We start from the raw sequence: 72,089 nt of genomic DNA, 5'->3' as shown, positions 1-72,089 counted from the left end.
TTTTTGTATGCATAGAAAAGTTTGGGATCTTTAAATTAAATGTGTGAAAAGGGAGCGCAAAGACAAAAGAGTATATAAAATCATGGTCAAATGCATTTTAAAATGGTGTAAAACCTAAGTGAAAAGCAAAACTAGAGAAAATTATGTTGAGTCCCAGAAATCAGTGGGTACTAACAAAATAAGAAGAAATCCTGGATATGAGCAAAAATGAGAGAACATTTGTTTGTATATCGTTTCTTGCATGAGGTCCAATGTGTCAGAACTTTTCTTTCCATTTCATGCTTGTCCATTCATTAAAAAAAACAGGTTTAAGAAACTAAAATGTCCTGCTGTTGATAGAAATGATTTCAGTGTTGCTCTATGAATGTAGATGATATGGGCTGTAGTTGAGTGTGACCTGCAGGGTGATAAACTGCCAGTTGGAAGCCAACAGCGCTTTGCTAAACGTCACTCATTGTTCAGTTCATTTGCGTGGGTTGATTTAGGTCTTGCTCGCAGATCAATGCTGCAGGCAAGGCAGAAAGAGTGGAGAAAATACATCAACATTTTAAATGCATTCCCAAAGCCAAGCCTTCAATCTCACCCCTGCCCCGCGGGGACAGCCAACCACGTCTCATCTCCATATCAGTTGGTCGCTTTGCTCGGCTTTGCCTCGTTTACCTGCCTAAATTGCAGCAACCCGGGATGGCATCTCATACAACAGTGTGATGGAAAGGAAAGGTCAAGTGCTAGACACACTGCTGGTGCCAAATCATAAGACTTTTTTTTTCTACTATTGTTCACAGAGAGAGAAATAGATACGATATTACCTCTGGTGCCGTCATGAAACTTAAGCAGTGCGTTGGCCCGAATTTGTATTCATCTCCCGCCTGCCAAGCACACACATGAAACAGACACAACAGAGGAAATAATGGAATATTTTCGCTCGCTGCCTTTCAGATGGAATAATAGCAAACAGTGAGGGCTGAGGAAGGAGTTGCGGAGGGTAAATTCAATAGTGGGATTATAATATCTGAGAGAGAAACAGCAAACATGAACAGTGCCAGTTTTCAGAGGCCGCCTGTGTATAATTTCTTTAATGTGGCACTTAAAAGAACTCAACTTCAAGAGGCTTTAAATGGAAAACACCAACAGAAAATGAATGAAAGAACGAGGGGGGGTGCTTTGCCAAAAAAAAAAAAAATCTGAGCAAACTTAAGCCAGGCGAATGTTTCAGATAGAGATCAATCCATTCCCTAATGTTATTTCTCTCTCTGTCATTTGTTTTGACAGGCTGCTCTTTCCCCATAATGCCAGTATCAAGACACTAGAGGGGCTCCAGAAAAGTAAGAAGCGATATTGAGCTGTAGAATGCACCATCAAAATGGGACTGGACATGCTGGGGTAAATGTCAGTGGTCTCCATTTCTGTAGCATTTATGGAGTTCACTGTTCCTGATCGTGGAGGTTAAGGGTAAGATTAACTTTATTGAACCTTGAGGGGAAATTGTGTAGCAGTGTGACTTTTCAAAATCCCTTTTAACCTGATGATGTACCAGTTTCAAGGAAAACTGGAAGAAACACTTGTCCGCTAGTACACAGACGAAATGTGATTCCAAAGAAAGTTCATTTTCCATTTACTGTTGCTGTGATACAATTGCTCTCAACTGTGAGTCGCAAAGGCATTTTGAAGGCAAAAGCACCAGTGGGTGGAAAAGTGTGAAGTCCGTTATGTTTAAATGAATTTTGATTGAGATTAAAGAGACATATGCAGATGACATGATTAGTAAAAGTTGAAAAAAAATACTATTACCACTGCCTTAACCTTTTGAAAGTTGAACAAATTGGTTTAATTTAATTTTCAAAAACATGTGCAAAAGGCAATGAACCACTTAACAAGAAATGACCCAAAATTGGCAAGACATTGATCAGAAAAAAAAGTAAAGTACTTAAAAAGTCTCTTTTCATAATTTTCTCCCTCTTTCTCTTTTCAAAACTTATTTTCAGGTAATTTCTTGTCACCCTTTCGTATTATTTTGCAATTTGTGGGACATTTCTTGCAGAATTGCTCAGTGCCTTCATTCCGATGTTTCCAAAGATATCAAAGCAATTTGCACAAGTTTCAAGGGTTTTAATGCTAGTTAAACGTTTCAGAAAAGTTTCAAATAGTTAAGCAGGAAGCGATGTGCTTATATGCCATGAAACTGATCAGCTGGATAATGGCAAAACATCCAGTTCTTGTTCTCATTTTTTGTTTTCTATATTTCAAAATTTCTTAATGCTTTCATATAAAGTATTACTCTTTCAAAACAGCATCATCTACAATTACATATTGTTCACTCACTGTGTTAAGCCACTGGTGGTGAACAGAGCTACTAAAACAGCAACCACCGTTGAACTGCTGTATATCAATCAATCAATCAATCAATCAATCAATCCTTTATCCAGACTTAGTGTCCAGAAGAAAAATTAAAAGGAAAAACATTAAAGATACATAGCTATAAGTATTATGACAACAAGAGATATGGTTTACCGTAGGTGAATAGTTCTTTTAATGGATCACTCATGCATTTAATGCGAAATACGCATCAGTGCTGAAACACTGCCATCTTTCTTTTATTTTGCACTCGCATAGCAGTTTCTCAAGTTTCATAAAACATTCATAACGTTCAGTTAAGTAAAGTCAGAAAACCAATAGCTCAGGAGGTACTGTACAGTCACAGTTTCTTTTTTATTAGCCAGCAAAGTCACCCTGACCTCCTCTTGACCTCAGATCAGCAAAACAGACAGCAGCACAACTGAGAAATTAACTGTCGCAGTTCAAACGTCTGATTAAAAATTTAGGCTGATCAAATCAGCCGTATTTATTCGCAGCGCCAGAGGCCATGCATGATTGGCTGAAAACTAGCATCACGCTGTACTTGATTAGTGATGCCTGATGAGCTTCTTCCCACTCATATGGGGGGGTGGGTGTGGGGGGTGCTGTTGATTTGGGTTGATGAGACTTAATCATGCTAATGGGTTTGGTCGGGGAGGGAGGGGGCACAGAGTTGAAAGCCAAATAAAAAAGTGTCTCTCTGTAGTGGGAGTAGGTTTCCTGTCAATGCTTGAGAGAATCAGCTTCTTTTGCTATTTTTTCACACTTTTATTGTTAACACTGTCGATGTAATTCTAGGCATGAACAATTTCATTCTTCACTCCAGAATGCTGCAAATTGCCTCAGAAATATTCAACAGTTGTCTTTATAATGGCTTTCCCATTTTTCTTTGAGCTGCTAAAGTTGAGATTCACGGGAGGTTACACTGTCACCCTGACTGCACTGCACTGTTGCATACTTTTTTAAATTTAGATACAAAATGAGTACATAAGACACCCTTTTCTGAACTCATGGGAACTTTATTCTAGAGGGGAAGCCATTAAAAGCTTCGTGTTAAGTATTTAAAGTGAACAAGAGTAAAGAAAGTTCTTGTCCCAACATTTCATTCATTCATTGTTGCTTGAACACAAAACTCCAGCCCACTCTCATTCCGAAATCTTTAAATAGCGCTGCTTTGTCAGCGCTTTGACGCAACAGTGTATGCCCACTATACGTGACTATGCAACCAGAAATTCGTTCCCATTCATTGTGTATTGTATTGGGGCGGCTGTGGCTCAGAGGGAGAGCAGGTCATCATTTAATCAAAAGGTTGGTGATTTGATCTCCAGCTCCTCCAGTCAACATGTCAAAGTATTCTTGGGCAAGATACTCAACTGCAAATTGCTCCCGATGCTGTGTCATTGGAGTGTGAGTGTGTATGAATGGTTACTGAGTAGTAGGTGGCACCTTGCATGGTAGCCTCAGCCCCCATCGTGTGAATGGTGTACAAGTGGGACAGTGCAGTCAATTAATCATTTATTGGAAGTGACCAGTATGCTGTACAAAGCATATGGTGCTCACATCAAGAACGCCACTCAAACTGCAGCACCAGGAACATTCTGGTCAGCTTTGTGTAAATCCAGGAAATGCTAAAATCTGTCTCATGTAGAAAAGCTGGGCGGAGACAGGGAAGACGGAAATTGAGGCCAAGTGGTTGCATATAGTGGGCATAGAACGAAAAAGCACAATGCTAAAAGGCACCTTTTGTGTGCACATGGAATGCCGATGGATGACGTCAAGTGAGAACTCAGCCAGACAGGACCAGTCGCGGTGCTATTATACGCCAGTGGTCAGCCAGATAGCATGTTCACCTGATACACACAAGAGCAGTGTCACTTGAAAACGCAGCTGGACAGAACTTGTTGCATGTGCATGAAATGCGGCAGGCCAGTATCAAGTTGAAACACTGCTGATAATGATGTAATATAAGAAGCACGAGGGCCCCTGATGAGTATACAGGAGGGGCGGTGGATGAGTCCAACAAACTTCAGACTTTTATGCAGGAAACTCGTATTTGCTTCCTGTTTGAATGTTTGTTTTTTCCAAACCTTACCATGTGCCTCCTTGCTCTAATCCTGACCATCTATTCCCTTGTTGGCTTATCTTTACCATCCATGCTAGCATGTGTGTTGGTTGACGTCACATCATTGGTTGCCATTAGCTTGTGCTGCCTAAACATAACCACGTGCAGTGTATAATCCCACCATGTACATATGTTGACATCATGGTCGCAGCATTCCAGAAAGTAAATAGCAGCCCCAGGATGATACCTAAAACTGAACATATAGTTGTGGAAGTCCACTGCAGAGCTGCAATATGTGACGACTTGGGATGAGACGTGTTGGTAACCCACATAAAGTCGTCACAGAAATCAGTGCATGTGTTTTAGAATACATGTTGATGAAAGAGCCTGCAATACCATTGTAGCTTACTGTTATTTCAATTATCCCAGTCTGAGTATGTTCTTCAAAGCGTTTATTCTATCATGTTCTATCATGTCAAACCTCCTTGGCAAAGGAACCTCCTCGTGCCCCATAAGAACGTCCCACTTTGCTAATTAGACACAATTCTCTTGAAACAGAATATTTGGGTCTGTAATAATGAGGGGGGAGTGCTTCAAGTGTCATTCAAAGGTGTACCGTCTGAAGAATGAAAGAAAGTTTGATTGAAGGGGTGAAAATGTTCAGGAATCAGGCAGTTTCAGTGGTTGAATAATTTATTCAAGCCTACCATTGTTGCATGATGTAACCATTGAAATTCCAGGTGGAATAAGTGACAGAACTGTAAAGTACAATATATATTTTTTAGAAAGGAGCTCCACTGATTTTACCAACACCTTCTCATCAAAGGTCACCACATATCGCCGCCATGTCAGTGGACTTTCTGATCTACATATTATGCTCTATGAATCAGCTATTGGCATTCCAGTAGGCAGAAACCAATGCTGAGACATCACCAAAAGCACGTTTAGGTTTAGGCAGCAAAAGCATGTGGTTAGATTTAGAAAGGAATATCATGGTTTGGCTCTACAGTAATAGAGGAAGCAAACACTGGACTCCCTGGTGAAAGTCTGGGGTTCGTTGGACCCATCCACCAACCCGCCCATCAGCCCTATTGGGACCTGCTGTCTCCTTATATTACATTGTTACTGCAAACGTTTCACCCTGATGCTATTCATCCACGTGTCTTTACACTATGAAAGGTTACTTCGAGCCATATAACAAATAGACACCACCTGGTGGCCTATCATACTGCTTCAAAAGGTGGCTTTTACCCTTACATTACTGACAAAGTGGTGGTACTTGGCAATTTGAGAATGAGAATGGATGGATTTTAAACATAAAGATAAATTTCGCCATCTAGAGTGAAATGAAAGATGGTATCAACTTGCATCAAGCAAAGTGGAGGGCCCTATGTTTTAGAAGTTTGACACATACTTACTTAGCCCTTAAATTCAGAAAATGTTGACAATGATTTAGTATTCTGGCTCTTGTGAGACTCAGTGCAACAGTAAGTTGCTGGTATAAATCTAATTAAGGTCACTTTGTCAACAGGTTATGACAAAATGGAATGTCAATTTGCCAACCTCTTTTGTTGAACTGAGACTGGGGTTCTATGTATGATTGGGTAAAAGCAAAAAAAAAAAAAGACAAAAGTTTTTTAAAGTTAGTTAAAGTTTGAGATTTTGTCAGTTAAGTAAACACATTCTGCACAGTGCTTCAAGTCACAGCAGACTTCTGTTTTAAACCAGACCATGACCTTTCCTCAACCTTAACCAAGTGCTGTGCCTGAAAGTAAGTTTAAAAGTCTATTCATGCTGTCAAGCAGACTTGTAGATATTGTTTTGCAAGAGTGCATATTATGGTAGAAAAATAAAGACAAATAAATTGTGGTAGCATTTTACTAAAACACTTAGTATCAATTCAACCTTTTGCATCTTGGCAAGTAAATCAATGAATATTGTTGAAAAACTATTTTAAAAGTGTATTTTGCATAAAGCTGATGTCGCGTCTGGAGGGTGGTGCAATTGGAAATCTCTAAAAGTTTTCTAAGCAGAAAGGAGTTGTCCCCTGGGTAGCATTAACTCACTATAATATCATGGCCAAAATTTAGCCCGGGCAATCAAGTGTAACAAAAGTTCAGGGAATTAGCCAAAACAATATTTTTTTTCCTCTGGAGGCTGTAAATATCCACATGAACTCCAATAAAAATTCACTTAGTGTTTGAAATCTCTCGTCATGGACTAAAGTTTATATGTCCAGACAGACCAACTGTCTGATCCTTTGGCCGTTCTGCCTGCAAGCTCTTACATAATGCTACAAATAAGGATGGAATACAGAGTGAGCTGCTGAAGGTTGATAATAATTCAGAAGATCAAGGTGAAACTCCAGGTGCACTCTGTACTGTGCTATTCTGGCAGATGAATGCCAAGATCAATCCAAATGTGAATGTGAACTTTGAGGTGTTTCCTTCATGGTGAGATGATTAAAGAAACCCCGTGTTGACTTAGCTGACATGTCTGGAAAAGTGATAGCTAGGAAAATAACTTGACATATTGTGGCTGCTGGAGCCAGATCTATCACTTGGTAGGTTTTTGTTTTTTTCACTGCGCTGCTGTCACACCAGATAAAAAAAGGGTTGCGGTGGTGCATGTTGTTATGAAAGAAACACTTAACCACCTTGTTTATTCACTCCTATTGACTGAATCTGATAATTTAGTACATCAAAAGGACACAGACATTGTTGACACCTTTTTTGACACATCAAATCACATTTAATAAAGATAATTCATCAAGGAGAGAGCAACAAACATGCAAGAATCCTACTACCTCACTGTAAGTTATTGACCTCATTCTATTTTTCTCGAGGTTTCTGAAAGCAAAACAGTTTTCTCTGTCTTGTAAACTCATTTGTTGGTAAAGGGCTCTTTGCAAATATGTTTCAGCTTTGCAGTGGACCTCCACGTCTACATATTACACTCTAGGTGTCCGTCTGTGTCTGCTGTGTACATTCCAGAATCCAGCACAGGCAACACAAGCACATGGTTACCAAAACCAGAACGTCAATAAACAGGCACATCGTAAGGTATAAAAAAAGACATACATTCAGACGGGAAGCAAACACTGGACTCAAACATGAAAGTCTGGGATTTGCCATCCTCGCCCCTCCCAGCTGCTCTTTAGGTACCCTTGCACTTCTTTTATTACGTCGCTGCCAGCAATGATTCAGCCTGATTCCATTCTGTGGCATTTCATGCGCTTGCACCAGGTTCTGTATGGCCACATTTTCAAGTGATGCCACCCATTTACATATCAGGCTGAGGCGGCAGGTGTCATCTTAACATTTGGTCGTCCTACCATCTGGTGACGTAAAATACCAACAGTACCAGTTCTGTCCAGCTTTGTTCTCACCTGATGCTGTGATGCTGTCCGGGGGCATCATGCACACACAATGGGTGCCTCTTTTGGCACTGGGATCATACGCCAAGAGCACTGTCAAAGCGATAGCATTTGACGAGTTCGAAATGAGAATGGGCTATCGCATCATACCCTCTGTTTAAATGCAGTACTGTTCTGGACCTCAGAGAACTTCCATAAACCGCGTCAAAAGCTGCCCTACAAAGCATATCCAGGTTCTGTGTGCTAATATTTTGGTTGTTCTGTATTAATCTTTAAGGTGGAGCACAATAATATTTGGCTTTCTGTATATCATTTTTCGTGTGCTGTGTGTATCAATATTTGGCCTGCCATATACTCATATTGTTGTAATACATTGTTGTGTATTTGTTCAGAGAAGCCGGCCTCTTCTCTCTTCTCTGCTACATCTTTTCTCCCTCTGTTCAAATGCACTCTATATTAATTATGTTCTAGTCTCTCTCCAAGGGTATGTCATGTGGTGGTGCTGCTGGTCACCAAATTGCAGAAGTGTGTTGGTTATGCCTGCTTGTGCTCTCTATCCGAGTGCACTCCAGGAAATTGTCTGTAGCCCTGCTCGTAGAATAGCAGGCATAACACACTGGTGATTTAACCATTTTTAGCACTTAACCATTAGTCACTAAAATCAAAAAGGTTTTCTTACTCTGGAAAATGTTAACGTCCTCTGGCAGAATTGGCCTATGGAACATTTCCCTTGCAATGGGCCTGGCATTCATGTCCATTTTTATGGGCATGAATGAATGTTTTTCTTGTGTGCATAGATAGTGGATAACTTGCCATTTGAGTGGCAAAAAAAGAGGATAGAGCGTCCCTGGAGAACACAATGGTCAGTAAAATGATATGGTCATCAGTCTTTTAGCTAAAAGCCCTTTTTAAACAGAGATTATGCAACAGGGCCAATACTACATCACTTTTAAACAGAACCAAACAACAGCTGCATCATTCCTCTTCAGTGTGTGATTTTAGACAGCATGCCGGCATAGTGAAAGTGAGAAGTGTGAAGGGCATATAGTTTAACACAACAATAGTGCCCTCTAGTGTGACGTGTAACATACATGTCTGCAATGCTTTCTAAACAGTAAAAATGGCACAACATCACAATAACTATTTGTCCTCTGCTTGGAAGATAAGGAGCTCCTTGACTTCATTGTTTTCCCAATTATGCTGACATTTATGGATTCTGCCCTTTTTCTTAAACTGCTACTTTTTCTTAACTGCTGTTTATTTTTAATTTCCATTGTTGTGTCAAACACATATCATGTCGTCAGAACATCTCACCTACTGTTAGTAACTCAGGTGCTAGCTTAACCCTTTAAAAATGGACCTCCTGCAGACAGCCGAAGGAGGCTGCTTTTTTGCATGAATCTATTTAAAGACATCCACAATAAGAACGATTGTAGCTACAGCTTTCATTCCTTTTGCAGCAGAAAGCTAAGATGTCTGTCTGGCCGTCTGCCAGCATATAATAACAACCCTACCAGTTCCAATTGGTTTCAATTGGTGGCTTTTTGCATCACGCTCGTACACCAAAAGCACTGACAGAGTGACGGTATTTGACAAATTGAAGTGAGGAGTGAGAATGGGCTGAGTATTCCCACTTTGAACAGGAACTCTTTAAAAGGGTCTTTAGTTTTGTATATATTGAAACTCACCTGTAGGTGGCACCAGTAAAACCAAACACATCATAATTCAGCCTCTGGAGAGCACGAATATTCTTAGCAAGCATTCCTCCTTTTACATGACTAGCTCTACTGAAGTTCAACTGATTTTAATCAACAAACTTCTGCAGTGTACTCTCTCCATCTCCACTTGTCTGTCTACTTTAGAAACTCATCCTTATCTTGTTGTGTATTATCCCTCTAGTCTAAAAGACCTATAGGCTACATGCAATGTTTGCCAACTAAGGCGTCTCAGGATTCAGCTCACGGGGAGGTTATTATGAAAATACATTGTGAAATATAATTTCTATCGAGCCAGGGGGTCCATTAATTTGAGCTTAAAAGTGAATCCATTTCTAAAAGACGCCACTACAGCTCTTCCCTCTTTCAATTCACTCGCAGCCATTTGTAATTGCTTTGTGCCGTGAGTGGAATGGACGTGTGCTTATGATTGAATGCGCAGTAGGCATTGATCAGAGTGGGAGATATCTGAGGTTTTTGCGCTGTAGAAATAATTCTTCAGCAATGCCAACAGGGATAATTCCCCAAACTAAATGGTCAACAATTTAGATTACAGCTCTCAGCATTGACTCCCTGCTGTAAAACTGTCGAACAACTGGAGACAACAATCTGCTTGATTTTCCTGAGGGGAAAGATTCAGTAAAGTGCCAAGTATTTGCTGTCTAACCTCTGTTTAAGTCTATATTGATATTCTGTGTAGATATTTTGAGCTTGTTAAATTTTCTTCTTCATTATTGCAGTTTTAATCTACAATGAGGACCTTTTGGCTGCTGAAAATGTTCCTCATACACAGTGTAGTTTTCTCTAAAATCAATTGTGCTTCATGTTTTTTTTCATTGTTGTTTAAAAAGGTTGGCACAGAAGGAAAAGTGGAACACAATAATAACATTTTTTTTTAATTCTTCATCTATATAGCCCTTTTCAAGCTTGAGCACACAGTGCTTTCCAGATGAAAAGATTTACAAAATAAAATATCAGAAACCCATGTAGCCCCTCCAACTCTCCCCTTATGACATATACAAAATTAAGAATACTTAAGCACAAGTATTAAACAACACTGTGTACATGAACATATGGGGTGCAAGTAAAAAAAATCAATTCTGTAAAAAATAAGGCTCATATAAGCAGAAAGATTAAGAGTAAAATAAATAAGTAAACATATAAGAAGGAAAGATGCTAATAAAGTAGGAGATATCTTGTAAAACAGGTAAAAGTACAAAGTATATGAGAGTGCATGGAACTTGGGGAAACCTAAAAAAAAAGACCACTGTAGATGCAACTAGATGCTCCACCATGAAAGCAGTTTTAAATCAATCACAAGTCACTGTGACCATATCAAGGTTATGGTTTCTTAATATAGAACAAAGGATGACTAAACTACCTGCTGACTGATTTATAGTTTGCACTCAAAACCCACAAAGTAAAAGTGCATGCACTTTTGCTGACAGTGAAAGCACTGGTATTTAGATCAATGGCTTGATTTCCACTGATGATATCAGTGTCTTGTAAAAAAAAAATTTTTTCCTTAACATTTTGATCTTCCATTGATTGAGTTTAGCTGAAACTAGTAATTTAACCCTTTGAAGCCTAAGCAAATGGTCTTGATTTCTCTCAAAAACATGGAAAGAGGGCGATGAGCAACCTCACAAGAAATGGTGACAAAAAATTAGCAAGAAATTAGAAAAAAGTGAAAAAAAATCGCCTCAAAATAGCCATAAAAAGGAAAAAAGATAATCAGTCTTGTGGACTGTAGGTTTCCATCAACATTCAAATTGCATAAATTAAAACTGTTAGTATAAAATGTCTGATTTGTCTAAAAACATCTTTACACTGGCATGGGGTGGTATTTTATGTAATTCAAAAAGCCATATTTCGCATAATTGCAATGGCAACACTTTTATTTGCTTTTATAGGTCACATGGTGTACAACAAAGAGTTAATGATTTGCTACAAGAGCTGTTATTGCATCGTATAACTCTTCAAAAGTTGAGCAGACCGTTCCTCTGTGAATTTGTGGACTATCACCTTCCAGAAATCCCTCATATTTGGCCACTCCCACGTAAAAGGGGCTAGCCTTTCCATTATCGCTCCATAGGACGCTGTCGCCTTCGACTGGAAATAATGATGGCTAGTGTGGTGGCTGCAATAAATGAAAAAATCCTGTATTTGAATATCCATCGCCATGCTTCTTGGAATGTTATCATGAGAGAAGAAGTTGCATAACATCACTCAGTGGAAACGAAGTCATCAACAATTGTGTTTTATCGACATTTCAAAAATATCACTTAAGTTGTGCACAAATCTGTACTGGAAACACTGCTATAGATATGCTCTGAATTAATCATCCAGCTCCTTGACTTATCTGACAAATGAGCATTTGTTGTAGTACTAAACCACACTTTCTGTTAACATGGTAACCATGGCAGTTGTGAAACGACCATGGCTGAAGTGTTCAGGATTCTACACGTTGTGTGAAAATGATTATGTGCATTACATTGAGGTTGCTGTGACTCAGGAGGTAGAGCGGGTGGTCTATTAATTTCAGGGTTGTTGGTTTAATCCCCAGCTGCACATGTTGTGTTATGAAAGGCACTATGTAAACGCAGACTGTTTATGCAACTTGACAGTTAACATATATTATGTTGTGTAAAGACGGAAGAAGCAGTAAGTAAATTATATATTGTAACTGCTTTTCCTGTTCTATATACTGTAATTTAAGTATTCATTTAAGATAGGCAATAGGATATTTTTAATGTATAGTGCAGGTGAAGATTTCCTCAAAATATTCATAATGGGTTTTTTCCATGACTTTATATTTGAAAATCATGACTATTCATAACAATTATTGCTATTTTTTCCCTTTTCATGAGCAATAACTTAGTATTGGCATCGAAGAGAAAGACACTTGAAGCTCCATTCCTTCAGGAAATTTGCCATGTCTATTGATTTCATGATGATGATTGATTCAAATGATTTTCAACTCATTTGCTTGTATGGCACAAGTGGTTGTATAAATGTGATGTGCATTGTTTTGGCACCACGCAATGGATGCTATTAAAATAAATTAAGAATATTAATGTCAAACATTTGCACGCATGTGTTATTTATTTCTGCTTCCCCAAGTTTCCCTCATTATACATGGTACAATGTTGCTGGGATTTCCATAACCAGTGGGATGGATTATATTGGCACCATAGGACATTAATGATAAATCATACAAAATGTTTTTTTGCAGACTCATAAATAACAAATATACTTGTATTTCGCTCCTTTTTCCACCCTTTTTTCCAAACATGCACATATGGTTTGTCATATCATCTGTGACAGATTACTCCTCTGCGAGCTGACACGAAAGCATACTTACTGTGGGATCTTAAAAGATATAGGCCTGCCAAGTCAGCATCACAGATGTGGGAAAATGGCATCATCACATTTTTGAGTTCTCAAATCCTGTAAATTGTCTGCACACATGAAAAGGCGCTCAGGTGTCAGAGCTGGCAGGAATCCAGCGGCATTATATTCCTCTTTATATTCAATGATATGCAGATGGCTGACGATACAGAAAATGTGTTGATGCATTCCTCCACATCTGTGATGTCTGTGATGTATACAATGTGCATTCTGTGAGATTCGGCGTACCTCGTCGACAACAGCAGCAGCTGCTGCAGTTTTCTGTCGGCGTCTACAATGGGCCTGTTCAACTACAGTGCTGCTGCTCACTCCTCTTACAGCCTTATACATAATTATGTACTTTTGCCCATAAGTGGATGAAAAATAGATTCGAAGCTTAAAAAGTTACTTTGAGTAAAAGTTGAAACCCACCTCCTAAGATTATGTTTCTATTTTTTTGTCTTTGTTTTGGTGAAAACATGGTTGCTGTGGATTGAGAATATTTCATGAGCACACAGTCTTCATATACACATCTCCATTGCACAACCTTATATAAAGAATCCAGCACGGGCTACGTTTACTGGTGGTGTTTCTTTCAGCTCGAGAGTGCTACTTTCTTTTACTGAATGGAAATCATTGGAAGGGGGACGAAATGTTCATGGTGGTTTGTAGGCATACAAAATCAAAGACTTTGACCGCAGAGGCCAGGGTATCATATTATGTAGGCTCTGAGTTGTTGCCATGAAAATATGTCAATCAACATTTTACATACATATTTAGGAGTAGTGCTCTCTGACTATAAACCATAGACTGTACCATGGAAACTGCTCTGGAATGGCCAGAGGAATCTGAAGAGGAGCTCAAGGCATCAACCTGGCTACAAGATTCCCCAGATGTCAAACTGATCGAGCATTTGTAGGGCGTGCTGATATCCCAGAGGTACCTGATTCACAGTGGGGCTTCCTTGGATCGGACTTGGTTCTGACCTGTTGAGGCATGGACTTAGGATCTCTGGAGGGTGTCCTGTGGTGTCTGGCACCTGGGCAGTTGTGGTACAACCTTTAAGTCCAGTGAGTTGTGAGGTTGGGCACCACAACACGTTCTCACTCCATACTTTTTAGGTATGCTATTGCTTCAGCTTTTTATGCTCCAGGATGCCATTACTGTGATGTCAATAAATGCATGTGTGGCAGGATGAAGCAGCACAGCCTGTATGTTTACACAGCAGCGCAGACTGTCACAGTGGCTGGGATTAGGCACCACACTCAAGGATGGTTAGGCTTAGACAAAATAGGCACATGGTAAAGTGTAGAAAACACATCCACACATCCACGTAGGAAACAAACTCTGAACTCCTGCACAAAAGTCAGTTGTTTGTGGGACCCATCCACCTCCTCACCTGCCCGAGTGCACTCGTGCTCCATATATTATGTGGTTACCAGCTTTATTATCTGATGCTGTCCTTTAGCCATTGGCAGTTTTAATGGTGAGGCATGCTGAATTGTCCTGTACCCATTGGGAAGTGCTGTTGCCGTGAGGGGGTCTGCGACAGTGTTTAGGTGGGTGAAGCATGTCAGGTGGCATCCAAATGGATACCAGGACCCAAGGTATCCAAAAAGAACATTGCATTCTGACAAAAAGCCAATGTTGTTCACTTCACCAGCAAGTGGTTTTGATGTTTTGGCCAAATAGTGTATGGTTTTGACCATGTTCTGGATGCAGGATAAGCTTGAGCCATCAATAACATGTTAAACCACTTGCCCGTGCAGGGTGGGGAGGAATGGGGTAGAACATGGGTAGATTAAAGACCAGAGAGGCTGCTGCATTCAGAATGAGCTGCAGGGGTCATGTGGCACATGAAGCAGGAGAGATTTGCAGTATTCTAAGCATGAACAAGGCAATTCAATTGACATTGGCCTGGAAACATATGCAAACAACCCCCTTATCATTAAACATGCATTTCCTGTTGTAAATTTGCAGATACATGTCATTTTTAGGGGATACGGTTGCATAGTTATGCAATTAAAATATGAAAAAAGCTCAAGCTGCTATACAGCTGCATAGACAGCTGCTAGATTAAAATAAAAGCAAATATTTTAAAGGGATGACCAACAATTCAGTGAATACACAACATTATCAGGACAGTATATTTGAGCATCTCTAACAGATCTCCCTTTATCATCTCTGTGTCCAAAAACTTCTAGATTTGTCATTTTTGTCCATTGGGAATTTAACTGAATACACACATTTCAGTGTTTTCCAATATACTGCGATTTATAATATACACTATCTATAGTCTCCATTTACGGCCGTCTCACAGCTTTTAATCATTTTAGTCACTGAGGCCTCTACAAAAGCACAATCTCAGGGCATGATTGGAGAACTCTCAGCTGTAATTAAATGATAAGGTGTTTATGCAAATATATCTGATTTTTGTTGGCGGCAAGACAGCAGCTGTTTGAATGAGGAGGTTGAGATAGTACAGATCATTGATTAAATAGAGAGTCTGTTAGTGTCATCCCACTTGCTCTCTGTCTGTTAGACAGTCACTTTCTCACCTTATCAGTTTGGCAGATTAGCTGTGAAAGTAATACTGATGCTGTGAATGCCATCAGATATATTTTAATAGGAACTCTGGCAGCTCAGAATTTACAGCCAACCTCTACGCCCATGCATGCCACCACGAGAAGCTTACCCAGTGCTTTTGAATAGCTCTCATCAGTTATCAAATTATCTGCTCACCCCAGAAGCGTTAAAAACATCTGAATGTTTGTGCCGTTGAGGCAACCGAGAGAACAGTGCCATGAAATGAAATGGCTGAATGCTCATGTAATTATAAATGTAGGTCATCTGAATCACCACATGGTCCTCAGCAAACGCAATTTCTTCCAATTTTTAGAGTTTAACATAATTGCCTTAGCATTATAGTGTAAAGTGGCTGTAATAATGTCCCCGTGATCATGGCTGAGGCTTTTAATTGCTTTCACTAGAGCCAGGTGCCTCCCTCAGGGTTTCAAGGGGGCTCATTGTGTGAGCATTCACGAGTTTGAAACCAGCTATGATGAGGCGCATCTTGGACAAGTACTGTTTTAAGTTAGGTTAAAATGTAATTTCATCTATTTCTGAGAAGCCAGTGAAAGTGTGAGTAGTGGTGACAAACTTGTGTTAGAATTCCAAGGAAGATGAGTAAGAGAAAGCTGCACAACAGCTAGCTGGAGCCTAAAGTCCATGACATCAGTAAGTACCAGTTCCAATGCACCCATTGCCACTACTATTTAGCTCTTAGCTCCATTTTTTATGTGTACATCAAGGGGTAGGAGGTCTCAATTCTTGTTGGGATAGAGGGGTAGGGTGAATTGTTAGGGCTTTAACTATTATTTAACTTTAACTAGTCCCCCTTGTAAACCTGTTCAGGAACACTCTAAAACGAGGGGTAAGGGTAAAAATTAGAGATGGGATTGGGTCGCAACAATTTTTTTTAAAACTGATTTGCAGTTTGTGTCAGGTCATTCATGCTATGACAGAGGTAAAGACAACAAGTTGAATTTTTTGCCGTGATAATGGCCTGGTCAGTCAGCATGTCCACCACTGTGGACCAAACTGATCTAGAGAACGTTTTGATGAATGCCATGAAATCCTGTATTTTGTCACCAGAGGATGATGCATACTGACTTTGGTGATCTCTACCTTTTTCAGACTTTTGGGGTGTATAGAGGCATATTTAAGGTATATTCAAGGTCCCCAAAAGATTTATCATTGTAGCTTTATTGATCCTCTGATTTTAATCTTTCACCATCAACAGGGCAATTTTTTGACAGATCTCCAGAAAATGTATGGCAACATATAGAAGATGATGATTTCCAGACAATCGAGCAAAAAGACTTTGGTGACTGACTTTTTTTTTTCTTTGATAAGCTCAAAATCCATAACCAAATACCCACAAAACTAATGATACTTCCTGGACCCTCCATCTTCCAATGAAGAGCAAAATGTACTAATGTGCAGATCAGCATATGTACTTTCATGAGAGCTACACTGGCTTTGTGCATGTGGATTGAGATAAAAGCCCATCATTCGGCTATATTTTATTTGATGGTTAGAGGAATTATACCTCAGGAAATGTTTTACAAGTTTTAATGGATGAGTTTTGTACTTTTTTTCCTGTGAAACTCTATCACCATTGGAATCAATTGTAACTGCACTGGATTCAAGCTGACAACAGTTGCTACCCTCTGCAAAGAAGCAAGCCCACAACCTTTTACAGCCACCTTTAAACTCCACAGGAGTGAGCCTTTGATACTGAAAAGATTTTTGGTTGAAAATTGTTTCGAGTTGACGTAATAAAAACCAAAAATGATGGTGTTCTGATACGACACAGAGCAAAAGACAAAAAAAAGGAAAAAGTTGAGCCACAAAGTTGAGTCGCAAACAGATAAAAAGACAGACAGAGAGGAATAGGTGACTCCGGGTCATGCTGATATCGACAAAAATGCCAAAAATAAATCAGAAGAGTTTTCAGTGCTTTGTATTGTGTTACTCAGCCCATGTCAATCAACTACTGTTGGTTTTAGTTTTTATCTGAAAAGACCCATGTTAGTAGGTGTCCATTGACTCAGCAACACTGGTTAAAGCTGCAAAATCAATATTTTTGTATTAACAGTAGATCAAACAAGTTAACATATTGTGAAAGATGTTGCTCGTAGTGATAAACCGACATGATTGTTTGTTTTTTAGAAAGTCTGATTATAATAACCTTATAATGACTAAATGGTCCACAATGATTTCTTTTTCTTTTTTTCATAACAGTGCCTGATTTGGACTTTCATAACTTTTGACTAACATACTAAAGAGATGTGGTGAACAAACTTTCATACAAGTTATCTGGTTTGACTGCAAATCCCGCATTTGCATGGCAAGTATCAGAATACTTTAACCACTGGTCATAAGATGAAGTGTTGTTTGGAATATAGTCTACAGTAATGTAAATAGTAAGACTAATAAAATATCCTGATACAATGAATTAAAGACTGAGCATTAATCTAAATTTAACCAGGTTGCAATAACACATATTAGAACTCTTACTTTTTATTCAACAAAGGCGTGTAGCAGTTTCACAGCTAGGATATTATCTGATATTTCATTTTTTGATATTAGATGCTCTTACTGCATCTGATCTTTTTTGAACTATGGATTTTGAACTGTACTGTAGGTCTACTGGTTCCAAAGCGAGGTCCAGCACCTCATTCGAAACAGGCACAGTCTGAAAGGTGAATTCACAATGAACTCATGCGTACATTTCATCTCTGCAAAGCAGGAGTTTCTTGTGGCTCAAGAAAGCAAACACCTGCTTGTACGCAGCTCCAGATGACCTCGAGGTGTCCTACACAGGCATGGCTACAATGTTCACAAGAAAAGTGGAGGCTGCTGTGGCACTTAAAGAGGCAGAGGAAGTCAGGCTGGAGCAAAAGGAATGGCAGAGGGGAGAACTGGTTTGGGCAACAGAACAGCAGCTTAGTGTGGCTCGCCTGAGGGGAGGCAAAGAGGAAGAAGAAGACAAAGAGAGTGGTGGAGTCAGAGAGTGATTCCAGGGCCTGAGCTATGCATCAGCTTGTATTTAGATAAGTAAAGTTTGTGTCGGATTGAGGATTCAGTGGTTTTTACACTGTGTTTCCAGCTTTTATGTTGGTTCATTTAAATGAGGCAGAAAAGCAAGTTCTTGGTATTTTCAACACATTTTCATCCCAAGTTGTCAGTGGACCTTCGTTGTCTACATATTACACTCTATGCATCCTGCTGCATCTGGCACTGACGCTGGGACATCACCAAAAGCACACGGTTACGTTTAGGCAACAAAGGCATGGGTGTTTAGGTATAGAAAACAGCATCATGGTTTGGATCTTCATTCATACACAAGGGGAACACTGGGCTCTAGGGTGAAAGTCTGAGATTTGTTCGATCCATCCACCACACCTTCCACCTTTATGCTCCTTATATAATGTTATTACCAGCAACATTTCAACTTGATGCTGTCTGCATCTTAAATCCCTGAAATCCCTGACAAAGCAGCAGTAATTGATGACTTGGGTATGAGAATGGGCTGATATTTTGTTGGAAATTGGGGCTTAACCACACACTGAGAACAGAAGTTTCAACAGCCCAGTTCCCAGAGGAAAATGTTGGCCCTGTACATTTCTGGAAACCACAAATATGTTACATTTAGATGTTTTATATGTATCATATCTACACTTCTAAAGTGTAGTGCATAATATGACTTTGTCATGATGAAGTTGAGGTGATGGTGGATGGTTTGACACTCAGGCGAGACGCCTGCCAAGCTTCTGAACTCTGTTGGAGACCAATAAATAACAAAATCTGTTGTTTTTTCAATGATTCATCTCTGTGTTTCCAGCAGCTTTTTATGAACCACACATGCATATTTTAAAGTACTCATTCATAGTTTATGTTGTAGAATAAAACTCATATAGCGTCCAATCAATGCAATAATATAAACAGTTTCATTAACATTTTTATTTCTTTTTATCCGTCATTAAACTAAGTAAATAAAAAGCCACATGGTCTGCCTTTGACTGCAGATTAGTGGTGCTGTGTGCCGCTGTGCACCATCCAGACTACAATATGATTTCCTCAAGAAATGGATTTCCATTTGCCCGTCTGCTGTTGTCATGCTTCACTTTGATTGGCTCAGTTGTTCCAAAGCGATGAGAGCAACATGGTAACACCTCTGCAATACATGCCTGGAAATGAATAGTCTCACTTGGCGCACGTATCAAGATGAGCACACCACCATCGCAGCCTGCCTGTAGAACAGATTCCTATGATCAGGCATAGAGATTGCCACACTATCATGATTGGTGCCCCTCAGGCAATAGCCCCATGTTTTTATGGAGGTTACACTGGTCATATATGGCAAAAATTGAAGCCATTCACTCTGAGGATGCAATGAAAAGGGCTTTGCATCCTGTATGGGTGCAGAGACCTGGGTGCTATCATGACGTGGAGAAGAAATAGTACAAAAGTCTTTGAAAGACCCAAGGTTAAGCATCCAAACTCAAGTGAGTATGTTATGTAATGAATTAACACAAAGAGAACATATATACTATATGGAGTTACATGAGCATCCATCCAGAGTTTGTGTCCATTTAGTGAATGTAAATCCAATGTTCACACTATATTTGCTTTTTGTCAGCTCTAGGTACTGTACAGTGGATTTTTTTTTTTTTTAGCTTTTTTGAGAAAATGATATGCAGTGCAACCCATCCTCACTTTGAACTCATCAAATACTGACACTTGGTCAGTGGCCCTTGGTGTTAGTTACAGATGGACTGAGGCATCCTATACCATCTGTATACCACACACCACACAGCATAATTATCTAAAGCTCTGAGCAACTGCCTTAGTAAAATAAAAAAGCAGTCTAAGTAAGGTTGGTGGTATTGGTGATGGATGGGTCAAATAAACACAAGACTTTCACCCATTACACATCTGAGTTTTAACAACGTAGCATAGTATGTAATGTGACTTCCATCATGTGACGTAAACACACTCTCATCCCAATGTGTCATATATTGCCACTTGGTCAGTAGACTTTCACGTTGCAAGGTATCCTCCTGGGTCTGTTGTTAACATCCTTGGACAGCATGTCAATTTACGCCACATTGTGTCTTTTCAACATACACTTCTGTTAGCACAGGAAATGCACAGTTTCTTCTAATTAGATGCATAGTCTTTTTTAAAAATAAACTTACATTGTCAGTAAAACACCTACTTACATTTATTTCCTTGTGCAACAAAGGCACATGGTCAGGTTTAGCAAAAAATGTTCAACATTCAAACAAGAAAGATAATGCGGCCCCCAGGTAAAGTCTGGGTTTTAGAGTAATTGTAGAAAAGTTTGCGCCAGTGTCTGACACCAAGATCACTAACCAAACAGTGGTATTTGACGAGCCTGGAATGACAATGGGCTGTAAGTTATGGTAGGAAAAAACAAAACAAAAAACCTAACCATGTACTTTGGTTGGCCAAACCTGAAGCAGCAAACCAAAAAACAAAGCTGGGTTGGTAGTTTATTCTGGGGAAAAAAAAAAGCATTGAACAAATTGACATGCATCCCTGATTGCTGAAACATGACTTTATTAGGGGGACCTAGAGCTTCATACTTTATGTTAGTTGATGTTAAAAACTTACCTAAAAACCAGACCGTTCACATTCCAAGCTCGTCAAATATGTCTGTTCTGTCAGTACTTTTGGCATATGCATCCACCTGGAACACAGCTGGGTGGCATCAGCAGAGAACGCGACCAGACAGAACTGGTGGCATTACTATCATACGCCGGCAGATGCCGGATCAAGCTCTGAGAGCAAAAATGACAGTTTGGAGAGGGACTAGATTTCCCATTATTAGACTGCATGCTGCCTTTTCTGACAAACTCTTTCTTGGTCACTCTCTTCATGTCTCTGTTGGTTCTTACTGTAACTACAGACACACACATACATACACACAAATGCACATTTTATTAAACTTTTAAAAAAAGATCACATTTCACAATTCCATATGCTGCTGAGAATTAATACCTCCTGTCGGATTGGCAACTCAAGAGCAACCTGCATGAATATTCCAACAAGTCCTACACAAATCTCTGTTAGGTAGATAAAGAGAGGTGGAAGAGCCAGATAGGGAAATTGGGCGCCATTCCTTATTCAGCATGCTGCGTAGCATGTTAAGTGATAAAGAGGTGGTGAGCCTGGTGTATGTTACACCCTTCGCTGCCCTTGGTCTCCTCAACCTCCTCTTATTGATAATTCATACTAATAGCTGTAATTCAGGGAGACCAGCTTTAAAAACTGCCAGGAGGGTATGCATTATGAATTGTCTGGCTCTCCAATGCCTCGTTACATAGTACAGACTCACAGTTCAAAGTATTCTCTGTTAACAGCAGGATAGAGGTATTTTTAATAAGTCACTAAGATAATCCCAAGAATGTCAATACATGTTCCATTGCATAGGTCATTTCTGTGCAACTGTACAGAATTGGTTGCTGCATCACTTAAAATTAGGGTTCATCACTGTCTGCCACAGTGGCTTTTTTAATGTTTCCACGGGGGGATGATAAATCAGACATTTTTAGATTCTACACACAGCCAATCTGGGCCCCATTTCCCAATAAAAATCAACCTTCGAAGTTAAGAGCATGTTTGTACTCTTGTCTCCCAAAGCAGTACTTAGGAGCAAGTGCACACCGTTAAGAGCTTCACGGTGTCAACTGTAGTGGTGGGCAGTGTCATGGTATTATTGCATAGCAGGGTATTTAGGAATCCCAAAGGCTTGTTTTTCAATGCTGTCATTAATACAGGTGCGGCTCTTTCTGTTAAATTAATTGTATGTAGTGCACAGCATGCACCACCAGAGCTCAGTCCCCAGTCTTTACTGGTAAAACAGGCAGCTGAGCTGAAACACACAGTGAAATGTAGTGGTGGAGGGAGAAGTTACAGGACTGTAAACAGCCAGTGGCAGCAGAGAGAGACCGTGGGGATTAATGGCATGTTGGAATAGTGAACTTACTAACTAGATTACTATCAGCAGTGACCAAGTAGGTTTGGGTGAGTTGTATGCTGATTCTATTGAGCTTGAATGAAGCGTGTTTTACGATGAGTTTATAAGGTCATTAAGCCTTGCAGTCTTCTGTGACTGAGAGAAAGTTGAATTGAAGGATTTCTCAGTTGAATAAAGAAAATAGGTGTGAGATTATTACTTTTCTTAACATTTTGTGGATTTCTATTGTGTAGTTATTAGTCTGAAAAGCTGGAAGTAAGTAGTTATAGGCGATATTGTCTGTGATGCTTAAGATGATGTTTAATGCATATTTCAGTAACTAATGCAGATGGGTTAAATTGGAATGGGTCTGTCCAGGAATTATATCTTTTTGCAAGGTTTCCTTTTTTCTGTCATTCAGTTTCCCCAAAAGCTACAAAAAAGCAGATCAGTAGCCTCAGTCTAGGTGGTGGTAATGCATCTTAATGCTGGTTGCCACCTACCATAATCTATGTTCAGGCAGTAACAGAAAGTTTGTTGCTCCCAGGCGAGTTGTGGTGGTCCAGGATCAGGATTTGGCTGAATTTGAGTTATTGCACAAACCTCTTCTAATATAGCATATTTAACAGTTGGTAAACTGTGACAAAGAATGGCTGTTTTTTGAGCCACAAGAAGAAGAAAAAAAGCATTTATTAAAAAAAGGGGGAGCAATGATGACAGAAATTAAAATACAAATAAATTTGTAAATTAGTTTGTGTTTTTCTGATAATTTATCTTCTATCCTCATTTAAAAATTCAACCTAACTTAAAAAAAAAAAAAACGTGTGATTGGAACAAATATATTTACTTAAAACAACATAACAACAAAGACTGTTCAAGCCAGGCAGTTTTTGGTTCCTCCTGCAGGTTCCAGAGCTACTTAAGATGCTCTTAGCCCCCAATGAGAGGGTAGGTCTGGAAATGAATGAAATGATCATTCACACATAAAGATGCCTTCCACAAACAAGGCCCTGGTCTAAAAACTTTGTCTTGCTACAGAATCTGCACTGTGTGTGAATGCTCTCATGACAGCTGATGGCATTAGCATTACATTTAAGTGTTATACTTCACAAAATTACTTTTCCAAAATAAATTGAGCAACACAGATACATAAAACATATCTGTGATTCATAAAAGATGCACCAGCTTGTAGCTTTTGTGGGATGACTGTAGACTGCATAAAAAATTGACGTAGCTATTGTAATGATATCCATTGGCTTCTGGACTGCCATTTTGAAGCCACAAGTTCAGCATTTTGCCCATCACCATCTTGCTTATTTGAAGCCAGAAGTGACCATATTTGGATGATAAACTGCAGTTTTTGACACATGGCTTCATTTTTCAACCTCGAGTGTTGCTGCTTGGTAATGACTCATCACATTTGGAATTTATTATAACTTACTGAATTCAAGCTGCTGCTGTTTTTATCACTTTGGAAAATACAATCTTTTTACAACAGCCTTTCAAGTGTACAGGAGGTTATGGAAGCCAAAAGAGGCAAGGTGAAAAAAATATAAAGGCAGGAAATGTTGGCCAAAACCTAAGTTTATCTCCTACAATTGCAACAATGAAAAAAAAAAGCCCTCAAGTAGGAGGTAATGCCCCATACATAGGAGATAATATGTGGTGCCTTGTAGTTTTGTGGTAAGCTTGTGTTTTTTGTGTGTGCTTGGTGGTGTCTCTGTGTGTCCTCCTGTGTTGCAGGAGCTGGGTGTGGCTTCCAGGTGCTGGAGCTCTGTGCACATTTCCTCACCTGCGCCTCATGCCCAATCACCTCCCCCGCAGCATAAAAGCTCATGCTCCACTCTTCACGGGTGCCAGATTTTTCCCACCTCACCAGTGGTAGATAGGCCGTCTCTTCTGAGAAATTACTTCTAGTACTTCGTGAAACTTTGGATTTAGATTTTTGTGCTCATTGTGCCTCTCTTGTGTTTTCGCAAGTGCCTACCTTCACTGAACTCCAGCACCTCTCCACCCAGTCCCTCGCCTCCGCACTCAGCACTTGCCTCTCTCTCCACTTCGGACAACCCCCGTATTCTGCTCCACCAGCCTCACGCTTTTCCTCGCCTCACCACCGCCCTCCATCCCTCCAGCCTCACCAGCTTCCTCTGCCCTCATGCCCCCAGGCTCCCTTCCCCCATACTCTATTCCCTTCCTTGTTCATTCCCAACATTATTAAAACCCAGTTCATTGTTCATCCTCTGTCTGCGTGTTTGCTCTTGGGTCCCTCCCCCCCTTTTTTTCAGTACCGAGCAGCATAAGATAATATCTCTCACATAGGAGATAATATGTTGTATGTAGGAGATGCAATGTTGTCATGAGATTTTGATCTAAGATTTTAAAATAATATGGGACAATAATGTGCTCAGAGAACAATTAAATGTAAACAGTTTTACTACAACAGGGCAAACCCTAAATGTTAATGGAGGTCATGGATAATGATCAAAAGCTCCAGAGCAGCTACTACTTGAGCTTTGTGGTGACATCCTTGGTTAATATCTCCAAGGTTAAAACAATAACTTTAAATCTCAACCTTGATCCCAGATTCCTTCAGGATTTCCATGCATTCACCTGAGCTGAATACAGAAAGGAAGACGAAGGGAAGACCAGAGGAAAGTAAGGCAGAAAGACAAAAAAAAAAGGGAAAGGAAGTTAAAAATGATGGCAGAAAGAAGGGGAAAAAAAGACCAGGAGGAAAAATGCAAATAAAGAAGAAGAAAGGAAAGAAAGATATGTTGGCTGATTTGCAGCTCAGCAAAAGTAATTTAGTGTGTATCTCAGTTTTATACAAGCTTTCGGTAGAGCTTTCATCCCCAGGCATACAAGGCAAACAGAATGAAAGATCACTAAGGTGTATATATAGACATCCCAATAAGCCCCAATGCAAAATCTGTATGTCCCTTAAACAAGATTATACTGCTGTATTATAGTTTTGTGTGGACTAAAAAAAAATTGGAGCAATAGATATTTTAGCTCTGATGTTGAATGTAATAATCAAGATGTACAAAGTATCTACAAGGAACCCAGTTGGCTCGAGTTCGATCCCGGGATTCCTTGCTGTGCGGCGACAGCGCAAAACCAGGGAGCCACCCTCACAGTGCGGTCTATAGATACAAAAACAAGTGCGAAATCAATTTGATCTGAGTGAATTACCTCTCTGTCAGTTCCTAATAATAACTGTAACCTCAGCCAAAGAGAATTTGCCTGTTCACTCTCATTTGCTCCCATTGTGCCGCCGAGCCAATGCCCGCCAGCTCCAATCCAATTAGCAACAGTAGCAACTCTCCCTCACTTCCATTTAATATGCTTTCTCAACTTTTTGTGGGATTAGAGAGGGGGATAGACTGTGTAATAAGGGAGACCGGGCTCTGAGGTGCTTAGAGGAGCTCCTGACTAACAGTGAGGCGGCAGTCGGTCCAACACCTGTCCCGATATGAACCTGATGTGAGTCACGCAGCACGGACACATGTCCGGTGGAACATTAGACATCAGCAGTGTTTCTATGGAGAAAGAAAAAAGTGTGCATTAATGGAAAGTACAAACGCAGGCTTCCATTTCTACTCAAGTATGTTACATGAGAAGTCCATTTCAGTTGGGTTCTGGAACACCATGTCTCTAATCTGGCACACTCTGTGCTGTCTTTCACCCTTTGAAATCTGAGCAGTATAGCTTGATTTCTTGAAATGTATGAGAAAGGGCAATGAGAAATATAAGAAGAAATTACCCACAAATTTGCAAGAAGATTAGTAAAAAAGGACAAGAAAATTACTTGAAAATTAGAAAAATAAATAAATTTTAAAAATGGGGGGAAGAAGAAGAAAGTAAAAAAAAATCAGAAAATGACCCCAAAAAATGCTTAAAATGTATCAGAAATTCTATAATATAATTTTAAATATTTAATTATGATTTTTAAAATATTTTTCCCAATAGCTTTTTTCCCTTTTTCTCTAGACATGTTCCCTATCATTTTCTAATTAAAAAAAAAAAAAAAATCAGTTCTCAGAACATTCCTTACCAAGTTGCTCATTGCCTTTCCCCCGTGTTTTGGGTTTTTTTTTTTTTTTTTAGAAGAAATTGCACCAGAGGTTCAAGGTGTAAATACTTGTGAGAGGCATCTAAAAGTAGCCCAAGTGTCCAGGCTGCCTTACATTTTTAAGTTGACTGAATTTGAGAAGACAAGTTAAATCATTGCAAAATTACCTCAATTTGTCTCCAAAATTCAGCGAATTTAAATGTATATGACAGCCTAGACATTACCTTCTTAAATTAATACAAATTTATTTTTTGTGTTACACTGTGCTCATAAATCCCTATGCTTTTGCTGGAATGTTTCAATATTTATCTTTCAAGGCGTTTTCTCTTTTTTTTTCATAGCCCGAGCCCCCAAGAAAACTGTAGAGATCTGTGTGTATCAATGTACAGTGAACTAACAGTAGTGTCCATCATACTGGTACAGCTTACTATCAGGAGATACAGTAGTGAATGGCAACTTTGCATTGTAAATAATCATTAGAGAAAATACTACCTCTAACCATTCATGGACATTTTTACATGATTTGAAAATGCTCTATTTGTCTACCTTTGTGGATAATTTGTCTCAAAGTAAAAAAAAAACAAACAAACAAAAAAAAAACCCCAGCAATGAACACTTGAGGGAGAATTTTTGGGTGGTTGCAGTGAGCAGTCCTTCAAAATGACTCGGTTAGGGTTATGAGGAGATCATTGCCATGTTTAAAAGAAACCAATGACTGTTGTTAGGAAACAGAACAATGTTAACAGTGGTTTTCTGAGTTCTATTCTGAGACTTTCCTGCTGATCCAGGAGGAAATGTTTCAGGAGGACAGTTTCTATGACACGCGTGGATGCAGATGACTGGTACAGAAAGAGGGAAAGTGAAAATAATCTGAACCTGGTCCAGGCCTGTCGGAGTTAGCAGAGAAACCCCCCCCCAAACTGACCTGAGACCTGATTGTTTGCAAAATTCCAGCATGGGTCAGTTGGGAATTTGTAATTTCGTCACACACTCTGCGAAATAAAAGTTCCAAAAGGGTCCATCATGAATTTCTAGGATTATGTTTTTAGGATTTTAGAATAGTTCTGAGATTTAAAAATGATTTTAGGAGTTTAGGAAATTTCTAGGATTCTGCGATGTTTCTCAAATTTGGGAAGATGAAGAACAAAGGGTTTTTCAAGGCCTATTTGTAAAACTACGAGTTCCATTAAGATGTAAAACCCTGATAAGTGGGAGAAAATGGATAGTGTAGTCAGTTACTATTTTTGAAGCCTCACTGGGTGCGTAGTAGATGATAAACTCTTGGTATAGGCTATAAAATGATTCTCAATAGAACCTCCTGGTGGGTTCTTGTGAGCACCCATAGAAGGTGGAAAGGTTTTGGATACATTTTTGATTTACACCATAGAGGGGTTCTTAGTAGAACCTCTCAGATGATTCCACATATGACCCTTTATGCTGGATTCTAGGAAGTTCCCTCTAAAAGGGTTCCAGTTGGAACCTTTATAAAAGGTTCTACAGGAAACTAAAAAGGGGTCCTCCAGAGAAGACAAAGAACCCTACAACAGTTCTAAATAGCACCCTTATTTCTAAGAATTTATATTTTATTTGTGATAAAGCAGAAAAAAATCAATATGATGTTTGTTTGTAATTTTCTCATGAAAAGTGAAGAGGGTTTTGTTGCAGTTTTATTGTTTGACTGACACTTTGAGCCATTAAACTGTATGTTTAAGTGATCCTTTATTGTAGTCATAAATGCAGAGAAAATGACTCTATAGCAGACATGAAACGAAGTTTCTTTTTTTGGTATTTTTGTCTTTTAAAAGTGTTTCATTGAATGCATAATAATCCCCAAACCAGAGCAGAATCCACAGAGTGCAGCAAGTGCCCTCTCTTGTTCTTCTCAGCCTTGATGCTTGATGTGTGTGTGAGTGAACCGGGCTCCCTCAGATCACCAAAGTCTCTATAACTTTGCCCTCACTGTGAACACAATCCTCCCGAGTGTTGCCTTGAAGAGGAAACACACAGCAGCTTAGACTTTAGCGCCAATTTTTCAATACCACATCAAAGACATAGCGCTGGCCTTTCAAAGTGTTTAATTTCAAAAGTAAACACTAGAGTGTATTCCCGAAAATATTAAAAAGCTGTAATAGGCCTTTTAATATTATATTAATAGGACAAGAGCTTGCTAGTTGGCAAAAGGTGCCACCTACAGAAACCTATCAGCTGATGATTAGAGATGCTGCAGTACTGGATGCACTGTGAAAAAAAAGAAAACATCACAAAAAACATTTTTATAGATTTTAATGTAAGGTTATGTGACAGGGACAAAAAAGGTCAGGAGGCCTGTGGCTTGCCTTAATGAGTAAATATGAGGAATAATATTACTGTCAATACTTGTCATGATATTGTTCATGCCAACAAAAAATCTATGGTATCATAAAATGATCTGAAAGTGTTGGTATGCATTAAAAAAATCCAACAGACTGCTCCAGGAATGAGTGACGACTGGTCAGGAGAGCTGTGCAAATAAATCAGGTTATTATTAATGCTCAAATATCATTATTTGCAATAATTAATCAGTTATTAATATACAGAATCATCCCAATTTGCATATCATTCATGTTAACATGTTTAAAGCACTCAAAATATAATTCAGAACATATTTTCGTTCATGTTTATTGGTCCCCGTTCCCCTGTTTTCTGCAGTAGAGCTACGGTGGCCGTGGGGTAAATGTGGGGCCAGCCCCGCTCTGGTAGTGCAGTGTGTATTGTACATGGGAAAACACTAACACGCGTGCTCCAGTCGTTAGTGTATACACTGTAAATCACGAAATTTGATGACATTTGGGGCTGACAGCCCGAAGCCCCCATAGACATTTAAACGCAGACTATGCCTTCGCAGCTCCAATCCATTGGCACGATGCGTCAGCGCGGCTGCCATCTTGTGTCAGTGGCAGCTGTGTGTACTCACTACATTGGACAGTGGAGGTCTATCAGTAATTAACATTATCATAACTCACTGAATTTTCAAACGATTTTCAAGCCATTTGATTTGTTACAAATGGCAGAGGTATTAATAATACAGAATAATTGGTTAAATTAAAAATGCAAGTTTTCATACCAAAATGCTTCATCTTATGTCGATAGTAAATATTAATTCTATGAGTAAATATAGACAAATTTATATGTGATATATATATATATATATATATATATATACTGTATTATTTAATTCTTTTTTCATTCATTTATATATGCATATATTTTGTAAGCACTTTTTTTTTGTAACATACTTTTATATTTATAATTTATAAGTATAGTTTCTGAACATTTTTCCCTAATTTTACAATAATATTCGAGTAATTTTCTCAACCATCTTTCTCCTATAACTCTTATATAATAACTTCACATTAATTCCTTGTGCTCCCACTATCTGGCTATTATCTTTCCAAATGGGCAAAAAACCGAACACACTTTGAATCTATTTTATGAATTTGTCATACAAACTAATATTTAAATATCTACATAAGAAGTGTATTACACACGCACGCACGTACGCACGCACGCACGCACGCGCACACACACACACACACACACACACACACACACACACACACACTATCATATCTATATCTATATCTCTATCTATCTATCTATCTATCTATCTATCTATAATTTTTTTATGAATTTTTTTTTCCTTTAAAAATTTCTAACATACCATATGCTAATTTACATTTTAGGTTTCACTTACATGTATAGCGTCAGGGTTGCCCTGAGTTACAGATTGATTGTTACATTACTCCAATAAACAATGTTATTTGCGTGTGTGAAGGCCATGGATCTTCTACGTCATCTGAGACTTCGGCGTCGCTAATATTTCAGAGTGGAAAGGATGACTCGCTGTCGGTCTGTGAAGTCTCGCGATGCTGGCACTAGCAAACTTTAGCTTTGGCATCGGCAAGGAGCTAGATTCTGTAGCTCATGGAAATTAATGGAGTGGATATCTGACTGGAGCACAGGTTGGAAACCCTTAATTTGCAGGAGAAGTTGGATTTAAAGCGCCTGGCTGCCCACCCAAGTGATATCGTTGGTAAAACAAATTGTGTATTTAACATCAAGTGGTTGTCGGAGAAAAAGTGGCTAACGGTTAGCATCAAAAGGAAATCACCCTTCTTTTTTCCTGTGTCTGCTAATTGGCGGAGAAGACACCTGGTCCAGGATGGGGATTTCTAAAGTTTTAAACATCTTTCTGGGAGGATTGCGAAACACAAAAGCAGCGGGAGTCAACTGGGTAATGCTGTGAAACTGGGCTGAGTTGGGAGAATAACTGTGGCTGCTCAAGTTGACAGTGGGTACAGGCGCTCCACCAAGCAGCGGACAGGTGGAGAACAGGTGCATGCTTTGTCGGATAATTAGCCAACATGTATTATAAACTGTATGGAAAATGTGAAACAGCGCTGCAGGACCACGATGTGTCGGCGGACTCGGGAATACTCAGGTGCATTTTTGAGACAAGGTGAGGGCGATGGGAGGCTTCAGAGGCACTTTGACGCGCAGCCCATCTCTAAAGGGACATCCAGCACTGTGCACAATGAACTGTACAGGCAGACGAAACAACTGCTGCGGTGAGTAAAAGCATATTTCATTTCACTTTGCTGGATTGATTGCTATAGATGATGACCAGTGTCAGAGGTTGTTGTCAGTGGATCTGCAGGTGTGTGGACAGATGTCTGTATGCCTTGTTGTTGATGGTGTTGAGCTTTTTGCCATTTGCTTTTATGGCCATGTTGGGTTATTTGTATTGAACTCAATTGTGTTGATTTATGGCGATGGAATATTGCAGTCTTAATTAAGGCTTGTCACAGTGGTAAGGTAACTTTTGTTAACTTGTAATCTCCCTTGTTTTCTCTTTCTCTCTGCCTCCCTTCTTCAATGTATGTGTGCAATATGTGTTAAAAACATGCCACTCTGCACTCGTTGCTTATGCAGGACCACTTCATATGTTAAAATGATTTAAACAAACAAAACAAAAACACATCAGTAGTGAGAGGATTGTAGTTTTACTAACATTTAGGCCATCAGTTTAAGTGGTTGGTCCCCCACCATTTTTTTACACACAGAAATGCATAGATATATGCTGCCTTTCACTGCAAGTGGAAGAAGTGGAGCACTGTAAGGTTAAGAACAAGAGAAAATGTTGAAACTGTGTTCATATGGAAGTTCAACAGCTGATATCCTCAGAGTTTTAGGATGGCATTGAATGTTTTGCTATTTCAAAGCAAAAAAAAAGACTTTTTTTTGTAGGATGGCATGGTCTGGATAACCACTGTGTTAGCAGGTTTGTCTTATACTAGTGGTGGGCGTGGTTTGTAGGGACATGATGTTTGCTAGGGCTGCTCTATTATGGCAAAAATCATAATCACGATTATTTTGGTCTATATTGAAATCACGTTTATTTACCATATTACTCACTGAACATGTTGCATTTATTGAACATAAAAGAACTTCTATAAACAGTTGAACTTTAATCTTCCTTAAATATATATCCCATTGAGCTTCTTTTAATTCCTTAGTATAATACCTGTTAAGTTGCTTATTATAATGCATCCTTAACTAATGACTGCGTTGTGGTGGATGTCGATGGGGTTGTCCTTTTCTCCTTTAGTTTTTTTATTTTTTGGTCTTACGCCACTTTGTGTTTAAACCTAAGATAATTAAAAAGAGTTGACATGTTGCCATGTGGTGCAGACACCACCATGTTGCAAAATAATTCAAAATAAGGGTACACTTGCAAAATGGAATGTGGAAAAGTAGTTGTTTTTTCTCAATTGCATTGTTTTTGTAAGTGTCACCCAACATTTGTAGGTTTTCTACCTCTTGAGCAAAGGCAAATGCCATGGCCATTTTCTTCCTTTTTTTCTGGTCATTGGTCACATAGCACCAATTTCAATAGTATTTGCATATTTCTACTGCATAGGTGGCCTAATTTTATAAGGAGACCATCTTTTCAGCAGTGAAATACTCCCTTAAGGACAGCACTACAGCTGCACCATAGCTGGGCCCATGGGTAGAGCTCATTTGATTTTCGTATAGGTCAGTGTGTCAAAGCAGATATGTTAGTGCTGAGGTAAACCCACAAAGAGCACTGGAACAATGATTTTCTGTCTTCACTGTGAGTTTGTTTATTTGGTCTTTAACCGGGTGATTTATAGACAGTTTAAAAATGTGCTGGGGGATGCGTACACAGAAACTGAACCCTTGCCAAGAAAACGTTACAGACAGCAGTGAAAACCAGCAGCCTGGATACATATTGTTTCTAAAAGTTTCCTTAGGCCATTTGCACTTTGCTTCAAGATGTACGAAAGTCGAGCACCCCTGTCACCCCATACAGAACCCCTATTTCATGACAGAACAAAGTAGTTTTAACCACTGCCCCTCATTTTAAACAAGTCAAGACAAAGGTCATGTGATGCAAACACACACAAAGTCCAGCTAACAGACGCATTTGTGGAGGGACATCACCTACACATGCATACACATATGTCCCTCTCAGCATACAGGACTTGAACACATAACAGCACATGACCAAGCAACCTACACACACCATATACAGTAAAATGTTACATATTTTAGTATTTTTACATCTTTATTTTTTTGCGCTCTGCATATCATGCACAGTAAATTATAAATTATTAATGTGTAACAATTAAAAGAAAAAAACATACATAAAAATGTAAATACAACCTCCCCCTACTGCTAACTGTGAAATACATACATTCAATTCAATTTTAAAAATGCAATGCCACATCCACATCCACACATGAAGATGCATGAATTGTGCACATTGCAGTAATCCATCTATAGACCAGTGACCCTTTTTGTGTCAAGGGCCCCTGAAATTGATACATATTAGGTCATGGACCCATTTGATAATACTTTGAGGAGATACCTCCATCTGAAAAGATTTGGGTTATTAGATAAATTTAGGAACAGATGACAACTTGGAGGTGACATCCAACCTGGGTCCCTGGGCTGAAAAACCCCAGCTGAACAGTTGTTAGGGAGAAGGTTGCCTTGAGGGATTTCTGCCAAAAATGTATTGGTTAAGGAGTGACTTTAACCCCAGACCACCTTTTTCAGTTGAAAGCAATATGGATATTTTATTTTTTGACACCCTACCCATTGACATGAATGCACAAAAACAGGGTGAGGGCTCAGTGATAGGGGTGGGGTGTATTGGAATTGAGCTTTAATTTAAAAAAACAAACAAAAATAAACACTAACCAGAGGCATTTTAGCTCAGTTATTGGCAAGATATTTTGTGGGTGTTTGTAATTGACCCTTCGCTAAGTCCTGTCACCCCCTTTGGCTATTGTCAAGCTTGTTAAGCCTTTTCGCTCCACATGTAAGACTGGCATTTTCATCAGTATTAATGAGATAGAGTCCAATAGAAATGATGGCAAATTTCAGGAATAATAGTTCTGAAACATCAGAGAAAAGTAGAAAGAAAGGACTACAATATGCATGTGTGAGCTCATTTGTCAGCGGAGTATTGTTAACAAAGAGGACATTGAAACTGAAGGAAAATAGATATCAGTGACACCGCACTTGTCATGTCAGGATATATTCATTCATTTGTGAGGACAAATTTGGGGCATTTAATGGGAAAAGATGATTGTACAGAATGGAATCAGGAGGAAAATAACTAGAGTCCCTGCCAGGCTTTCTAAGAATCATAGTTTCATAAAGCCTGGCAGGGACTACAAATGATCACAGGTTATAAACCTGAAACGCACACCATGAAGGCTGCTAATGATTCTGTCTCTGCCAATGACTTGAAGTCTTTTTCTTGTAGATTTGACACTGTTGATTATGCGACACAGCAGGCTGAGTGAAGCAGTTGGAAAAGTCGCAAGGTTAGCAGTCAGTGACATCAGGATTACCCTGGATGAGGTTAAGAAACAGTTTTTATATGTTAACACTTGCAAATCTCAGGGTCCAGATGGCGTGGACTGTAAGGTTTTGTGACCATGTGCTGATTCGTCTCCTTTCCAAAGGCTGTTTTAGTACTCAGGGCAATCCATGACCAATGCAAGCGGTGTCTGATTGTACTTGTGCCAAAACACAGTAGGCCGAGAGAGATGAGTGATAAGCAGCCAGTAGCGCTTACCTCAGTACCTACGAAGTTAGAACATATCCTCACTGAGGTCTCACCAGTCTTGGATCAATACCAGCTTGCATACCAACCAGAGCAGGGGGTTTAGGAGGCACTGTTGACAATGACCAACAGTACATGACAACCTTGAAACACCTCACAGTCTTGTGAAGATTGTATTTGTTGATCTTAGCAGTTTAACACCAGCCAACCCCACCTGCTGCTAGGCAACCTGATGGATCTTGGGGTTAATCCAAGGCTCAGTCTATGAATCTATAATTTTCTCCTCATTCATATCCAGCAAGTTAGACTCAACACAGCTATTTCCTTCCCTAAATTTGTAATTACAGGGGCCTCACAGCGTTGTATTTTTCCCTCTCATACTGTATATATTGTATTAAAATGATAGCTGAGCTTCAGTCTCCACTCACCTTTTTTAAGTACTGAGATGATACAGCCTAGATGGTAACTAAAGCCTCACAATTAATCCTTGGGGGTTTTAAGAAAGAGGTACACAACTCATTTAAATCAGCATGCATACTACAGCATTTTTGGTTGTTTTTGCAGATCTGTGCACATAAGAATCATTGTTGCAATGTTATCAAATGAATAGAGATTTAATTAAAAACGCAAAGGGAAAACTTTTCTGTTGTTAGTATGGCCATTCTCATCTAAATGTAGCGTAAATTTATGACAGAATAACAAGACTTGAATATTATACTTCGCTCTCATCACTGAATATGCACATTAAGTGTACATGGTTTGGGCTCCTATGGATTTATTTTCTTTTAATAATTAAATACAATTTGTAGCATGATTATTGTAGTTCTTGTACTCTGAAGAACTCACATCACTGGCACAGACTACTACTAGAGGCAAGCTGTTCTCATCACTGTTTGTCCCTTTTCTCATAAAAACGTGTAAATATTCAGTGTGATTTTGGTTCAGTAATTCGTGTATAACCCATGTACTTGGGAAGGCTGTGATCACATGATCAAAGGGTTGCTAGGAGTAAAGAAGGAAGCGGTCCTGTAAGGAGGCAGGTTGGGGTGGTGAATGGGTCACAAAACGCTGGACTCTCCCCTAGAGGCCAGAACCATGTGAACTTTGAGCCATTTAAAATATGTATACATCATGTTTTTCTTTTCCTTAACCTTACCAGAGTAACTTCAACTGCCTAAACCTAAGCTCTGTATCTTGACTTCAATATGTAAGTTGATGTTTGAATGTAACATAAACTAATGTGGGGTTTTAATTTGTAGGATATCATACATACTGTTGTAAGAGGATACATTGCCATTGGACCTTAACTGTGGTCAGTTATGTATTCTGTGTAAAACACAATGTTAATGGAAATATAATATCTGTAAATCCTCATAGGGTAAGAATCTGAGTAATTTCTTTTGTACAAATCAGTCAACACAAGGCAAAAAAAAGCACCTTAGCCATGCTGCATGTTCATGATGTTAGTCCTTGAGCCTGTGTTATTTTGTAAGTGGTACATGCAGCATTTCTTTTAAATAAACAATACTTTTTTTGCAAGGACAACCATGCCACCAAGACAGGATTTCCTGAAAAGCTTTTGCAAAGTAATAACAGTGCCTGTTATCTGAAGTAAGATATTTTGTACCTATAAAAACACATTACATTTCCTACCATATATTATCTTGCAATTAATGCAGTAAAGATTTAGTTAACATGAAACCAATCTATAACACTTTTAACTTTGAGAAAGTGAGCTTAAAAAACATTCAGCTAAAAAATGATTAGCTCTGACTTCTAGTGATGAGATTTTCATTGCTCCTTTCCTCATGCCTCCTGAACCCCGACATGCACTGATGGATTGGCACTGAGGAACTAGTGCAGGGGGACTCCTGGAGGGTTAAAGTGGCCTTAGGCAACTACAGAGCCTGCAGCCACAGCTGGAGTGACCTGGACTCACTTTACATCACCATCAATGCTGTGGCCATGGGCAACAAGTGTGAGTGCAATGAATGTGAATGATCCAGGAAGTGCTGAAGGATATGGTTAACTGTAAAGTCAATTTGCATTACTGTGTTGCTTTAAAGCAGGTGTCAAAGCTTTTCTGCTCTTCTTGTTGCAACTGCTTATACTGATATATATATTTAAAAAAACATCACAGTTTTTATGCCCCCGTGCAGGTGTTTACGGGTTAGCCATCTGTACATCTCTCTGTCCCTCTGCTCCATTCTTGTGAATGCAATCTCTCTCAAATGCCATTAGGGAATTTCTTCAAATTTAGGACAAATCAATCAGTCAGTCAAACTTTATTTGTATAGCACTTTTCATACAAAATTAATGTAGCACAAAGTGCTTTACATATAAACAGAAAAAGTAAAACAAAAAGAACGCATGACCCCAACCCCGACACCACCCCCCAACCCACCCTCAACCCCACAGTTAATGCTCAAGGTTAGAAAATGTTTCATAAAAAAGTAAAAATAGGTACTGACAAACGGAGGAAATGCTGCCTTAAATTCCTTATGAGGAAACACTGGAGTTAATGTTAAACGTGGATGTAAACTGTAAGTGTAACTTGACTGGTGTGTGGAGGCATACAAACGTGGCAGTTCTAGTGGTGGTGGTTCTAGTTTTCTTGTTTGTTTAAAGAACCAACTGTTATGTCTGCTTATGTAGAATTTCAAAATAAGTCATTTGGCATGCACCATCAAGTTACTGCACGTGGATCAAACAAAGGTGCCTTTTTTGTTTTAGCAAAGCAACTAGCCATCATGTTACTTTGTTATTCGCGTGAAAATCAATGACAGCTTATGCTCCCGCTTTGCCTTTAAACCTTAAATGTCTGCACATCGAGCTAAGCCTCTGGAGAATGACAGTGTAGTCTTTTGAGAGCATTTATATCATTAAATATTAATAAAATAATAAAACCGTACCTTCAGACTGAGAAATGGGCATGACAGCACTTTAGTATTATGAGTCCAGCCAAGCTCCCTCACATGGGGATTGAGCTGAGTCAGGCAGCTCTCAGCCGCACGGTAATCCCTTCGGTATTGTTCAAATCAAGGCTCAACGCGGCTCTCATCCCCGCGCTAAGACGTGGGTGAGGTGGTCACAACATGACAGAAAGAGAGGAGGAGGGGGGTGTTCCCGATGACAGTCATTTCCTGAGGGAAGATACCTACAGCACATAAATCACCGCCTGGGTATCTTAAAATTTTACAATTTTACCTTGGCGGGCATGGATTCAGAGAGGTGGGGAGTCATTTGATTCTGTTCAGATAACTTTGTTGCATCTTGACTGTAACAGTGGTAAACAAAGCAAAGTTACCGTGCAGTGCAGTATTAACCTTTTGAAACGTATAGCACTTTTCTTGTGCTGCTTTCAGGCGCCTTATTAGTCTAGTATTTAAACCTTTGAACCCTGAGCAAATTAGGGTGATTTCTTTTTAATGGTAAAAAATTTCCTTTGGACAACATGAAGAAAGGTGTGCACACTGTAGCTGCGATGTTTGGGGCTAATGCTCTTCTTCTTTGGAACAAGCAATAATCTCACACCTCCTGCAGAAGAGGTGTAGTTAGAAAGTATTGTACTGGATTTGGGGCAGTGACTAGATAGGCCTTTTTGCTGTTGGTTTTTTGCAGAGAACTGCAAGGAGCAAGGCCACCCAGAGACTTAAAAATATTCAATAAGGTCTTAAAATCAATTTCAGAGCATTGTGGAAGCTTAAACATTGAAATGTGGACAACTGTTCTGGTTCTACTGGCAGCTGAATTTACTCTGTAGTTGATCAGTACATTTCTTGTCAAGAGATAGTAGCAGTAATCAAGACATATTCATGGCATATTCATTGCTAAGATTGTGAAAAAAGGATTGAACAAGTGTCATGCTAAGCTAGTAAAGAAAATACCAGTGTATTTTCTAAAAGGCTTGATATTTTTTATTGGGCAATTGCCTAACCTAATCACCAAAATAACTGTTGGCATAACTGGTATGTTGTATGTATATTTGTAGATATATATGTGGAATTTTTATGTTTCATATGTAGTGGAAATATTTAAACTTTTTATTTTTTATGTTTCCCTTTTCAGTTTTATGTTGTGACAATGCTGTAGTCAAAGCTGTGTTTGGTAACTTATGAAAATTTTTTTGCTGAAACTGTCACTTTGTTGTGATAGAAATACATAAGACACATGAATACACAATCATTATTCTTTTACTGCATTCATTGCTTGATTCTTAGCTCAAATGTTTTCAGAAAGATATTTGAGTGTACTGTTTAGCCAGCCTGTTCTAGAACTGGTAAGTCCGGTCAGACGGTTTTGTGCGGCATCCACAGTGATGCTGGAGTTGCATCCGAATGTCCTGGTGAAGAAGGAGCTGAGCTGGAAGGTGAAGCTCTCGATTTGCCAGTCTATCTATGTTCCAATCCTCACCTATGGTCATGAGCTCTGGGTAGTGACCGAAAGAATGAGATCGTGGAAACAAGCGGCCGAGATGAGATTCTTCCACAGGGTGGCTGGGCTCAGCCTTAGAGATAGGGTGAGGAGCTGAGACGTCTGGGAGGAGCTCGGAGTAGAGCCGCTGCTCCTTCACGTAGAAAGGGGCCGGTTGAGGTCATCTGATCAGGATGCCTCCTGGGCGCCTCCCGCTGGAGGTGTTCCAGGTGCGTCCTACTGGTAGGAGGCCCCGGGGCAGACCCAGAACACGCTGGAGAGATTACATATTTTGTCTGGCCTAGTCCTCCTCCAGGAGGAACTAGAACAGGAACTTAGCCAGCCTGTTTTGTATCTGAATATAGCTGCTATGACAGTGCTTTCAGGGTACCAGATAATGTCATATTCGAATAATGTCAACAGACATAATTACGAGACACCAAAAGGCACATTTTGCATGTGCATGATACGCCACAGGACAGCATGAGTTGAGAACCAGATAGAACCGATCACGCTGTTATTATTCGCTGCTGGACGGCACCTGATGTGTCAGCCTGGTACATGCAGGGACTACTAACACTAAAGAACCTAGCTGGATGGAACCTGTCATGTCTGCATGAAAAGCAGCAGGACAGCGTCAGGTTGAAACACTGCCGGTAAAGATGTAATGTATGGAGCGTAGAGAGCGGAGAGATATGTCTGATCCAAGTAAACCCCACTGTGGATCAGGGGTGCTTCTGGAGTACCAGGATATCCCATACTCCATCAAGTTGGGATCTGGGGAATCCACATAAATGCTAGGACGCAAGGTTTCCCAGTAGAATATTGCTTTGTAGCAAGATAATCAATGTTATTCACTTCCTCTGTCAGTGGTTTTAATGTTCTGGCTGATCGGTGTTTGTGAGAAAATGAAAAGAAAAGTGGGGAAAAAAGGAAGAAAAAACAATTGTGTTGAGTTGCTCTGGTCAGCTTGAATTCAGTTGGTTACACTTCTGTCCAAATGGGATGAGTATCCACTCCTCAAACCACTCTGGCAGCATAATCCTTTTCTCCACTGCTCATCCATACACGCAGTATGTTCCAAAAACTCTCAGCTTTGCCATAATACAGCTAAATACACAAAAAAAAGTATAATCCCATCTTATTCATGGGGGGATTAGAGGGAAATGTTGCTTGTACACTGAAGCCTATTGGATCCAGTTTACCACAGTTATTATTACCGTCCACTCACCATTGTGGTTTATATGTTTATTGGTCATCTAACAACATGGAAAATGTGTTTTTTGAAAGACGGCCTTTGGTCCACGTCTGTACCTTCTGCCCTTATGTGCACAAGATTAATTTTGCCAAAAAATAAACTATTGATCATCATTGTCCAGACCGAATGATTTCTGTTATATGGTGATCCCTTCGTCTTTCCCCACACTTTACAATGAGGGTTGTAATGAGCACTGCAGCCTCTAGGGGCAGGTAGACTTTTGAATCTTGTTATTTTGCATTTTATTTATCACTAGGATTCAGTTTTGGGGTCAAATATTTCAAGAAAGACGGCTTTGTGAAGCTGTACGATTAACTATGAAAGTAAAGGTAGAAGTGAGGCAAGAGAGGGAAAAAAGAAGGTCTCAGAGGACAGGTTTTAAGTTCACCTGCCAGTGGAAGAAGACACTGTCTACTGTGTCTGTCAAGGTGAGATGTGACATACTGTCAGATGGGTGAGCTAAGGACAGGCTACAGGCTTTTAAGACATTTTGGAGAATTTTCTATCTGTCAAGAGGAAACCAGTAGTTATTTTAATGGAATACATGCAGACAATTCTTGGAAATGCGTGTGGGGGTTTTAAATGGAACCATAAATACTCACAACCTCTGAATGGCTTGTTAAGGGCAGTCTGTGCCTGCATGGAGTTGTTGCACATTTCTTGCGTTCCCTTACTGTTTTACATCATTATGCCTGGTTGGTTTTTCAAAAGGAAAACATAAGCCCCTTTTAGACATGCATCTCTTTCCAAGAAGGTGATACCAATTACACACGTCAGCATCATGCAGTTGTACCAGGAGCGTTCTGGGATTTTGGGGTCTTAGCTTTGACATCAGTTGGATGGCTCTTTCTCCAGGAATTTGTTTTGATAAACAAACAATTTTGATGCCTTTTTAATGCACACTGGCAACGTATTTACATTCAAAGAACATGTCTTAAACCACAGTTTGTGCGGTACACATTTAAATTTTTGATTATGTTAATCCTTTTAAAGTCTGGACAAATTGGCTAGATTTCTTTGAAAAAACAAACAAACAACAAAACTTGGGAAAGAAGTAAAGCTAAAAAATTTACCTGATGAAAGAAGAAAAGAAAAGAAAATTACCTGACAATTAGTTCGAATAAGAAGAAGAAAAAAGAAAAAGAGAGTTAAAAAAATAATAATAACAAGGAAATGACCCAGAAAAAGTTCTTAAAATTTATAATAATTTTTAAATAGAATTTTAATATTTCATGTATGAAGGGTTGGATGGATGGATAGAAATTCCTTATAGCTTTTAAGCTTTTTTGGTGATGTTTCTTGCAGTTTGCAGGACATTTCTTACTACGTTCCTCATTGCTCTGGGTTCAAAGGATGAGATGCTTGTGAAAAGCTTAAGATCTGACAAAATGACCATTAGTGTTTCACCTCAAACACAGCACAAGTGTGAACTGAATCCCATCAGCACAAAGTGTTGCATATAGCACAGGCCTCTCAGTAATAGAAGTCTACAATTGTCCTACCAATTTAAATCCTTGTGGTTTTATTTAATACTATAATATACCTATGCCATGGTAAGAGAAACCAAATTTCAATCCCCTATATGTCTAGGACATATGGCAGAATTAACAGTAAAGTCTTCTTTGACTTTGATTATACCTTTCATGTCTGAATAAGGCTATTACTGAACATTTACATTGAGGACACCTATGTCTTAATGACAAAAAGAGCATGAACTCAAAGAGCAAAATGTGCTTTAGCTGTAGTTATATACCATATGGTGGAAAATACAAACCACATTCAACACTGAAGCTGTTATACTCCATTGGCATTCTTAAAACACTTTTATAGCTAACCATTTCATCTTCTGCACAGAGAACACAAACATCTGAACATTTAATCCAATTCAGCACAACACCACCACTAACTAGACCCTCACAAATAACTAAAGAGCTGATCCTTTGCCAGTGTCAACAAAAACAAAACCTTTGCATAATAGGCTTCACAGAGCTAGAATTTGCTGGGTGAATAGTCTCTGTTATTGGATGATATTTTACAGCTGTTTTTACTGTACTCATCCTCGTAACAGTAGTTGTTACATGCAGTATGTGCTACATGAAAGTAGAATTTTACAGCCAAACACCTGTTAAAATTGCCAAACAATGTCTGTTTTGTTGTGGACTTCATATAAGAAAAGTGCACAGAGATAATTGCCCAATAATTGCATTTGACTTACATAATTGCACAACAGGGATAGTGTGTGCTGTACTTTGTTTGGAGAGCATTGATTTTGCGTTATATGTGCTGAGCACAAACAGAATAAATTGGTTTGCCTGGTTGTCTGCTCCCTTGTTGGATAATAAAGGCCATTCAGTGTTTTCATTAAGTATTCTTTTTTTTCCATGCACCAATCTCAGCTGAGCGGCAGTGCGCTGAACGCTCGGCAGCCACAGCAGCAGGAATCTTTGTGGGAGAGTTTTCAAGTTTTTCAAAAGAAAAGCAATTTGTTAGAAACAGCGCTTCTACAGTATGAACTGCAAGATTAGCACTCAGAAGAGTTTTGAGAAATACAAGTCAATATAAACTACGTATGAATCTTCTTTAAAAAATAACAAATACATACAAGTGCATACAAATTAGATGTTAATACAAAGTGGTGGTGGATTCATAACCAAAAGCAATTTTAAAACTTTAATCAGCTTTCAGAACAGTGGATAAGCAGGGGGAGGCTTTTGTGGTTACAGCCCAGATATTTTTGCAAATGCCCTGAATCATTAAGGCTTCTGGAATTTCTACAACATTCCCCTCATGCTCTCAATGTACCAAAAGTTCAATTGCTTCTCTATAAGTATGGCTATATATGCCACGTTCCTACTGTACCTATGTTTAATTTGCTTAATAACAGAAGGATTACCCAATTTTTGTCTCATCTTAAATGGCAGGAGTGAAAATTAGTCATCCCAAAGATTTGTTGTGGTGTGATTTCATATCTATAAGGACAGCTGGAGAATAATTAGAAAAATAGGACAGAAATAGGATAAATGTTCTCCAGTATGATGTCTTTCCTTTGGCTAATATGGTTTTCCCAAATGATTTATAGATTTGTAGGCATTCTATTACCTGAAATAGCTTATACATTATGCATATGTCTAGTGTTAATAAGAAAAGCAAAAAGTACAGATTTTATTCAGATTGACATTGAATGAACAAACCAATGAGCAACTATTAACAAACAGTGCAACGGCCTTATCATAACACTTTGAAAATGAAAAAAAATCAATGTAACAAAATGACAAAATTATTTTTTTAAAAAAATTACAATATTTCAAGTTTAATTAATTTACAGTCAATTTTAGTATTTGATGCTCATAGTTAATGATGTTGTATGAGTGGGAAAGTCTGCAAAGGGAGAAGGCCAGTGTGGATGAACAAGTCAAACAAATGCAGGACTTTCACTCAGGAGCCCACTGTTCATGTCTACCAGAAGTCAGTTTTAACATTTTATTACATAATGTTACATAAGGCATGCCATGAACAAAGAAAAAAAAGAAACATACTTTCTTAAAACCCAAACCATGATCTTTTGTTTTATACCTAACCAAGTAATATTTTGCCTAAACATAATTATCCTAATTGGGAGTGTTTCACAACCACGTAATAAAACACATTGCATTCAGAAGACAGCTGTGTGTCTCATAGAGATGCAAAAGAGTGTTTTCTCCATTGTTATCAGAAGCTAAGAGGGTGTGACAAAGTCCCAGTATTTGACGACCTGGGAATGGCAACAGGTTGAAACCTACCTACCAATTATGTTTATTTTCAGGTTAATACTTGTATTTAAGATTAAACCTAGAGCATGTTTGCATGCTTAAATGGCCAAAAAACACTTTATTTCCTCACCTGTTTGCGTTGGAACACCAATATTCACCCTCTGTCTGAGATGCTCCTTTTGGGGCTCTCTTTAAAGCCTGCCCTCAAAAAGCCAAGTCTGCTCTGATTGGTCAGGTTTAAATGTAATAATGGAATTTCATTTAGACAGGGGCAGTGCACAATAAAGCATTAACCTCATATAAAAGAAGTAAAGATGCATTGTACCAGGTTTTAGCAAAGCTGCTATTTTCCACCCAGAGTCCCTGGGCAGGAATATCTCTGCACCTCTCCACCTTGTTTTTATGATTATAATGAAGAAAAGTGGTGGTGTTTACCATGAAAAATGACCAAATAAAGCTCCCAAACACAAACATGTTTCAACAGGAATATGATTCAGAACTGGGGAGAAATGAGCAACATGAGCAAGTAAATTTACGTATTTCCCTGACATTAGCATGTGGCTACACGTAGTAGTGTACTTGCGGCTGGGGAATGATTGCAGCAGAGAATAGTGGCATTTTCACCAGTAAACGCTTCTATATACAATCAGACATGTTCTAGTATACCTATGATCCATAATCTGAGAGATTACGTTAGCCTAAAACATCAGCCATCAAGGTTACAGTCTTCTCTGACATTAGTATGTAGCTTCATGTAGCAGTGTAGGCTACATAATGTGACATTTGCAGGTGTGTACCTAGAGTAGATAATCACAAACAGCTGGAATTGAAATGTTTAAAATGATAGGAAACCTGAGATTCTTAGGGAATACTTCTACAGAGAGAAATGATTATTTGAAACTTTGGCAAAGTTTATTATGAACATCTTTCACTGTAACATTATCTATGTAAGACAGAAAAAGGAATCACTAGGCATCCACGGTCCAGTTAGAACTTCAGAATTGAACTGTGTGATCCGTTTCATCAGGGTGTCTCTACAAAGTCACCAACCATGTTCCCATATTCCTAATGATGGAAGCTGTATGGACCACTGAATCACAAGACAGTTCTGGATTCTGCGTTCAACTGTGCACATTTTTGACAATGTATCTTATAATAAGAGAAAATGACCTCATCTGTGGGTGTTAATCAATAGCGATGACATTCTTCTTTTACCAGCTGCTTGAGCTGTTCTCTGTAAGAACACCCACTACAACTATCTCCACAATTATACACTACACAATGTGCAGTGACGGCATAACACATTCCAAACCTCTGGTGACTGAAGTTGCGGCAATATCACCAAGAGAGTAGACATCATAAGTGAAGGGCAGAATTGGAGAATGCTTTCTTTAACTTACTGTTAGTACTTTGTTTGTAATAGTTTGTCCTTTTCTGACCTCATCTGAACCACAGCTCATGTCAAAAGACAGTAAATGCTGTGACATGTTAATAATCACTTCCATACTACATTTCAGGTTCCCAATATCAAGAATATCCTCTCAAGAAAAGTCACATTTTCCAGTCTGTACATACATTTTTTAAAAAGTGTTTCAGGAGCGAGAAAGAAGAGAGAGATGATGGTTTTCAGAGGTGAATAAATTTACAGTGCTGAAAAATTCAACATTCAATACTCTTTATCCTGACTGAAGGCTGGCTGACAGCACCTTAATTAATAGTGCATATTTCTGTGGCTGCTAGAAAGACAGACGAGACATATACAAGTTACCTTTGATGCAACATCTGTGTGTAAGTCCAGTTCACTGGGTACCTGCATAGCAATCTGACAGACTTTGATATTTCTGGGTATGAATTAGCTGGGACAATGTCCTCTCATCTCCGTTTGAACTTAATGAACCAAGAACAAGGGACAAGCTGGGTGTGCAGGTAGAAAATCCTCTCAAAGAACTGAGGTTACGTCCAACTTTGCCCTTTTTTTAGACGCTGCACCCTCACAAAGGTGGATAAAACTACATATGCAAAGGTCAGTGGAAATACGACGCACTCTCAGACATGACCAGCATTCTCAATCTATGTGTTAATGTGAAAAGTTAAGACCAACAAACAAGGGACCCCAACTGATCCCTGTGCCCAAGAAAAAAAAGGCCACACTGATGTCACGGAAGGTACCGATGCAAAGTTAAGCCAAAACTAGTGCTTGGCTTATACAGGTAGAAATAGGCAGCTCATTCCCACATGGCTAACCCGTGAGGGCAGTGGTGAAGTAATGGTGAAGGAAGAAGATGATCACAATCACAATTCTGTTGGCAGAAGTCAAAGAGTTTACCAAGCAAGGTGGGGGAAAGGACGCTTGATCAAGGAGGGTGTCAAGATCTTCCTGCTAGTCACTGCCAATGTTTGCTGCCATTTGGTGTATTGGCCTGAAGTAGTGAGTGAAAGGACTGCCCATTGTTGTGATGGCCCATAATTCCAAAGTCTGAGTGGTCTGCAAATGTCCCATTGGACCAAAATGCCGCTTGTACAAGAAATCATAAGTTACATTATGCCTGTGGTGAAAGCATCACTTGCCCTAATCTGCTTCTGATTGGTTCTCTGATATTCTTACTCCAACCTTAACCAGTCTCACTCCTCATAGACAGCCCGTGGGTTCCCCTGGTCTGGCTCACATACTGGGCCCAATTTAGAAGGCAAGTGTAAATGTTATAACTCTTGTTGTAAATGTAAATAACTCTTTGGTGATTTAGATAGTTTACAACAACTTTATCAAACTGCACCTCCTGTCCCTTCTGTAGTTTACATCCGTGTTACACCCAAAATAGCACCTGGGGATGTGTCAACTTGTATAGACAGGTGACTGACAAAGATCGATTAACAACTAGAAGTCATTATCCTGGAGGTTTATCTGTAACCTAAAAAAGTTTGAGGTCTGTATTACTCTGACTTTAGCATGTCTGAATCTGATGGTATAGTAAGAACCATCAGTGTGGGTCAAATATCAAATGTGTCTGAAATGGGAAGGGACTCAAACCCAGTTTGACCTGACCAGACGGGGGCAAAAAGTTGGCTTTCCATTGGAGTGGAGCATGGGGCAGGTCAACACTTACAATGGCTGTTGTCACTGAAGCGTTTAGTTCTGACTCAAGATAAGCTGAATAACAGAGGGGATGAAAGTTGGGTTTGCTGCAGCATCCCACTATCTGATTGGGCATTGAAAATCTCTCTCAGGGGACTGGAGGAGAGCTTCATCGTGGTAACCCAATAGTTATACACGTAATAGTGTAAACTGAACATTATTCTTCTCTCCTGTTTACTTGTATCAAGCTGTGATTTCTGCAGTCATTAGTAATTTGTCTTTGTCTGGGATAGTAGTAATGTTTTACTTGCATGCAAAGTCACTGGAGGGAAGATTTACATTTGAAATTAAGACAGTCCTAATGGCTATGTGTGTAATTAAGGATCAGCAGTTGTGAGAGCAGCCGCTGAAACAGCATTTGAAACGCTTACTGTTGGAATATATAATTTCAGTCTATACATCCTTAACAATATGCAGCAACATCTGGATACACAAGGGGAAGGTGCACTTATTCGGCTGACTTCAGCAGTAAAAATCATTATTTTCCCCAACTGCTCACCCTAACTTAACCTCAGACCATTTGAGTCATTAAGTACTATTTCTGTATAAACGTGGTCCCTAAATGCCTGAACAAAACATCAAATTTTCAAAATGTTTAATGGACTTTGGAGTGGAAAAAGAGAGGGGGGAAGAGAGAGGAAGAAAGGACTGGGAGGGAAAAGAGGGCTTAAAGCAAACGAGGCACCCTCCTGAGGGTTTCTCTGGTTTTCTCTCATTGGTATTGACAAAGCTCTATTTTAGTGAGCAGGGGGGGAGACAGCATTAGAGTGAGAGGATTGTTGAGATTGATGCCCAGTGAATATGCATGACAGGAGATGTCTTGTCTCAATGAGTTAGTCACAGATGTATGAGGAGTGGGCTAGGCAGAGAAAATAGCCCCTAGTTGGATGCCACCACCATATATTTGAACTGAACTCTGTAATGATGTATTTTCCCTTCTCTGGTCGGCAATTCATTTCAGGTCGGAGAGACAGGCAGGCAGAAGGGAGACTCACCGGTGAAAATGTCATTATGGATTCTCTCTTGCTTCTTGTAAAAGTGCGGAATGTCTGTGAAGATATTCCGGTTTGTACTTTATTTAATTAGTTTGACGCAGACAGAAACACACACTGACAGCAAACACCTAATGGGGCGTCAGCACATTCCGAGCCAATATTTGGCCGTTTGCCCATCAAAGGTATTAACTAAGCGGCCACAGTCCTTCAATTTAAAATCTGACTAAGGAAAACACACATATATACCTAACTATATGCATGTTTTTGATCTGAATGAAATGGAAGCCCTTAAATCAAACACGATTTTGTGAAACACCAAGGCACTTAGTCACCAAAGAATATGAGCCCCCCTTTTTTTCAACCTGGGTAGGGTCCAAGAAACCTAATCAACTCTATCTGAAGGAGGCGTTCTGAGATTGGTTGGTGAGGTTCTTGTGCAGCCTCACCATAAACTGTATTCCCAACATGTTCTCATCTTAAGTTGCTCATTCGTAGTGGACCTCTGACTGTACATATAACACTCTAGGTATCCCTCTGCATTTGCTGTTGATGATCCTGAATGCCGCTACCATGATGATGTCAACACAAGCAAATGGCGGGGTAAAACTGCCTGTAGTTAGGTTTAGGTAAAATGAGCACATGGCAACCAACACCGCCATATTACAAATGCACGCTGCCATGGATAATTATGATTAGGCAACAAAGGAAATGATAAAAATGTTTGTGAAGCCAAAGACAATTTTCCAGATTTTAATCTAATCTAATCTAATCTAATCTAATTATTAGGTTTACAGGAAGCAGGCTAATGGTGGAGTGTAGAAAGAAAAAATCCCATTAAGACAGGAATTAAACACTACAGTCCCACATGAAAGTCTGGAACTCTTCCACGGCTCCTTCTTCCTTCGCCACTTACATTGAATTGCTTACGGCAGTGTTCCAGCCTTGACACTGTTCTGTGGCGTCTCATGCAGACGCAGCAGGTTCTGTTTGTCTACGTTCTTAAGTGACAGCACTCGTTGACATATCAGGCTGATGCGGCAGGTGCTGTCCAGCCATCCAGTAGCGTATAATTACACTGTGACCAGTTTGGTCCAGCTGCTTTCTCAGCTGATTGTGTCCAGGGGCATATCATGCAGACTCGAAAGGCGCCTTTTGGTGTCTGGAACGTACATCAAAAGCACTATCAAAGCAGCAGTATTTGGCAACCTTGTAATGAGTACAGGCTGGTATTCTCATTAGAGGAACATTCAAGTGTTAACATTTTCAAAAGGGAGAGTCTACAGCCATGCTAGGGACTCTGATAGGCTGCACATAGCCGCAGCAGTGCTTTGAGCCAGTAGCGCCGGTGACAATCTATTTCATAGTACACGCAAGAACTGCCCGCCTGCTTGTAGGTAGGTCCATAAGCATGCCCATTCACTTTTTTTTTTTTTTTTCACTAGTGTTACCAATACAACACCACCATAAAGCTCTTATTGGCCTACCACATGCATTTCAAATACCAACCAACAGGCTGGGTTTACACAGACATCACTGCAGCTTTATGACAGTTCTGCATATTTGCAGTAGACTCAGGCAGAAGGCCAAATACACCACATACTGCCAGCCACACACAAAAACTCACACACACACACATTCTCTCACAACATTCATACCTTTACACATACTCAATATGATGTAGTCATATCTGATGTGACTTTCAAAGAAACCGACAGGCCTGGTACTGACCTAACTCTGTGCTGACCAAAAATTCTCTATCAATATCTAAATAAGCCACTGAAGAGTGAAGGGATAGACTTGTTTCGGGCACATCTTCAGGGCAGTGACTTTTGCTGACCTCATTATACGGCACTGAGTGGTTTTACAGTCTATATGAATTGATTGGTCACCTAGATGAATGTGTTATAGCAGGTTTCTTTGGTGAGAGGGTGTGAGTCTTCAACCTTTGCGATGGGTGTCAGCGACAGTGAATTCACTCAGAACTCTTATGTATGGTATGTGAAGTCTTATACCTGTCTGCACTATTGAGTTTCTAGAAAGTGCTGTATTGCTCTAGCTGCAGTGACTGTGCTGTAAGCCTTAACATCATCTACTGTCTGCCCTCAGAGTGTAAATCCAAGCTGTCCTCTAGAACTGATCTTTTGTAAGATGTTTTTAAGAGCCATCCAGTCTCTTTTGGGTCAAAGTTAAGCACTCAGGATATATTAATGCAAGAGTTCACAGAAGGACATGAAGGAAATTGGTTTGTTGCAGCCTTGAAAGCAATCGAGTAAACAAGATAGGTACTTCAAGCACTCCTTAGTGGTACTCACAGTAGGTAAATTGACTGGTCCAACACTTTAAGCACTGTGGCAAGCAGAGGGATTTACTCCTGGTAAAGCCTTTATATATAAAATATATAAAGGCTTTACCAGGAGTAAATCCCTCTATATATATATATATATATATATATATATATATATATATATATATATATATATATATATATATATATATATATATATATATATATATATACATAGTTTTTCCCATAGTATTTCAGGTAATTTTCTTTTTCTCATTTTTAATTTTTTACTTCTCTTTCTTTTTTTTTTTCTGAATAATTTTCTTGTAGATTTTTACCTATTCGAAGCTTAACCTCAAAGCCAAATCTTAACATTTAAGTAGTCCTTTGTTTTAGTGCTTGAAAAAATGTCAAATGAATAAATGTCTTCACTATGGTGGTTTGAAACTGATTGGTTCTAAGCAAACTTACTAAAGACTGGAAAATGCATTGACATTAATCCTTAATCAACAAGCCTAGTTAAAATAATATTAACGCTAATGTGAGAAGACAGCACAGAATAATTCAAACAGTAGGCCTACATGAATTGAATAGTAATGGCACTCTAAAACTACACTGGTGAGATTTAAACCCAAGTTACCCAGTGTCAGTTAACCGCTCTTACACCGCCATGCTGCCACCACTGGAGCTCAGTCAGGTGAAACAGTACATGAGGCTGGTGCAACATAAGCAGAACCACTTCTGTATTCAGGAAGTGTGGATGCTTTTGTCTGGTTAGTGATGGATTTTATTTTCCACTGTGGCGACAGTGGCACTGGGGCAGGCCTGTGCATATCAAGTCTGTTTTTTTCCGCCAAAATTGTTTGACAAAGTAGCAGTGAGAGAAAATGTGGCGTAACCTGCCAGACACATACATCTGCAACATGAGGAAGGAAAAGTATCATCCATAACCGAAAAAGCCTACTTTCAACAGGTCAGACAGTAAGATAGGTGAATGATAATGATGAAGACAAAGATGAAATAAAAGATGAGGACCGCACACAAACGGAGAGAGAGAGTGATGGCGTGGCGACAGAGAGGAATGATAACTTAGCCCCTTCATGTAGCTGCAGTACTTTGTGTCAGACGTGGTAAGACAGTGGTGAAAGCCTGGGACATACTTTCAGTGGAGAGAGCAAAAAAGCAAATGTGCCCTTCCATTTTAATTCATATTGCAAATTTTCTGAATACAATAAAGTGCATCGGACTCGATGCACAAGGTGTACATTATTTACGCAATGATGGACAAAGTACCTGGAAGCCATACCTGAGTAAAAGTACAGATATCTCACCAGAACATGACTTTGGTGGAAGTTAAAGTCACCTATTAGAGTACTTCTTTTGTAAAAGTCTTAAAGTATCTGATGTTTACTGTACCTAAGTATCAAAAGTAATTTTAGGATGTTCAATGTTCATTAGTATTGAAAGTAAAAGTACAAGTCTGTTAACAAATACAAAATGAGGCAGTCAAAATTTTGAGAATTATGAAGTTTATTTCTTCATAACATACACCACTATAACCTACATAACACTACAAAACAATGTCTTTTTTATAACTTGAAGGATGCAAAGAACAAAATCCATTTTTCCCTTCTTTCCCATTCATTCAATCCAATTCCCTCCCTCCTACCTCCCTTCCTTAATTTGTAGTATATAACTAGGATGCTTAGGGGAAATACACTGTAGTAAAATTGGAGTAAGACTTTTTCCACATGCCAACATGTAGGAGAAATATGGTTGTTGATTCAAACTGCTAAGTGTCCTTTCTAGAGCAGTGCCTGGTTTGCCCATTCTGGGCTACTGTAGAAACAACATGGTGGACTCTTTGGAAGAGGACCTGTTTTTAGCTTTAGGATCTTTCACCTAATCACTGCAGTAGCCGCTGTATTTGACTGCTTCTGAAAAAAAACTGGACACGGATGCCAAAAGACAATTTTTGTATGTATTAATAGTGGCCTGGCAGCTGGATTGCACCTGTCGTGGGGGTATGATACACCATGGACGGTGTCAATTCAAAACGCTGATGGCAACAATATAATATGAGCTTTTACTTGGGAGACTGCTGTTTGCTTCCTATATGAATGCTAAGTTAAAACCGTAATGTTTCTTTTTCTAAACCTAACTACATGCTTGTGTTGCACAAGGAAATACTAATTAATGTGAGGCTTTTTCCCACATACTTGTATTTTAAAAAGACTGTATGCATCTAACAAAAGCTGTAAATTTCTTTTGAAACAGAAGTGTATTTTAAAAGACACATTGCAACCTACGGTATAAGCGACAGTTAACATTAGGGATGTATCGATTCACTCAACTCACGATTTTAATGCGATTCACAATACTAGGTCCACGGTACAATTATCTCATGATTTTAGAATACAAAATGAGAATACAGAAAAATTATGAAAAATTATGACCGAAAAATATTCTGTTAATTATTTCAGACAAAAATGATACAAAATACTGCATTTAGGGTAGGGTAAAATACAAAACACAAACTATGCAGTGAATGCATTTCTGGACATTCACAATGTCCCCTGCTGTTAAAAAAAACCCCTTTCACTGGGACAGTGGTGGCTGCTGTGGAAAGGTTTGCTTTTGCTCAAGGGGAAAGCAGAGAGGGTGAGTTTGAAGAACTAACTTGGCCATTTCCCACTCATAGGTGATAAGTTTGGCACCCTCTTTGGCTCTTGAACTGGTTTTTGTGAACGGGGTTGCAGCTTTTCAGTGTGGTTTGGCTGTGTAGTCGTTAAGGAGTAGTGTGCGTAGGCGGGGCTGAACGGAGCGCCTCACTATGATGCTGGCTCTCATGCTGCATCATGTTAGTTGTACTATTGTGTAGTTCAACACTCTCTTGCAATATTTGCTGACTGTTTTTGTCTTATATGTTATCCTCTCGCCTTTATTTCTCTCTGAATTGAAGCTCAAATACCACCACCTTTACTTTGGCGAGCTGTCTCTGATCTTGGACATGACTTACAATGTCAAACATGTACTGACATTACCTCAAACAAGCAGAGTCAAAAGTAGATTACGCCATCTGCTGTTCAAAAAGAGTATCGTGGTTCATTTTTTATCGATTTTGAACTGCATCGTAATGCATCGTTACAAAGTAAACACTCCTGCACTTATGCTGTTAGCGTCCTTGCTAATGGTGAATTTAAAACAAGTTATCACCTGCACTCCCCTTGTGTTTTGTGTAAATTTATAAGACAGATTTATAGTCAGATAAAATAATAATTTGTGAATAAGTAACAAAACAGCTCTTTCTGAAAACATTTTGGTCTTTCCTTGATGCCCAACCTTCAGTAGAGGCTGCAGATTGGGATCAGCAGTTCTCGCAATGTTATTATCAAACGCATTACTTTTTGGAACACTGCAAATCTATTACAACAATAACAACACATCATATCTGTGGCTTCAGCTGCCTGGTGATGGAGCATGTCACCATGAATTGATGATGGGGAGAAGCGCATCCCAATTTTCATCCTCTCTCACCTCGGATCCTCACCTGTGAATGGCCCTTTCCAATACATCACTGACACTTCAAATTGAGTGTCACTCAGAACAGAAGTGGAGTGATAAGAGCCATAACTGGATGAAGGAGGGAGCGGTGCACATTTTAGGTTGTTGTCTCATCACTTGTGCAATTTCCCACATGTACGCCTGGAATCTGCTGAGTCCTGCAGCACACATCAGGTACAACAGCTTCAGTACAGGTAAATAAAGACAGCTGAATACATTATGGTAAATGTAAAATTAAAGCTGACATATTTTGATATTCCGCAACCACATTTGTGTTGATGATCTGGTCACATATAAACTGGATATAAACAGAAAGTGTGTGTACTTTATATTTCAGTATACTGTATGTGCTCATGTGCTGATGGGGCTACTACCTGAAATGAGTGCAGTCAATTGCACCAGGCACATTTGGAAAATGGGCGACATTATAAAATCCCTGCAAGGTTTCCAGGCGGGCATGTGGATCAGTTGGAAAAGCAACATGTATGGACTCCCCATCCTGTGCAGCTGGCTTTTAGAACCAGACACAATGCTGTAAAAAGCTTGAAATGACTGTATCACTGAGCGCGGGAAAAGGGTGGATATGCCGGGTGGAAAGGAGCTTTGTTACTGCAGGGATGTTTGGCTTTGTTTTGCTTTTTGGCTTTGGATCATCTTGCATCTCATCCAGTAACTTCAGTGTGGTGTGATTTCAAAGCCTGCAGAAGTTTCTCACATTCTCCTCTGGCATGCCAAAAGGAGATACATGACTTTTAAACTCACTTTTCCTTCTTCAGTGTGCTCTACTACACTTGCATTATCTCATGTGGGTGACAAAAGCAGCCGTAATGACAGTAACGACACAAAATGTACTTAGACGTAAGGGTAATCAGCAATCAGAAATGTCTGATTTAATAAGCATTTGCACATTTGAATTTTCACCTGATATATTTATTTTTCCTACATATGAACGCCCTCATGTGTGTTGCTCTGAAAATGCAATTTGTGTTATGTTTTCTTCTTTTTTTTTCTGTAGTCCTCGGGGAACAGCTCCAACTGCTAGTTATGGCCAAATGAGGTCTCATGAACTACTTTATTTAGTTATTTATTTTTTGAGCCCACTAGATAGTGCTCCCTGTCGAACAAAGGGTTGAAAGCACACTGAACTGCCATTTGTTCAATCTTTTACATTAAAGCAAGAGCGCCATCTAGCAGGGTCAGGAAAAAAAGGGAATAGTTCATGAGGCTTCATTTGTCCATTATCATCAACTGCTCCAGTGTCCTTGAAGTGAATTTGCATTTCTGAGGACAGAAAAGGAACGACCTGCCCTACCCTGCCTCTTATTGGCTCACCCTGTCATTCTTACCCTAAACAATTCCACTCCTCTTGCCTAAACCTAACTGACCAAACCGAAAAAAGGCAAGGAGAACTAGTCAGTCAGAGATAGAGAAGGGTGTGACATACCTTTGTTATCCCTAAGAATGCAAATTTGAGTGTCCTTGAGTGTCCTTTAAAACAGGACAAGTAAACCGTAATGTCACATTGCTCTAGGGATAGAAATGGATCCTCAGTTTTGTAGATAATCCATGAGCCAAATCAATACTTTCTGTTTCTTGCTTATTACCAAATGAAGGACGCTAGAATGTAAAATTGTCATTTGGAGCAGGTTTATGCCGCCTGTCTGTGTATCATGCTTTCCAGACATCTGACGGCATTTAATACCACCACCAGAAGTTCTGTCAGGCCGCGGTCTCAGCTAACGCTGTCCAGCAGCGTATCATGCAGACGTGAAATGTGGCCTTTGGCCATTGAATGGACTGAAGGCCAATATTTTGGGCTAATACAGTGTAGCCAGCAGGTATCCAAGCCAAGACTTTCTTCTGTGCACTCATTTGAACTATAAATAGATATCTGCAAATGAATTCAGATCAGTTGAAATAAAAAAGTGAATTTAAAAAAAGCCAATATAAAACTAATCTTCAGACAACAGCCAATGATTCTGAGATTGGATTTTGGCTTAGGTGTTCCACCTTTCCACATCAAGTGTTTACCTGCCGCACAAAAATGATTTGTGAGTGCAACAAACGGACAGCAAAAAGGAACCAGAACACTTACAATAAATCACAACAGCAATTGTATACATGATTTTACCTGATTTTACTTCAGTGTGTAGAATGTAATTTTATGCTGTTTTCCATTCTATTTTACCTCACTTATACTTTTAGTAGTTTTTCACTTTGAATTTCTGTTGTGGTCCTTCTCCGTCTTTTTATGCATCTAGGTCTTTCTTGTCTGTTTTGTTGGCCACTGCTGCCTAATTGTAACTTAACTACTAAAGTGCATAAGTAATTCCTCCTCTGTTTTTGGCAGTTAAATAAATAAGCCCCAAAAAAAAAAAAAAAAAAAAAAAAAAAAAAAAAAAAAAAAATCCAATCATAGTCTAAAGCTGTAAAATAAGGAGTGCCAGTATACATGTAGGCTAAGTGTCAAAAGAAGTGACTTCGGTACATAATGATTTATTCAGACCAGCCAGGGGCTAGCACGGGCCAGCTGCATAATGATCCAATCATGCAGTCACTGTGTGTTTTCTAATAAGCCAGCTCCAATCCCATTTTATATTGCCACACTCTCACATCAAAAGTTTAGAGTTTACTGAGCATTTCCAAGTAGAGAAGGGAGTTCCTCTATATGATGAAAGTCTATCCGTCATTTTCATAGAGCCTCCAGCCTCAGTGACAGTACTTCGTTTCCCTGTTTTATCTTGCATTTAATATCTCTCCAGCATCAGCATGTGGTGCTGGGCAGAGCCGCAGAGAGAGGGAGAGACTGAGGGATAAAGAGATCTCTGGAGGATGCTTAGCTGCTCCATTCTCCTCCAGGTCAGGAGGGAAGGACTCAGCTGTTGGCTTTTCCTTTTGAAAAATTCTAATTATGCAAAAAATAAGACCGATTGATCTCTTCACTGCTCGGTTTTGGAGAACCAAGAGAGAGATGTGAAACTTTTGAGAATAATATTCATCCTGTCACTGAGACTGTGCCTTTTGTCTGCTCTGGCCATGTGACTGAAGTTCAATCCTCTGCAGGCTGAAACTAACAATCAGCTCCTCGTGTCCAGTTCCACTGTCGGTTTGTTGCGGAGACTGCTCACTTCTCAATTCCTTCACTCTAGCCTGTTCTAGGGACTTCAGTCAGATGCCTTGGTCTTGAGAATACAGTAATATATCTGACTTGATACCTGACTTGATCAAATTAAAAAAAGGCACATAATGACCTGTTTCAACTTAAAGTTGACTTGGGACCTGGGGCTCAGAAATGTAAAATCTAGACTAGTGATACTCAATTTATGGCCCATGGGCTGGATCTGACCCCAATGGGGTGCCCAGTGACACCCCCAACCATTTCCTTATTCACAATAGTAATAAAAAGTGATTCACACTGGGAATTGAGGTTGTACTTTTTAATATACACAAGGTTCCATGTGCATAAAACAGCATCAAAATTGTATTTGTTGTTTGTTCATCAAAAAAAGTGCCAGAGGATGATCCCCCTCTACAAATGCTGTAAAATCCTAGAAATGTCCTAAAGTCTTATAACATTCTAAAATCTTACAAATATCCTAGTCCTACAAATGTCCTCAAATCCAAGAAACATAGTAGGATCCTAGAAATGCCCTAAAATCCTAGAAATGTCCTAAAGTCTGAGAAACATAGTAAAATCCTAGAAATATTCTATAGTCCTACAAATGTCCTAAAATTCAAGAAACATAGAAAGATCTTTGAAATGCCCTGAAGTCCTAGAAATGTCCTTGAGACTTAGAAATGTACTAGACATCCGAAAGTCCTGCAAAAGTCTAAAATGCTAGAAACATCCCAAAATCATGGCTTGTATTGTGATGAAATCAAGGAAAGACAGCAAGTTTTGTAGTGTGAATCGTACAGCAATCTGACCACTTTAAAGTCATGTAATGTGAACTTCGTTAAATAGGAGCATGGCTGAGAGGCTGAAATGAACCATCCACACTCTGTCACTGGGCTCTGTTTTGGTCACACAGTTGTAACGAGAAGTGTAGTAAGTTTAGGTCTTGGATGAACAGACTTGGGCTGCTCTGAGCACACCTGATGTTCTGGTTCATGTAGGTGCAGCAGAGCAAGGTGCAAAAAGGTTGGGTGAAGGTGACTATAGATCATAGACCATAGTGATTAATGAGTACACTCTCAGCCAGTCACATCAGTACTCTCATCGCTCTGAAACAACTGAGCCAGTAACAGTGATGCATGACTGCAACAGCTCAACAAATGAAGAGACGCCTTAATAAATTATAGTGTTGTCCGGAAGATGCAGAGCGGCATCATAAGCACCAAAGATCTGGAGCCAGAGGATGATGGCATGGGTATTGTATTTAATACAAAGGAAAAATAATGAAAATAAAATGATTGGGCTGTTTATCTAATGGCAGTGAAACATGAACAGCTGAGATTCTGAGACCTCTATTGTTGCTATGTTTTAACACCAATTTTCCACCAAAATACCACTGATGGTTGTACCTCTTTCCTTTACCTTCTTGAAATCACTGTTTAAAACTGTTCATTGCCACCATTAAGACAGGACTAACTGTCTTAATCTACATCAGTACCTGCTAAAAGTACCTAAACTGATTTCATTTTTTTTGCCAATGTGTCAAGCTCTCTTTAAATCGAAATTTAAGTAGATTTGCTTGGTTTCTTTTAAGATCACAGGAAGAAGGCAATGATCAGCTTAAAAAGAAATGGCCCAAAAAGTTTGTTAAAAGTTACAAGAAAAATGTCTGAAAACAAGCAACAACAAAAAAAAGAGTAAAAACAAAAACAAGAAAATTATCTTTATAATATATATATATATATATATATATATATATATATATATATATATATATATTTATATGAGAGTGCTAAAAATAAAAAGAATATTTCTATATATAATGGAGGAGATTTATGCCATAGCCAGAGTCAATGGAAATACATGGACATTGCACCAGAAAACACTGTATCTGGTATAATTGTCTATTTTTGGTTTGTATATTATGAAATGCTCCATGTATAATATGTATTTTTTGTACTGTGGATGTATGAGAAAAAGCCATTTGACCATCTTTGTATTTTTTGTATTGTTTGTCAGTGTCTTATAAGCCCATGTGGGCTGGGCACAGTTAGGTGTATGACACTTATATGACCTAATCAATCAATTTAATTTATATATATATATATATATATATATATATATATATATATATATATATATATATATATATATATCAGTGTGTGTGTGTGTGTGTGTGTGTGTGTGTGTGTGTGTGTGTGTATTTTTTTTTTCCTGTTACATAATTTTATCTATATAAAAAGGCGCCAGAACGAACGCTGCACAAGAAAACTGATGTCGAATCAAGCTTCAAAGGGTTAATGTTCCCATTCGTTCATGGGAAACCTATTATTTAACCACTGCACTAATAGCAAAACTTCACCTCAGTCAGGACATGCATGAAAAGGTGATATCTATGCCATTTTGTGCTGGAACTGTAATTGTGGAAATAAATGTCCATCTAAAATAAATGCAGTATGGAGTTAAATATTTCCAGTTTTGGAGTACCAATCAATCAGTCAACCATCACTAATATTAGCTGTCATAGCTAAGTTACTTGTGGTTAATTAGCTTCATGTTTACCCAACAACTAGCACTGGTGCTCACAGGCATACTCTTTATTACCTTATTGTCAGATAGCTATGGACATGTAGAACAACAACGCCAGGAAAAAAATCTTGTAAAATTTGAAAAGCATCTTGTTATATATTTGGTCATTTTTTATTGATACATACACCTTTTCTGGCATATTATCATGCCTACTTTATAGTCTGAGTTAAGAGTCAGTCATTCAGTTTGTGCTGCATGTGTAATTTATGTAGGTAATAATAGCTTTTATTTTTTGCATATTTCTTTCTATAGTGTATAGCTGTACTTGATGACAATAATTATTTGTTTATAATACAAAATGAATTATTAAATTTTGATGGGGGGGGGGCCTATCAGACTTGGCCCTCCAAATGTTGACTCCATGGCTTTGGCCCTGGTCCACTGTCCACTCTATGTACTGGTTGCTAACAGTTTCATGATATCAATCTTAAATGTCAATATGTCAGTGTTGTACAGTTTGTTCACCTGCCTCAAGTGGGGAAAAAGCCATTTATGGTTTAGAAACTATTATACAGGGAAGGCAGAACAACTAATTTTACCAACCTCCAAAGGATTGAAAATTTTGTGTAGCAGCTTCATAATCAGATGAAAGGTCTAATATTTATGAAATTGTAAGTGACACTCTTGCAGAAGGTAGGCTTCCAGACAGGGTATGAGTTTTGCAGAGTCTGTTTCTCAAGGACAGTTCACAGTTGGGGCAGCTACATTATACTGCAGTGTAACTGTGAGGGTTTACAAGTGACTGCAGGCACTGCGGTTAAGGATGGCAGTCGTATTCTACAGGTTCGGATTGAGAACAGGGTGTTATGCAGGTATACATAGCTTAATTCATAGAAGGATTAACGTCAGCATTTTAACCTGTCCCCATCATGCAGGAGGGATGGTAGATGGGTTCAACAAACCACGGACTTTCATGTGCGAGTCTGGTCTTCGCTTCACATTAGACTGTGATGGTTTTTTATACACCTTACGATGTGCCTCCTTCCCCAAATCCTAACGATCCTTGCCAGCATGTGCATTTGTTGGCTGGATGTGCTTGTACTGTCTAAACATAACCACTGCAGCATAGTCCCACCATGTGCATTTGTTGACATCATGGTAGCGGCATCATGGATTGTCAACAGCAGACGCAAAAGGATGCCTAAAACATAATATGTAGACATGGAAGTCCACTGCAAAGCGTCAACATGTGACAACTTAAAATAAGAATGTGTTGCAATGTTGTTGTGCTTACAGTTTGTTCTCCTACACCCAAGCGGGAACAGCAGTCACTGAAGGTTTGAAAGCCAATTACAGTGAGTGACACAGGAAAGGCAGAAATACCAGTTCCCCAACCTTCAAAAGATTGAAAGTTTTGTGAATTAAGTTCATAATCAAATGAAATGTATAATTTCATAAAGGTCTGGTATTTACAAAATTGTATGTAGCATTCTTGCAAAATGTATGCTTTCAGACAGAGAGTGAGGTTTGCAAAGTCTGCTCCCCAAGGACACAGTTAACTGTTGGAGCAGCTACGTTATACAACAGTGTTACTGTGAAGTGACTGCAGCCACTGCAGTAATGGTGGCTTATTTACCTCTGCTTACTGCTATGGATTGGGCCATGTTCACCTGCACAAACCAGATGACTGTGAAGGTTTATTAGTACTACTTGTATTAAAAAGCATTTTTGTGGCTATTAGGAATGGCTGAAATGGGTTAATTTTATCCATTTAGTCCTTGCCCTTCAAGAAAGCTACTCTATCATGCTGCTCTCTGCTGAGCAGTTGTTGGTTTGGGGATTTATTTATATGAGGATGAAGAATGCACCGTCACATTCTGTGGAGTGGACCTCTGGGCAGGATTACCAGGTTACTGTCAAAAGCATGTGGCGCTACTTGTACACCCGAGATGTCTGGAAATTAATGACTCATCAGTCGAATCCCATGGAGAGGAGGCTTTTTATGGAGCTGAGTACAAAGCTAAGTGTGTGAGTGTGTATACGTGTAATCATTTAGTGTGTTTTGGCCCTGTGTATGCTTGCTTTCACCTGAGGAGAACCTCATCTATTTCCATCACGTTGTGCCCTCAAAACATCAACCTGCGCTGCCTGAATTGCAGTTGTGACCAGAGCAGGGCTGACCAACAGAGACAGGATGAAAATGATATTAATGAAGTGAAACATCAGGTCCAGTGAGCTCTGCAATACTATATTATATATTTATATGCAAAATTAGATGACAGAATGTACTTCTTTTTTTTTTGGCAATCATCTGAAATGGGTCAGGCCATGTGCTTATATTTTTACCTAGGAAGTTACTAGTCTTTGTTTTTTGTTTTGTTTTTAAATTAGTATTTTTTACTATTTATTAACAGGTCAGTTATCGCATGAAAGGGGGAGAGAGAGGGGATGACATGCAGCTAAGGGTTTTGCCTTACTGGGCGCCCCACTAGTCCTTGATTTTAGGTGAGTCTTGTATGACTCTGTATTTATTCCTTATTGTTTATTCTGACAGTAATTCCCTGTATTACAGCGTCTCACGGCATTGAGCGTTGCCAATAAAAGCCAGTGACATTTTAAAGTGCTGGAAAGTTTCATAAAACATGTTTATAGAGAAAGTTTAATGATAGATACTTGGTGCCCGGTGTGGAAATGATGTTGTGTAAGTGGCACACTTCAAAACAGAATAAGAGTTTGATCTGCTAACTGTTGAAATGTAGATTAGATAAAGTTGCAGATCTATGTGAGTTCAATTTAAAGGACAACATCAACAGGCTAATATCATGGATTTCTGTGGCCCTTCTGTCCTGCAGTAACCCCTTTCCCATTATTCCCGTCACCTGACTATTTCATTAGTCTTGCAGCATATAAACTGGACCCTTTCCGTTCTGTCTTTGCCTGATTGTTTGGTTTGCATCCACCGTAGCTTTCCAGAAAGCTTCCACTCCTCCTGCCGGATTCATGGATTGATGATTCTCTGACTAACCCATTCTGAATACCTTTGCCTGGCCCAGCTGCCAACCTGGTTTTGAACCTTGCCTGATTTTTTTTTTTAATTCAATTACATATGAACTTTTATCATATCCTTTGTGCATGCTACTCAGGTGGGTTCATGCTTGCACTTTTTCTGAGCCATTATAGCATCTTCTATGGAAGGACATAAAGCTGCCACACATCTGTACAGCATAAGAGACAGTGATTAGATCACATTAGTGGTACAATCACAGACTCCAAGGAAACATGGCTTGCATAATGGTTCTAGGTACCATCGTCCATAAAAAAAAAGAGGAAAAATATTACATTTTAAAGGTTTGGAAACTTTTTTGTTTGTTTTTCCGTTCAGTGTATAATCAGGAATTTATTTTCTATTAATTCTTGACAGAACAGTTGTTGTTTTTTTAAAGAAAAAGAAATGAGAGTACTTTTATTTCTATTTATACCTCAGATTGGCTGACAGGGCAGGATCGAAGGGCCTCAGCTGATTCCTGATGGAACTGCTTTTTTCCCTCTAAATGCACTTTGGGTAAAGGTAGCAAATAACTGAAAAGACAGTGACAGTGAGTATTATATGCTAGGCTAGCAATAATAATATCAACGAGGATTGGAATGATGAAAAAACAAATATATTTTTTCAAATGGAAAAAAAAAGGATAATTTTACCTCTGTGTGACTCAAATATATGATATACATCTTACATGTGACTTATTTTTTCAAATGTTAGTAGCCAAAAAAGTAACTATAAACTACAGCTGTCAGATACACGTACTGTAGTAAAAAATAAAAACTCTTAACTGTAGTGGAGTAGTCCATGTTGAAACACTGAACAGAAATACTTCATAGTGCAAGCATCTCAAAATTCTACACGAGTGAAGCACTTGACCAGATGTACTTAGCTTACTTTTATCCACTGTTTTTTAATAGCGAGGTACATATTGCTGACATAATCTCTGTTCTTTTTGCATTGAGCAAAATTTTGAAAGCATGACTCATACCTGTGATGAAGTAATTAAATATAGAGGTATTTCTGCTTTTACTAAAGTAAAGGATCTGAATACCCTGAAGAAAATGAAATGCATGCAGACCATTGTCATCAAACCATGAGAAGAAAGGTTGACACTTACTGCGTGTCATTACTTACCATTGTGGGATTTTCAGCATGTACACTCTACTGCTTCATTTCACATCAGTTGTGTTAATTGAAAGCCATGCCATCCAGTGATTAGTGATTGATCACGCTATTTATAAGCACCCTAGGCCTGCTCGCACAATGGCATATTTAGTGCTGCTGCAAGATGTTGCAGATTGTGTCCTGAGGAGGGAACACATATTCCAGAACCGTGCAAATCTATTTGCAGAGAGTGACGAGTACCTCTTGGTTCGCCGTCGGCGACCAAAAGCTGTCCTCATGGAGCTGTTTGATAGTTGTGGAGCAAGCACTGCATGGCCAAACCAGACACTGTAACTCTGCACCACCGCACATGCAGGTAGTCTTCACCTTGGGCTTTTTAGCCGCTGGGACCTCTCAAACGGAGCCGGGGGGACAGGGTGGGCATATCACAGGCATCCATCAGCTGTGCTGTCATGGATGGAGTAAATCAACTGGCCACACTAAACATTAAATTCCCCAATATAATACAGCAGCAGAACAGGCTGCGGTCAGAAGAATTCCATTCCATTGCTGTTTTACCCAGCTACGCTGGAGCAAGAGACAGGACACACAAAATAATATGTGGGAAAAAAAATTGAGGAAACAACCGTCTTCATTATTATGGTAATTAAGTATATAAAACTGTAGAATTTCTTTTAAATGATTTGGAAAAATGTGTTGGACCAATTACATCTTTTGCGAGTCATTAACTTAAACTTAACCCTTTGGCACATGAATTGACATCAGTTTTCATATGCTGCCTTCAGATGCATTTCACAGGCTATTTAACACTTATAAACCAAGTAAATTGATTTGATTTCTTTTGAAAACATGGTGGGGAAAAAGCCACGACCAACTTGACAAGAAATGTCCCAAAAATTGTAAGAAATTAGTGAAATGTGATGAGATTTGATGTGATGAGAAAATGACCTGAAAAACAATTTTATAAAAGAGAAGATTATCAGAAAAATATATCAAAAGTAGAGAAAATGTCCCCAAAACAATATGTATACTTCTAATATTTCTATATTTACAATCATGTTACAGGAGAAAAATACAATGAATACTTTTGTTCAGGACTTTTTATTGTTCTTTTTTTGTTTGGTTTTTTTTTTTCCTTTTTTTTTCTTTTTGCATATTTTCAGGTTATTTTTATTGCACCTTTTTTACTATTTTTTTTGCTAACTGTTGGGCCATGTGTTTTTAAGTTGCTCATTGCCTTTTCCCCGTGTTTTTTTAAAAAAGTTAAACTGAGATAAGAACATGTGTTCTTAATTATGGTAACAGTACATAACACTTCATAATTCCTTTCAGAAAACATAAAAAACTGAATTTATTTTGAGGAATCAACTTAAATTACCTATAATTGGTAATAATTTATAATTAACTATAAATACCAGTTTTAAAGTTGATAACCATAACCCATACAAGTTTATTTGTTCTAAGTTTTCCACACCAACTCTGAAGTGTAATGTACTTAATTTCCATATTTATAAACACACATTTTAACTTGTTCCAACAATTTTTTCACATAATTTAGAAGGAATTTTAAAGTAGTATCCTCGCCAATAAGCAACCTTTCCAGATCCCTTCCCATATCTCAACCCTAAGCAATACCACTCCAGATCTTCAACTCTCAGAAACTCCTACAGAATGTGGCCCCCCTATTTCACAAGAAGAGCATAGGACTCCTACATTTTACAACACAATTAGCCGAGTTTGAACCTTGAATAAGGAGCTGCTGAAGACACATGGCTCATTGGTACGCGTCTCTGGGTAATTATAAATTCCAACAACAGTGGCTTCCTATTCCCAAGACAACTTGTTTCATCAGGAGATGAAGGATATGCCCTGGTCCCCTGTTTAATGACACCACTCACCATCCCTCAGACTCACCAGGACGTGTCCTTCAATCAGCGGCACACACATGCTCGCTCCACCGTAGAGCGTACCGCTGGCATCTTAAAAGGATGCTGGATGTGTTTGGTCACAGCAGGTGGCCAGCTGCTTTAGTAACTGAAGGTGTGTGTAAAAGAATGGAAAAAGAAAAAGTTTAGTCATTGCAAATTCATTAGAGAGAGTAAAGATGACCTTTGATCATTTTTTTGCACTTTACAATCTTTTGGCATCTTTTCATTATTTTAGATTAATAGGATAATCATGGCTTGTCTTGAACAACATCACAATGAAATGTGAAACATTTCAGATCTCAGAGATTGTGGCCAGTGTCGAGGCTATTTTTGTTAGGCCATTTCCTCTTTGTTTTCTTGGTTTGCATCTGAGATCAGGCAGATATATATATATAGCATCACTGCAATTTAACTATAAATTTGACTATTAAGAATGCTGGCAATCACATGTTGCAAGTCTGTGTCCAAATGCTCAGTTTCTCTCCAATATGCACAATCAACACTTGTGTGGGGCCCATGTGGGTAGTAAATGGGCTAACAAATGGGCCTTAGATGAGATTTCCACAGGTTCCATAATGGGCCCATGCCAGCTGCCTGCATGGGTTTACCCCAGTGGGCCCCACATGGGTTATTCTAAGGCTACCCATGTGGGCTGTTGGCATGGGGAACCCATGGACAGTCTGAAGTAGGGCCTATTTTTCAGCCCATATACTACACACATGGGCCCCGCATACAGATGTTGGCTGGGTAATGGCCCCTATGTGGTGATTAAGCTCAGATAACTGTGGGCAAAGGTGCCCCCTCCCCATCAAGGGGATAAAATCTTTTTGACCTCAAAGTTTTACTTCATTATATCCCTTGTGTGGCCTTTTCTGGATCTAGCATTCACCACATAGGTAATAGCATCCTATTTGTCTTTGTGTGTGTGTGTGTGTGTGTGTGCGTGCGTGTGTGTGTGTGTGTGTGTATTTTATATCCATTAATGACCCTGAAATACAGTATGACATCTTGTTTGGTGTTCACACAGAAGCACCTCCACTATTGTGTTGTATGTTTGGAATTCCGTGCTCTGATTTATTTAAACCTTCTTTTTGGGCGTTCTCAGCTTAGGCTAATTATGTCAACTTTTCAGTTTCTGTATGTGCACACAGGCCTGCAGTCTCCTGTCCCTTTATGGGAACTGGCAGCACAGTTATTTCATTCTTTGCTCTTGAAGATTAACTTGCATGTGCTTTTCTACGAATGACAACAAGTGGATTCATCATCATAAGAACACAGAATCAAACCTATGGTTTAAGATGTGGACTACCCTGAGGACTTTTCTCCAACAAATTTTAGAAAAAAAAACTTTTGAAAGATATGGGTGAGAGAGGCCCACTATCTTGCTGCATTGCATTAAATTTGGGGACTGCTATGTATGAAACAGGATTGCCAGTCACAGTGTTAACACATCATGGTTATGAATTCCCTCAAGTGCACTTAAAGCTGAAAATTAGCACTTCAACCTCATAGTCACTGTTTCATTTCCAATCTAATGTGCTGGATTACAGAGCCATAATAATGAAAACACGTCGCTGTCCTCATACACACTTGAAGCCAAAGAGCTGTTGGTGTGCTCAGTCTGTCTTTGCTTATCTGAAAGTAAGTCTGCAGTCTCACTTTTCCCATCTGAGCTGCTCTTCACAACAATAAGTGTGTGTGTGGCTTCCAGGAGACTAATGTCTTTTGTCACTTCAAGTTCGTTTTATTTTTTTTATTTTTATATAAAAAATAATGTGAAATGAACAAACAGGGCTGCAGGCAGCTCTAGAGGGATTAGAAGTAGCTTGTATATAAGGTTGAAGTGTAATCTCAATGATAATTGTCACATAGATGCTTCAGGGCTCTGATTACCAACTGGTCCTTCTGATGGGAACGAGTGCGTCTTCAGGCTGATTGCATCTCACAGGAGATTACTGTGTCCTGGGAGATCATGAGGCTGCCGCTGACAATGCTTTGAAGGCGCTTTGTTGAAAACATCAAGGGAGTGATGTGCATACCTAAGATCAAAATGATTCTCACATGGTTCAAAATAGTTTCAAATCCTGTCTGATTAAAGGCGTGCAAGTTTGAACAAAGATAATATCATGTATCCATTATAAAGCAATGCTGAAGTATTAACCCATCAGTCGCCAAAACTTTGGCTTTAATTTATTCTTTTGTCAAGTCAAAAACATTTCCAATCCAGTTGCCAGAATAAACTGTTGGCATTATATGTTTATGCAAACCACAGATGCGTTACAGGTGCACATTTTGTACGTATGATGTAAACATTCTGAAGTGATGTATTGGATGAATTAACTTCGTCATTAGGAGTTGGAGGGTATAGTGGATGGGGAGACACCTAGGCGAGCCACCTGACAGACAAGTTGGTTGTTTTATATTGAGTGACTGGTGTTTTTTCAGCTGCTTCTTAGCCCCTAATTAGGTTAGCTTTTGTGAACCATGGCTGACTCTTTTTTTTCCCCAAGAACTGCCCATTTCTTCAAAAGGCCAAATCCCCGTTACACAAAAAATGTCGCATTGGACCACACACCTATTGCTCCAAACTCCCATTTCTCCAAAAATACAGATATCCTGCAGTTAGACAACCCACTTGCTGTTGAGAGTATTTGGTTAAGGCACAAAAGCACATGGTTAAGGTTAGGAAAACACCATATTCTGGCTTGAAAGCCATTGAAAAAGCAGGGACACACAAGTCTGTGAAAAACATCTGGATTGGGTGGCTCACCGTTACCAATGTCTAAGTGGATCACGCTTTGCTCGTAAGCTGTTTCTCCAAAAACATACACATCCACAACGTGATCACCAGAAAAAAATGCTCACATTGTAACCTAAAATTCTGTAAAACACGTTATGTTAAATTTGTACATTATTTATGGCAGATACATCAAAGCTTCACTGTGGTGAATTTGTGGTTAGGTTTATGCACAAAACAAATATTGGTCATGGTTCAGTGTTTCCTCTAGGATTTTTTTCAGCAGCGGGGGCAGGCTCTCCGGGGAGCAGTGGCGGCCTAAACAAATGACGCTTTTTAAAGGCTGAATGTAAAAATAAAAAATAATTACAAAAATTCAACAATAAAATAATAAAAACAATAAATAATAATTTCTTGATGGGGCTGTAATCAGTGGCAAAGTTTGCACCCGGGCTCAGAACAATGGATGTTTCTTGGTTTTTTGTAGAACAGCTCTAAGGCTCTGTTGTACGGAAATTCCCCAAGAGGTGGCCCGTTGATGCTCAGCAGCATACATGCTGCAAGGTGATCCCCCTGCAGCCTGTTTCTCAAGTCAGTCTTCACCTACAAATAGAAACAATAATTTTTATTTATTTTTTTATTTATTTTTTTCAACCCATTTAGGGTCCCAGCCTGATAGCCTGTGTTTCCCTTTATGTTTTTCTCCTCTCCTCTCATCTCTCTCTCCTGCACCATCACTTTGCTCTCCTGCTCCTTCACTCAGCACTCCCCCTCCTGTACTCTGCTCTCCTTCACTTTGTTGCACTGCTCCTCCCTGTCTGTTACTTGTCTTATACGATTACATAAAACATTAACGTTAGATAATTTACACTCACGTCACATTTGATTACAAGTGTGAACATATTTTTTTAAGTAAAAAGTCTAATGATACCTGACTAGCGCCATCCTCATCAGGTGTCTTTCTCTTCTTTGAAAAATATTTGAACAAGCTCCTCTGAAAATGCAGTCAGCAGTTACATCATGGCGTGTATATCGCTTAATGCTATCAATTAGTTTACTCACGTTAGCGACACTGAGTTGAGTTGGCACCGGGCCCAATTAACTTAAGCTACGTAACCTTAGCTGGTCATCAATATTTTGCGAATGTTTATTTAACTAATAAAATCTATTATAAGTTTTCTTAAGCTAATAAGTCTACCTTTTCTCCGGTAAGTTGCACGTTATTTTCAAGCCGACACTCCTCTGACTCTCCGACCTGATGCCTGGATGCGAGTAGCTAATTAACGTCGGCACCAGTTAGTCCTGCTGGGGGGTGGGAGGGGGCGGTGGTATCTACCCCAAAGAGTAGATACGGAGCAAGATAGTTATCTACCTCAGCACTCGCGACACCCAACGCAGTGCAGGACTGTGCTGTGATGCGGCGGTGGTGTATTTGTAATTTAAAAAAAAAAAAAACGACATTTGAAGGAGCGGCAGGTAGGATTTAGGAGTGGCGGGCCGCCACTCCTAAATGAGACTGTGGTTTGAAAAAGACCAAATTTTGGCTTAAATTACCCTGGTTCAGACAATCTGACAGCGCAGTTAAGGGTTGTTAAAACAACTGGGATTGGTAGCTCAAAATCCGCTTACAAATGCCTCAAAGAGCCTGGAAAAACACCTGGATCAGGTGCTCAAACAGTGCTTGGAAAGATACTACCTGCAGTGAATGTGTATTTTCAGAGAAACAGGAATTCGGAGCAATGGGCATTTGTTTTTGAGATAACGGGTTGTCGGAGAAATGGACATTTTCGATCAAATGGGACATTTTATAGACTAATGGGACTTTCAGATATTGGGCTGTTTAAATGAGGGCACAGCACCGTCTTTCCAGCAGCTTTTTAGGAACCAAATAAAGGTGTTTTTAGGGATCCATTCTTTTTTCCAGTGAGTATTGTGTGCTCAAAACTGGGTATTTTAAACCATAACATGATCATTTCCTAACCATAACCAAGTTGATTTTGTGTCTACACATAACCAAGTGTTTATTGTGTCTAAACAAAACCACAGCATTGTTAAAATGTAAAGTTTCAATTGTTCCGCGACATAATGTTATGCAAATGTATCTTAAATGTGTTTTTTTTTTTTGTTTGTTTTTTGTGATTTGGTTGACATTTCATCATGGCATAAAAGAACGCTGGATGTTGACATGACTTTACAGCATGTGATTATATCGTGTTGCCAGCATGATATCTTCATCTTGGTTGACATTCACCTTTGAAGCTTCCAACCTGTCCACCCATCAAATGCTGTGGGTGTCATGGAGTGGATGTAAAATTTACTCAGAGAAAAACATCTCTAAAATCTGAAACATATCTGTCCAAATAGCTGTCAAATCTGATGAGCCAGATTGTCACTGAAGTGCTTTCATTTCCGCTAAGTATTTGTTTGAACCTCAGCTGCCTTTGGTGCTCTGACAGGGCCTCAGTGAGGAGTCACCACTGCTATAAAACCCTCTCTCATCAACCTTGACAGCTCCGTTGATTTTAGAAAATAAAAGTTTGAAATAATCAGATGTGTTTAGCTGTTTGACAGATTTGCACCTCACCTCTGATTGCAGATTTGCTGCTGTCATGTAGCATCTCTGTGAATAGGTATCACTCATTAATGCTTTGTCTATGAAACATCAAACCATAGTACCACAAAGGAGATACATTGTGGAATATTTGCAGGAAAATATTTGCTCTTTTTTGCCTTCTGAAGCTGTGTTGGGCAGTGCTGCATTGTATCACCTGTAAGGTTTTGGAGTGGTGTGTCATTTTCAAACAAGAAGTCATCATCATCATCATCATCATGCTCAAATATTGAAATAGTAAATTCAGGGGTCTCCTGGAACATCGGTCTTTGTCAGGGTACCTCTGCGACTTGCCGTGCATGAAATATGTGTTAACGTCTCCTGTTGATGCAAGCTGTCACATCCGGCGGACTATTGATGTTCTGAGAGTGATGAAAGCGATTAGGGGTCAAACAGCAGACAAGGATGAGCAAAGAATTGCAACAGGCCAGTTCAAAGGTGTTGATCTCACGTCCACCCCAGCAAAGATAAAAAGGTTGTAGTTCTATCAGGCTGTCATCGATAATCTGACTAAACCATTAGCTGACAGTAAATTGGTGACTCTTTTAAAACCTCTGGACAAGAGTGGGAGGAGTGACAGCATTCTCCCAACGTCTACTGAATGTGAAAGAGGATTTTTGGCATGTAATGACACAAACAGACAAGAGGAAGCACTTGGGGCCAAAAGTCTGTCTGCTTTGCTTTTTTTGGACCTCAACAGACTTCCCATTCTCATCATTTAGGCAACAAAAGCAAGTGGCAACCAATGTCGGGATGTCAACAAAAGCACATGCTTAGGATTAGGTAATAAAAGCATGTGACAAACAATGCTGGGACATCAACCAAAGCATATGGCTAGGATTAGGGAACAAAAACATGTGAGGACCCAATGCTGCAACATCAACCAAAGCACATGGTTACGATTAGGCAACAAAAGCACATGGCAACCAATGCCACAATGTCAAC

Source organism: Plectropomus leopardus, chromosome 21, assembly GCF_008729295.1.
Source record: "Plectropomus leopardus isolate mb chromosome 21, YSFRI_Pleo_2.0, whole genome shotgun sequence".
Classification (NCBI taxonomy): domain Eukaryota; kingdom Metazoa; phylum Chordata; class Actinopteri; order Perciformes; family Serranidae; genus Plectropomus; species Plectropomus leopardus.
This window is presented reverse-complemented; position numbering follows the sequence as displayed.